Raw genomic sequence first — 72,089 nt, 5'->3', positions numbered from 1 at the left:
CATTCCTTTTTCTTTCTTTCTCTCCCTCTCCCCATCTGTCTGTTCCCCCTCTCTTTTTACTGTCTTTCCCTTTCCTCTCTCCTGCTGCTCCCATCCCAGGAGGCTGGTATCCCCCCTTCTCTTTTCCCTTTTTATGACCCCATCACTAATATAAAACCCCTCTACTTGAACCCTGTTGCATTGGGTCTTTCTCTTTTGGACCTTTCTACTGCTTTTCTTAAATATTAGTGACACAGCATTTTCCTAAAGACATAACAAGGGAACATATCAAGTTATTTTTAAAGAGAATGGATGTTATGAAGATGTGAATTTCATTTTGATTTACTTGTTTGTTTGGGACAGATTCTTCCTCTGTCTAGGTGACTTTATATATCAATGTGTGTCTAGTGCAAAGAAAAGAAATAAAAATATTCAAAACCACAGAAGTAGCATAAAGCTTTGCCATAGCCTTACATCACCACAGAAATAATGTTTTACTTTCAAAAACCTTTAGCTAGCTGGAGATGTAGCTTAGTCTATAGAGTGCTTGTCTATAAGGCAAGGGGACTTGTACTCAGTCTCTAGCACCAAACAAAGTGGGTATCATTGCACAATCCTAAATCTGGGATTAGAATTTCTTGGCTACATACTAAGTTTGAGTACAGCCTAGGCTACATGAGACCCTATCTAAGTAAATAAGTAATTAAGTAACTTAGTGTATCCAAAGCTCTCCTCCTCCTCTGTAGCTTGGAAAAACATTTTTAAAAAGACACTTAGAGTTTTAAATTGAACATCTAATTTGCTATAAGCTGATGTAAATGCATTTTTAAAATTTAAATTTTTTTTTAAAGCATTCTTAACTGACAACAATATTCACATCACTTCCACCACTCCAACTCCTCCTGTGCTCCATGACTTCATCTCAGATTCATGGCCTTTTCAAATGTTTGTCTACTGAGCCCACTTAGTGCTGATCCTGTATGTATGTGTTTAGGGTTGACCATTTGGGATTGGAAAAGCTCTTAGGGGCATCATATCTGACAAAGACTGATTTGATCACAGCAACTACTCATGGATTACTTGTAGTTTTTCCTCTAGAGGTGGACCCTTGTGAGATTTTGCCCTTCCATATTGGATGTAAACTGCTATTGTTACTGTTGATGTTTTACTTTGGCAACCCTGTTACGATAAATCTTTCTGCCAAAAGCCACCGAGCCCCACCGCCACGTGTACGCTTTATGCAACCTGCCTGCCCGAGTTAGGCCCAAATAAATACACAGAAACTTGTATTAGGTTTAAAGCTGCTTGGCCAATGACTAGGATTCCTCATCTGTTAGCTCAGTCTTAACTATCATAAATCTATATATAAGACTTATTTTATCGGACGCCTTATTGGCGTCCCTCCTTGTCGGTGGATTACATCTTGCCGCTGGAAGAGGAAGGGGAAAAAGGGGCGCTTCCTGTTTCTCCTTGGCTTAAATATGAGTCTCCTTGCTATGTCACTTCCTGCCTGGATCACACTTCTCTACTACATTTCCCAGAATCCTCTTTGACTCCTAGTCCCATCTACTTGCTGACTCATTGGCCAAACAGTATTTTATTTAACAGTCAATAAGATAAACATACACAGAAGTACTTCCCCCATCACAACCCTATTGTTGAGGCTTCATGGATGTAGCTTTTTGTCATGTCTAGAGGAATCTGTCCTGTAGCAGGTGTCCTAGTACTCTGGTTCATAAATCTCTGTGTTCCCTCTTTATCAATGTCCATTGAGTGTTAGATGTAAGTGTTGTGTTGTAGATGTATCAGTTAGGGCTGGGCAGCCAACTGTCAGTTGTTTTCTACATTTTGGCCAGTTGTGGGCCTCTGTGTTAGTCTCCATCTACTGCAAAAAGAAACTTCTTTGATGAGGACTGTTAGTCACCCTCATCTGTGACTATAAGTATTTAGAATGTTCTTAGAATTATACTGGCTTAGGCAAGTGGCAGTAGCAGAAAATCCTCCAGGATCCGTGACTTCTCCAGGTATGGGCAGTAGTTTAACTTTACAATACCAAACATAAATTCCCTCCTATTGAGCAGAGCTTCAGTACAGTTATGCAGTCTTTGTTTACTCCGCAGATAAAATGACACTATGAACCTCTGAGGATAACTCTGAGGGGCTGATAATTGTTGTGACTTGTGGGCTTTACAGCTGGCTATAACTACGATTGCTTTCCCCCTTGTTTACAAAGCACCTTTGGATACTATGAGGGCTATTCCTTAGTTAGGAGGCTTCCAGATCAATTCCAGCCACATTCCTCCATGCACTGTGACCACAGTATTTAATTATGTACAATAGGGTCTTCCCTTCACATTCTAAGAGGCAACTATGGGTAATAGCTACGATATTTTGGGAGTTTCTTGGACTTCCCTGACTAATCAATCAAAAGACCTTTCCCCATGTATGGCACTTGGGATTTGTCAAATAGCTCATGGATCTTATGGGGAGATTTCTCTCTCTCTCTCTCTCTCTCTCTCTCTCTCTCTCTCTCTCTCTCTCCCTCCCCCTCTCTCTGTGTGTATTTAATTCTACATAAACATAAAATATTGCTTTCTTATGCTTTTACAAACATCCTTTATGTAATTTATTGATTTTAGAATGAAGAAGTAAATTCATAAAGAAAACAATTGCAAATTATAATTTCAAGCTTGACATCCAATGGGCTAAAAATTGGTTTTGCAAATATATTGAGGCTGAGAAACTATGACTTAGAAGCAGAGTTACCTAAGTGTGTACTGGACTTACATTTGAAGAACCTGGGGATTTCGTGGATATGGCATTTAGAGATCAATAACCAAAATAATTGATTACCTTATAAATGGCCAAATTGAATTTCTCAAAGAGACATTTTAGCCATTAAGGCAAAACTGTCAGATGAGCTATTCAACCCTATATTGATGACTACGTACTCAGCAGTGCACTGTCCAAAACTGCTCTTTGACTGAAAATTGATCAAATCCATGTAACAAATAGATATTGCCTAAAATAATATCAACTTGTTAGCATAGGTCAACAAACTCCTTGTCTACTTCTTGTGGTCAGTCTCTGGAACATCTGCATAAGAAGAAATATAAACATGCATGTTTGAGATCCTTTCTGGTCATGAATGAGTACTTACTGTAATGATTGGGCTTTATTTGCCTTCTGCTTAATCTGAGCCACCAAAGGTGCAACTGAGTCCTCATCACCACTACAATTACATTTTCTGGGGAAATCATTGGCTCCATCAATGAGCATTTTTCTCAGAATTTGCTATCTTAAAAGGAAAAGAAAGGTTCAGTGGCTTTGGGTAAACTCATTTTCTTTATTTAATGCATGTCATCTCCAATCTGTGTCAAAAGCAATGAAATTGCTTGCTGTATAATGGGGAAGAGTGGCTGTTTTCTGAATCAGCAGTGTACCCACTGATTCTGACTCCACTGTGAAAGTAAGCTGATCCCAGCAAGTGGAAGCACCCAGTAAAAAATGCCCCCCAGAAATGTGGGGAATATATAGCCTAAGTATAGAGCAATATAGGATATGATCTAGAGGGATGTAGTTCAGTTGCTTCTAGAAACTGTAGAGTGCTGCCTTTTGATAGCACACCATGACTTCCCATGTTCTCCCTGGGGTCAGCCATAGAAGGAGGCAAACTTTGGCCTCCATGCTCAAGAAGAGAGATATTAGAATTCCTCAGGATATGAAAAAGAAAGTTTGCTTCATTATTACCACGTAACTTTAATGGTTGTGCTCTTTATTATTTTTAAACAACAAAAATAAGAACATCAGTATCTGGGATTTTCACTATGATCCCATAGCAAAGATAAAGTAAAAAAAAATGTACTTTCCCTAAATGATATGGTTCATGGAAACAATGTTGACTCAGTACAACGGAAAGAAGAAGGGAAAATGAAAGGAAAGAGGAAGGCAGGGAGTGGTGGTGTGATAGAGAAAGGAGGAAAGAAAGCAGAGGAGGGGTGGGGAGCTAATTTCACTTCCACCTCCAAATGTGTAACAATGTGATGTTCTTTGGAGTTAAAAATAAAAAAAAATATTGTAAAAGGTTGCAGAGGAAATAGATGGAAACAGGATCCTAGGGCTGTGTTTTCAGTCTTCTTGGCTTTCACACACCAGTTGGCATAATCTGGCATAGCCTTGAGAAGATCATAATCTTTCCATGTATGAATGTTTTCAATTTCAATGAAAACGTTCCTTCTAGTCCCAAGCTCACCTATACAGCTGCAAAAACAAAAACACCCAAAACAAAACAAAACAAACCCCAAAAAACAAACAAACAAACAAACAAAACTTTACTTGGATAAACCATAGGTATTTGAACTTGTGTGGAAACATTGGCTTTTATAATGCTTTGTTAAACCCTGAATATTATTTTATCTCATGTACTTTCCATCATCTACTCTGTGGCCAGGTACATAAAGGAGAGTCATCCAAGTGCCAAGTCTTCTTCTTATTATTATTTTTAATGTTTCAAATTTCGCTGAAACTTTCCCTCTGCAGTCAAATAACACATACCCTCTCTCATCCTCCATCCAGACCATAGCAAGGACACCTTATCCTTAGATGTAACATTCTTGCTTACATTTAGATGCTGTGAAGATTGTGGGATTGTGACCTCCCTTTGTGCCCCCTCTCTGACAGGCACACATACATATAAATGCCTATCTATCTATCTATCTATCTATCTATCTATCTATCTGTCTATCTATCTATCATCTAGCAACCAATTGATCAGCTATCTATCAATCTACTTTTTATTATCTATCATCTATGTATTTATCAAATTGATCATCTAGCTATCATCTATCTATCTAGCTATCATCTATCTATCTATCTATCTATCTATCTATCTACCTATCATCTATCTGTATTTTCTTCATTAGATTTAGGCATTTTGCTGAACTCATTTGTACCTCTCTATCAAAGCATAGGAAGAACAATTATGCTTCTGTTTATGTGGTTCACAACTTCTGATATTTTAAGCAAAATCACCCCACTTAAAACACTACAATCATTTTAAGGATAAAATAAAATTGATAATCTATCACTTATATGAATATATATTATATTACTTATATAAATTTTAAAATAAGAAAAATAAGAAAAACTTGCTGTTTTCAAGGGACTGACAATGTTACACTGAGCTGCTTTAGTGCTTACTAAGTTGGTGTCACATGCTCAAATAGCCATTGTTTTGTCAGATGATTTACTTGTTGCTTTGTGGAATTGTTCAGTTAAGGAACAGTTGGGACACAAACCCTATAGCAATGGGTCTATTTATGGATCTTTCCTCTAGTTGAAGCAATTCTGGAAAGCTTGGTTCTACAGAATGGACTGCAAGAGTTGGTTGGAGGCAGTCCTGTTGAATAACACAAGCGCTAAATATAATACAGATAATAGAAAATGGAGAATCCCTTACAATCCCAGCAGTCTCTGTTATGATAGCAATTTTGATATAATTTAAAATGTGTGTAAGTTGATTGTGGTGGTTTAATGAGAATGGCCTCCATTTGCTCATATGTTTAATACCTGATACCTAGTTGGTAGGTCTGTTTGTGAGGGATTAGGAGGTATGGCCTTGTTGGAGAAAGTATGTCACTGGGAATAAGTTTGAGATTTCAAAGATTCATATAATCCCAGTGTGACCAGGTGATGGTGGTGCTCACCTTTAATCCCAGCACTTGGGGGGCAGAGAAAGGTGGGATCTCTGTGAGTTGGAGGCCAGCCTGGTCTACAGAGTGAGTGCCAGGATAGGCTCCAATGCTACATAGAGAAACCCTGTCTCAAAAAACCTAATAATAATAATAATAATAATAATAATAGTAGTAGTAGTAGTAGTAATAGTAGTAGTAATCCCCAGTGTGCTCTGTTTCTTTCGTGCTTATGGACATAGATGTTAGCTTTCAGCTGTTCCTGCTGCCATGCTTTTTCTCCACCACAATGGACTGTAACCATCAGGAACCAGAGCCTAATTAAATGTTTTCTTTTATAAATTGCTTAGTCATGTTTTTTTTATCACAGCAAAAGAAAAGTAATTAAGACAGAATTTGGTATTGGAGAGTCTTCAATTGCTATGACAAGCCTGATCATGTTTTTTTTTTTTTTGAAGGAATATGGAAAACCTTGAGACTTTGGACTAGAAAAGCAATTGGATAGTATAAGCACAGTTTATTGGGCTGTCCTCATAGGATCCTGAAAGACACTAGAGCTGGGAGCCATGTGGACTGTGGAGGTTGGGATCAAGAGGTTTCAGACAGCAGCAATATTAGCAGATTTGTGAACATTGTAGCTAACAAGGCAGCATGACAATGGCATCCAAAGTAAATGAATGTGTTCCTCCACCCATGTACATATGGTATTTGGATTCAGTTTTACAGCTTGTGGCTTCCAGTGTTGCAGCTGGATTAGCACCATCAGATTATTGCATGTGCTTATGGTGCACACTCAGTGAAATACAGCAGTTAGCAATGTTTTGACATAATAATGAAAACCATAGACACTCAGTGTTATTTAGAAGACAACATTCCTATTTGATTATCAACGGTGTTACCACAGCTCACAGTGCTGCAGGCATCACTGTGATGGCTAGTCTTGGTTGTCAACTTGACTATATCTGGAATGAACTACAATACAGAAATGAATGGCACATTTTTTTTTACTTTTTTTATTTGAATTACAAACAAGATTGAATTACATGACAAACCCAGTTCCCTTCTCCCTCCCTTCCTCCCCTACCTCCCCCAACTAAAACCCTACCTATCACATATCCTTTCTTCTAATCTACACCTGACTCAACCTTTCTGCTCCCTCATGACCTCTGCATTCTTCCTTTGATGGGCACATTTTTGATCTGTATCTCTAGGCAGGAAGACAACATGTTTTTAATCTGGACCTTGTGGAAGGATGACACATGCCTTTAATCCAGATCTTGAGGCTGGAAGGCACTACTTTAATCTGGGCCACACTATCTGCTGGAAGCCTATACAAGGACAGTGGAAGAAAGAAGGGTTGATGCTTTCTTTCTTTGCCTGCCTGCCATTGCCTTGTCAGCACAGCCATTTCTTCACTGGCATTGGAGCCTACCTTTTCAGGATTCCAGCACATACAGAAGACAAGCTGAGACACCCAGCCTTGTGGACTGAACAACTACTAGATTCTTGAACTTTCCAATTTTCCATTCACAGCTAACCATGTTGGACTGCAGCCTGTAAGTCATTCCAATAAAATCCCTTTGTGTGTGTGTGTGTGTGTGTGTGTGTGTGTGTGTGTGTGTGTGTGTGTGTGAAGAGAGAGGTGAGATATGTAGATAGATCTAGAGAGATGATAGATAGAGAGATTCATTTCCATAAGTTCTGTGACTGTAGTGAATCCTGATTAATACAATCCCCCACAGAGTTTATAGTTGCTCTCAGATCTGCACCCCTCAGAATCAGTGGCTGAGATGTGGAAGGGCCCAAACTTTATTGTTTTTCTGTTAATAGCAACAGGAAATATATTCCTTTATTAATTATTTTTCCTTTTAATTGCATCATGGCTCATATAATGCCTTAAAAATAACATAATACTAAAAAGGAAAAATTAAGGGCTAAAAAGGTTTCTTCAATGAAAATTAGACACATGATGACTCTTTTTGAGAGGCAAGTAGAAAGGCATCTGTTTGATTTGTGCGAGTTCATATAAATTTCCAAAGGGTATAATTTGAAAAGTTGTTATATGCAAAACATACTGCTAAATTCAGTGCATCAAGGATGAAATGCTAACTGTCTCAACAAATATATTTAATCTTATAATTAAACATAAAAATATTTTCAATTTTAGAATCTGTCACAACTCAGATTCTTCTGTAAGAGCTAGTTTGTGGTATTATACTACACAGCAAAATAATCAAGGCCACTTACTGAGGGAAAAAGCGTTAAGCAAAGCACCAAAAAGTGGCAGGTATAATATGCTCTGACAAAGGAGGTTTATGCATGTGTACATGTGTGCATGGTGTCTGTGTGTGTGTGTGTGTGTGTGTGTGTGTGTGTGCATAGTGTGTGAATCAATTTTCTTATCAAACTTTATTGAGAATAATTGAAGGAGCTGGAAAACCTATGAAAAGTATTTGTTGGGTAGAGCTTCTAATATAAAATTCTGTGCTTTGGAGCTAGCAAGATGGCTCATATCAACTGGTAAAGCCACTTGCTAACAAGCCTAGTAATGAGAGTTTGATAGCAGAAATCCAAGGAAAGATGGAAGGAGAGAACCAACTCAACTCCACAAAGTTGTGCTTGACCACCACATGTGGATTTTTGTACATGCACCCTATGCACACATTAAAAGACACAACTTAATATAAAAAGATTAGTGTTAAAGTCTTCTGTTGTTCATTGTTGGCACAGCTTGTGAGTTACTGATAATGCTTCAACAATGGTAATGAGAAAGACCTGTGAGATTTGTAGAAGATAATAAACTTACTGACCCAAGTTAACATTTAATAAGGTATCATTGTACAGAATGTCAATAAAATTTATGTATATAAGCATTAAAATGGATACTATCATCCAAATCCTCAACAATTGTCCAGTGAATTTCATGAGGGACAACTATTCCACTACTCAACCAAGGTGTTCCTTGAGTGATGAGACTGACAATGATGCCATTATGAACTTTGTGGACTTAAGACTCTAAGTTAAGGTCAAATGTCAAGAAGATCTTATATATGAAACATGTCAAGTTGACTGTGGCAGAAAACACAACATTTGTAGCAAAACTTGACAACGACAACCGGTTTACAAATTCAGTACTTTTAAAGGATTTAACTGCTCATGTTAATGAGCTAGACCTGTGTCTTCAAGGTGTCAGACAACTTATCAATACATTGTTCCAAGTCAGAACATGATTCCAAAAGAAACTGAAATCATGGCATGCTTAAATGAGCAAAACCAATTTGATGCATTTTGACACGCTGGCTAGACACTTATTGTGTATAGCGAAAACTATGCTTGATGTTTAAGCTTTTCTTAAATAGCATACATACCAGATTATAACAGGAAACTGATCAGAACCGGATGCCCTACTGAGTTAGATGTTTGATTAAAGTGTTCTGCCACAATTTTAAATTAGTAGAAATATTAGGTCTTAGATTAAACTGAGAATGTTAAATCATATAATAGCTGAAAGTAGTATTGATAAAAAGAGATAATTTACTTAGTCATTCTAACTTTTAAGTTCAAAAATATTATTTCTAGAGACTAAAGAGATGATTGAGGCACTAAGAGTACATGTGTTCTTTCAGGGGACCTGGGTTTAGTTCCCAGCACCCAAACTGAGCCACCCAGTGGCAGCTTGGATAACTGGAGTTTTGCAGAACAATACTGACCTTCAATGAGGTTTTATATAGTTACTGCTTCCAGGCCACCTGATACATTCAAACCATGAAAAAGTTTTAAAATTAACATTTATACTACATTCATTTTTTATCAAAATGATTGTTTTTGCACCATTCTGCTATTGAGTAGATCTAAACCTAAAACAAAACAGGAACAGAAGACAAAAAAGCCAGTATAGGTCTCATGCCAGAGGCTCTGTGTTTTTGTCAGTTTCTGTACTGAGACTCACAGTAGGCAATTAGAGAAGGAAACAGCAGTTTCATTTCAGTATTTTAAGTCTGGATCCCATTTGCAAACTTTTAGCAGTATTACCATTAAAAACACAGGTCCACAGGTTCTAGGTGCCAATTATCCTGTAAAGCCTGGCTCTCCTTTTAATTTCCCCTGCTTAGCCTGTGATTCCATCCATTTCAACACTAGTATTAGCAACATATTGCCTCCAGTCCTCTACTGAAATAAAAGTTGATGGTTTATTTAAACAAAGCAAAGAAATTGTACATGTTTTGCTTACAAGTAAACCACTATAAAATTTCCCATTCCATCTATGGGCATGGGTTTCCTTCAGGTGTGCTGAGAAGAATTAACTTCTATGTCTTGGCAAACATTTGCACAAACATATCTAGACTGACAGAGGCTTCTTGTGAAAGACAGCTTAATTTGGTAGCTTACAATAAAGACACATGGCTGAATGGGTGGCATTTGACACTTTGACTAGGAAGTATCAGGATGAAGATGTAACAACGTGAACTCCAAGTCCATGCATCTATCATCGTTTTCAAAGAATACAAAAATATGACACTTCTTTTACACTTAGTGTGTGTGAGACTCTTTCAAACATCTTAGTTGTGGAAGCAAAGGAATGGGGAAATAATTTTTATAGTCAAGGTCAATTTGTGCTCTCCCTCTATCCTTAGCTACCCTTGTTTGATGAACTCATCTCCAATTGCCACATGTGCATCCCAATATCTGACAAACGTATGGAATGGATTGATCAAATGGAGCTTTATTGTAATCTTGAAAGAGAAATAGTATTGCCCTAAAATTGGTAATTGTGAAAATTATTAACAATTGTTTATTGTAATACTTTACTATTGTAATAAGAATAATTGGATTGAAATTCAGTTTCTTTTTCTCCTCCATTTTATTTTTATTTTAATTAGAAGGAAGATTATTTTACACATCAATCCCAGGTCCCTTTTCCTCCCCTTCTCCCCTGTCCCCCAACTAACACCCTACGTATCCCATACCCTTTATGCTCCCCAGGGAGGATGAGGCCTTCCGGAGGGGGTGTTCAGAGTCTGTCATATCCTTTGGGATAGGGCCTAGGCCCTTCCCCTTGTGGCTAGGTTCAGGAAGTATCCCTCCTTGTGGATGGGCTCCCAAAGTCCATTCTTATGCTAGAGATAAGTACTGATCTACTACAAGGGGCCCCATAGATTTCCAAGGTTTCCTCACTGACACCCACATTTAGGGGTTCTGGATCAGTCCCATGCTGGTTTCCTAGCTATCAGTCTGGGAACCAAGAGCTCTCCCTTGTTCAGGTCAGCTGTTTTTGCCGGTTTCACCAGCCTGGTCTGAACCCCTTTGCTCATCAGTCTTCCTTCTCTGCAACTGGATTTCAGTTCAGTTCAAGGTTTAGCTGTGGGTGTCTGCTTCTACTTCCACCAGCTGCTGGATGAAGGGTATAGGATGGCATATAAGTCAGTCATCAATCTCATTATCAGGGGAGGGCATTTAAGGTAGCTTCTCCTCTGTTGCTTAGGTTGTTAGTTGGTGTCGTCTCTGTAGGTCTCCAGACATTTCCCTAGTGCCTGATTTCTCTTTAAACCTATAATGTCTCCCTCTATTATAGTATCTCTTATCTGGCTCTCTTCTGTTCTTTCCCCAACTCAACCTCCCTGCCCCATCATGTCCTCCTCACCTCACCTCTTCTCCCCGTTTCATTCTACTAGTTCCTTCTCCCCTCCCCCATGCTCCCAGTTTGCTCAGGAGACCTTGTCCCTTTCGTCTTCTGGGAGGGGGGCATGTATGTCTCTCTTAGGGTCCTCCTTGTTTACTAGCTTCTCTGGCAGTGTGGATTTCCTCCATTTTTTTCATTTGAATTAGAAACTAGATTGTTTTACATGTCAATCCCAGTTACCCCCCCCCCAACTAACACCCTACCTATCCCATACCATTTCTGCTCCCCAGGGATGGTGAGGCCTTCTATAAGGGGTCTTCAGACTCTGTATCCTGCTGTCTTATGATTATGAAACAACCTTTCTGCAATGAATTAGAAAAATCAGTGCTTCATATGGTAACCACTCAGTACTCAAAGGGGGTTAATTCATCTGGGCTTTTAGAATTGCATAACTTAAGTTACCCTTGGGGCTGACATAGACATAAGCAATTAGGAAGATGAAAACAGTCAATGCATGAGTAGCACCTTCTAGGCATTTACAAGGATTGACAAAAACCTCCAACTTTTGGGACCTTGTTATACCGACTCCAAATGTGCCGTGCAATATAGAAAGAGCCACATCCTTCCTAGCCCATCTCAAGTTTTGAGTTTTTTTTTTTTACATAATGAGTTTATTGACATAGCAACAATCTGATAACAAGCTCCGAGGTAGCAAAAGATTACTTTTATGGAGCCAAACAATGGACAGCAAGGTGACAGCCCAAGTTTGGAACAACAGAGCCGATTCTATAGAGAACATCACAGACCTGTTGTATGCTCTGGTCTCTTAATCTTTGAGTGCTGTCTCTGGGGTCTTTGTCTGTGGACACTTTTACTCTTCATCTTATAACTAGAAGAACATAAAAGCCAAAGTTCATTGGTGGTGCTGTTCTTCTTTCTATAAACCACAGTTGTTAGATGTCATTCCTAATAAATGCTTTTAACTCATTCAAGAACAATATTATTGTTCAACATTCCTCCAACTCTCCCATCCACCTCCATAAAACCCCAACATTTGTGAGCAGACAGATACATGTAGATGCTTAATAAAGAAATTTCTATATTCCAAACATGGCTGGGGAGATTTTAGACCCTGGTGGGGATGTTTTTACTGTTGTTTTGATAAATGGACGTGATGTGCCAATGATATTTTCCTCTAAATACTTGTATTTATGGGGATAGATTGGTGACCTGTCAGCTTTGTCAGGGATGTTTGTGTTCAACAGAGTCTGCAGAAACTCATCATTGTTCATGACTCTAAGAACAAGTGACTGCTGATCATTAAGCGATAAATGGGACAGCAAGCCCATCCCCTCCAAAGTTCAGGAAACACCACAGAAGGAGAGGCAGGCAGGATCTAAGAGCAGGAGGAAAGGGAGTGGGTGCCGTGCTGTGCTACTCCAACTTGTAGGCATGGCATGGCTGCTGCATTCTTGAACTCACAGCAACTGTGATTAATGGCACAATGGAATGGCTCATAGGGCCTCACCCTTTGCTGAAGATTTAAGCATTATTGATGGTCAGTGGGGAAAGGAGAGATTTTCTTTAGTGGTACAGTCACTGGTCAGGTGCACATTATCTTATGAACAAATTCTCCTGTAGACTTTTATAAACAGCCCTAGGAAAACTCAGTGGGCATGCACATTCACAAATGTACATACATACATACACACACACACACACACACACACACACACACACACACACACACACTGGGAGAGAGAGAGAGAAAGAGAGAGAGAGAGAGGGATGGGGGAAGGGAGAGAGAGAAAGAGAAGAGAGTATATGCAAATAGGAAGGTGATTAATGGGAGTGAGAGGGGCACAAGAGAGGGGACTATGACCTAAATGTATTAAGAACATGTACGGAAATGTCCTAATGAAATCCATTATCATGTATAATTAATCAATGATAATAAAAAGTAGGTTTTAAGAAGAGAAAAATGGGAGTAAATACCATGGGATATTATTGAATTTAGATGATAATTTGTGGGTTTTAAAGCACAAATATTTATGTTTTGGAGGTTTGAGCCATTGAGTATCTCTGGACAAGAAGCTAGCTTCATTTTACAAGCACTGAGCTTCCTTATTTGACTATTATTATGGTATATAAAGACAGCAGATAAGGGTTTAACCACCATTGAACAGAGATGTCAGGTATGGTGGCACATACTGGTAATGCCAGAATTCTGGGATAAATCAGCAGGACTGAGAATTTAAGGCCAGCCTGAGCTACATAGCAATATCCTGTCTAAAACAAATAAATGGATGAACTAAAGAAATCAAGTGAACTGTTAAAGTTCCCAAAAGGAGGGAGTAGTACAATATACCATAACACACCATATATGAGGAGAAGGGAAGCCAGGGGAGCAAAGGGGCTTGCCAAAAGGTGGCTGAGGGGCCAGGGAAAGAGACTTTACTATAGTTTCTGTAAGAAGGATTGGATAAGGACAGAATTCAGATGAAGCATTTTGAAGACTATCCAGGAGATTGGCCCCAAGTTGTTTGACAACCTGCTTTGGAATGATCATGGATGGGTTCATAGAACAAAATTTTAGAGCCCAGTGGCAAAGTTGGATGAAACTTTGGGATGTGGACTATTAGGGTGGCATTTGACATGCAAGCTCACTGGACAAATATCAATGACACACTCACCTCAGTACCCGTCATGTTTGGTTGAAGCAATGGCTGACTTGAATTGTTTGAGCCTGTGGATTGACAACCAGCAAGAGCACTCAGACGAATGCTAGCAAGAGTAACAGCCAATAGGATGATGGCAGCTACATTTGTGGGTGACTTTGTTTTCTTGTTTTCAATATTTTTCTGAGCCTTTCATTATTTGTCAACCAGATGGCCCCATCCACAGGCGATGGCCTTCTTCTCTAGGTTGCAGCGTTTGATAGTTTAGGATTCTGATATCTGAGAGGTTTGCACTTAACTCACAAGAAAGTGACAGTGACCTTACTGCTTTTGAGCCTCTGGGTTTTGAGCATAAGACCCTTAGTGTGCTGAGGAGCAGCAGGCCCAGTAGTTCTCATATGGAAGACCTTTTCAAGAGTCTTAAGTAGGGTAAAAACAAAATGCTCTTTCTACCTCTTCTCCTCCAATAAACATTGTACCTCATTGGTCAGGAGATGAATAGTGACTGCAGCAAGGCAAGTAATACCATAAACCATAACAGTTTATATCCAAGGAGGCCATAGTTGCTGAGGCAGTGTGTTGACAAGTCTTCACCTGTGAATAGCAACATGTAAGGACCTCCAAAGTGCATGTTCTCTCTACTTAGAGGTACAGGCTGAAATTTACATAGGAAAGAGCAACACATCAGTCACCCTTGTCAGCACTGCCTGGTGGACACAGGGCTCCTTCTATGACTCTTCCAGGGAAATAACACCAGGTGTCTTTTGAGGAGACTGAAATAAGCTGAGTCCTTTAAATAAAATGAGTTTTCTCTGGGAGTATCATGCAGGGAATATACAATCTACTCTGTTTAGACTGGAACTTGGGGAGGGTTCTGCCAACTGAAGTTTCAGAGTAGGCCTCTGGCAGATTTAGCAGCCAGCAATTGCAGCTGTAGTTTATGCGTTTGCCATCATGGGACAGTCCTCCCCCAGATAACTACTGCCATTTGGTACACCCAGTCAGTGGGCTGTATGAGCTAAAGACATAAAGTCCTTCCTAAAGGGATAAATAGACCCCAGGAATGGGAAGTGGCATGAACTCCTGAGCTAATTGGGAGCATGAGGGTAGGGAAGAGGGTGCTGCCACAATAAGAGCATGAGAAGAGGAGTAGAGGAGAGGAAATGGAGGATCAGAGATATTGAGTAGGGGAAAGAATAGAGGAGAGAGAGCAGGATGAGAGATACCATATTAGAGGGAGCCACTATAGGTCCAAGAAGAGATCTGAACTAGGGAGATCTCCAGAGACCTACAAGGATAACACGATCTGACAATCCAGGCAATGGTGGAGAGGATAATAAAAAAGCCCTTCCTCTAAAATGAGATTGATGACTATTCTTTATGCCATCCTAGAGCCCTCATCCAGTGGCTGATGGAAGCAGAGACATCTACAGATATACATCCACAGATATATACTGAGCTGAAATCTGGAATTTAGTTGAAGAGAGGGAGGAATGAAGAGCGAAGGGGTCTGTACCAGGTTGGAGAAACCCACAGAAACAGTTGACATGAACAAGGGAGAGCACATCGACTCCAGATGCTACCTGGGAGGCCAGTACAATACAGATCCAGCCCCCTGAACATGGATGCCAATAAGGAGGCCTCTGTACTCCAGGGAGCCTCTGGAAGTGGATTAACATTTTTCCCTGGTATAAGAAGGGACTTTGAGAGCCCATCCCACGTGAAGGGATACATTCTGGCCCTGGACACATGGGGAAGGGCCCAGGCCCAGCACAGGAAGATTTGGTGGACTTTGCAGAACCCCCGTTGAGGGCCCTACCCTGCCTGGGGAGTGGTGGGTGGATGGGGTGGGGGGTAGGTTGGGGGTGGGGGATGAGGGATGAGAGTGAGGTGAGGGAGAGGGAGAAGGGACTTACATGTGAAACAAGCTTGTTCCCTAACTTGAATTATATCTATATATAATTCAAGTTAAGTCCTTCCTAAATTAATATTGGAATCCTACCTCCAGTGTGATGATGTTAGGAGGTAGGAACTTTGGGAACGAGCAGAGCAAGAAGAGAGAGCCCTCAGAAAGGGATCAGGGTCTCACAAGGAAATACAAGACAGCTTGGGTTCTCTCTGCTCTTGACCATGTAACACTCCAAGAAGAAGACAGCCATCTGAAAGCCAGGATTGGGCTATCACCTTGCTCAAAATCTGTTGGTGTGTTGATCATGGTCTTGTCTGCCTCCAACACTATGAGGAATAAATGTTTTAGACACCCAGTTCATGGCAATATTTTAAAATAACACATACTCACTGAAGCACATCACAAGGGCAGGCTACTGGCATATGGTTCCAGCATGCAAAATCCAGGGGTTTGCATATAACCTTTCATGATTTGGTGACAAAGGGCAGGTTTTTGTTGGGACTGGAGTATGAGAACAAATTCCTTGTCTCATGAGCATGAATTTAGAATAACTTCTTAGTACATTAAAGCTTTAGTTTCCATGTGTTTGTAAAATGAAGATGATAATAATTTTCCTAAGGTTGCAGTGGTGATGGAATGAATCTCTCTCCTCATCACACTTTCTAACTACATATAAATATCGAGCACTTAGCAGTAGTCATTAAGCATTAATTCAGTGAAAATCCTTCCAACTGACGTGAGAAAAGCATCAATTTTGTCAATTTATTTTCACTGCAAGAGAATAAATAAGAGGCCAAGAAGTAAAGAAAAATAGCTTTAATCTTCAATCATGCCTGTTTCAAATATCAAAATATGTTTTAGGATGTCTTCAAGCTCAGATGCTCCTAGATTCCCTGGATTTTGTGGCCTTCCCTGGTGTAGAGAAAGAAATGCTTCTTAGGAGAAAGATTAAAGTGGCAGCTCTTACATTTGTTGACTATGGGGCCCTGGGCAAGACATCTATCACATCTGTGTTTTGTTTGTCATCAATAACATGGGGGGAATAGTCTATGAAGTACTGTTAAGTGTGGAGTAGATGACACACTGGAAAAGGCTGAGCACTGTGAATTTCAGTCTAGTTCTTCAGTAAATAATAAGATATACATTCATCCAACCATCTGTTACTTGGTGCCAGACATAAGAGATATAATGGCATAGTGATGAATTCAGCCAGTTACTTCAAAATCACCTATTACCTGGAGGTAGAGAAAGAAAAGCGTAATAGAAGTGACTATGTAGTTGATGGATCCAATTTTCTTTCTTTCACAAACAAATGATAGATACTCATTGAACTTAGAGTTTTTCATCTATATTTTATCAATGGTGTGAATGTGTGGTGTATGTGTTGTGTGTGTGTGTGTGTGTGTGTGTGTGTGTGTGTGTATTTATTTGTGTGCAGTGCATATATGTGAGTCAATGGATGCAGGCACCTGTGTAGGTGCATGGGGTGACCACAGAAATTTGGGGTGTCTTATTCTATAACTCTCCACCTTATTGCCTTGAGACTGTCTCTCACTGAACTGGAAGCTCATCATTTAGGCGAGCCTGCCTGGCCAGCAACTTCCCAGAATCTGCATGTCTCTGCTCCCTAATATTGGGTATAGTCCATACCCTGCATTTCTCATGATGCTAGGACTGGAACACAGGTCCTTACACTTGTTAGGTAAGCACTCTTACCCACTGTTCCGTCTCCCCAGCTCAATGATTGCATCTTAATAGATCTTGGAGCACTTTACCACAGGATTCAAATACACAATTCCTTAATATTTCAGAAAACAAACATGTTAGAAGGTATAGTGTGTGTGTGTGTGTGTGTGTGTGTGTGTGTGTGTGTGTGTGTGTGTGTGTGTATGTGTGTGTGTGTTTGACAAGGAATCTTTGATGGTTTCTTGTTTGCTATCAAGTAGACTCAGGTGACAACAGTTACTTGTTCAAGACCCTCTTTGTCATTAATAAGTACTTTAGTCAAATAGGTAGGTCAGAAATGCCACTTTAATTAGTTAACCTTTATTCATAACTGTGGTTCTGAACAACTCATTAAAAAAATGAGGACATCATTAATTAGAGGTGATTACAGCTTCAGATATGCTTCTAACTTTCAGGCTGCTCCTGGAGGCTCCCAGTCATGATTCTTCCAAATTGCTTTCTTACAAAAATGATACTCAGAGACTTTTACTGATTAACTCTTGCCAACTGTACAAAACTAGTAACCTGGGAAGAAGGAACTTCAACTGAGGAATTGGGTTTTTTTTATTTTTTTTATTAGACTGGCCTGATTGCAAGTCTGCAGAGTATTTCCTTAATCAACGACTGATGTGGGAGGACCTAGATCACTAAGGGAAGTGCCACCTGTGCAGGCCAGTCTGAATCATATAAGAAAGCAGGCTGATCCAGCCAGGGAGAGCAAGTCAGTAGCCATGTTCCCTTATAGCAGCAGTTCTCAATCTGTGGATTGTGACCCTTTTGGGGTCACATATCAGACATTTACTTTATGATTCATAATAGTAGCAAAATTAGACTTATAAAGTAGCAACAGAATAATTTTATGGTTTGGGTCACCACAACATGAGGTCCTGTATGAAAGGGTTGCAGCATCAGGGAGGTTGAGAACCACTAATCTATAGTTATACTTCAGTTTCTGCCTCCAGGTCCCTGTTTGAATTCTAGCCCTGACTTCCCTCAGTAATGGACTGGGACAGGAAAATATAAGCCAAATAAACCCTTTCCTTTAGAAGTTACTTTAGTAAGAGTTTTACAATAGAGATGAAAATCAGACAGTAACTTGAACTATAAGTAGTATAGTGATGTTAGTTACTCTTGGTTGTCAGCTTGTTTGGTATTAGGGTCAAATAAAACACAAACTTCTGGGTGGGTCCATGAGAGTAATTCTGGGAAGGATTAGCTAAGCAGGAAGACTCCCTGAGTCGAAGCCCCCCCTGAGGGCAGACCATATGCAGAGGTCTGCTTCCCTTGTTCCTGGATGATGAGCAAGGCTGTACTGTTGCTTCCATCCTTCGCTGATCTCAGAAGTCAGCTTTTTCATCCTTTCAACACAGACTGAAGACTGGTGGCTCTCCAGAAAGTCACCAGCAGATTACAATTCCTAAGGCACTCAGCCTTGGGCACTGAAGAGTAGTGCCTGAGTTCTCAGACTGAACTGCCCAGCATGTATCCTTAATTTTGTCATACTTATTCATGAAAACAATGACCAATGAAGTACCTTAGGTGCTGATTCTCAACCTGTGTGTGGTGACCTCTTGGGGGTTGGCTGACCCTTTCATAGGGGTCACATATCAGATATCGTGTGTATCATATAATACATTATGATTCACAACAGTAGCAAAATCACAGTTATGAAGTAGCAACAAAAATAATTTTGTGGTTGGGGGTCATTACAACATGAGGAACTGTATTAAATGGTCGCAGCATTAGGAAGGTTGAGAGCCACTGATCTAAGGTGTTAGTTTTGTGTGATTATGAATATTTGAATGATAGAGTACTACTAAGATCTTCACAAAATATGGATTAGAAGAATGAGTATGTGATATATTAAGTACAATCTAATTATATAATTTTAATAATATATGATTATATATTATAATTATGTACATATATGACTTTTATAACTATAGAATGACTCATTAGAAAATTATATTAACTGAGTAGATTCTTAGCTATAAAGTATTTTCAATAAATTTATCATCTTATACAGTAGTTATTTGTCAGAAATATCACTGATATTTTTGATAGGATAAAACCATCCATTCAAGAGAATAATAAATGTAAAGAAATTGTAATTTTTCTTCATTAGTTACTGATTATTACCAAGACAACCGCATATAGAAAATTTCACCTAAATATTTTTATACCCATGTTAGCTAATTCTTTTATTTACTCTTTCTTGTTAACACTAGCAATCAAGTAATAACATTTCTCCTTTTGTATGAGAAAATGAAGTTAGAGAAACGACATGACCTAGGAGCTTAGCTCTATGGCCTAGGAGCTTAAGAAGAATAATTCAAATATGGATTGGCGTACTTGCACTCTTGCAGTGGTCTTCATGTGTTACTTTACTTTTTCTAGTTATCTTAGAGACAATGACAGGACACATTATTGCACATTCCAGAATGTCTAGCACAGCATTAAACTCTTACTATGAATAAAGGAGTACAACCCAGTGTAAATAGCCCTAGAGAGTTCCTGCTTTAGCTGCAATGCTAGTGTTGACGGGATGACACTGGGAGAAATACTGTGCTAACGTGTGTAATACTTGTTTAAAAGTACTATTAAAAGTGACATCAGCAAGATAGAAAGGCACGCTCAAATTTTTCTTTGAAAAATTTGCACAGAAGCACCAATTTAACAGTGATGTAAAGACCCGAGTTTACCATTATGAGGTTTCCAGAAACCATTGAAGAAAACTCAACACCTCAGGAGATCACACAGCTCAAAAGGGTACATTGGAATCAGGGAGGGGAATAATTTAGTCTACTCACATCAAGTCTTCCCCTGATATAACAGCTCATGGTCCATCTTAGTGCTCCCCCCTTGGGGGATAGAGTGCAGACATGCATACAGATTTTCAACTCTACCGAGTCCTGTATGAGGGACTCATTTCTGTCTTACCTAACTCCTCAGTCAGTGCTCACAGATCCACATAGTTGGAAGAGGTGGGACAATGGAGAATTGCGTAATGTGGTTGGCAGCCCATGTGGCCACAAACTTGGCATGATTGGGACAAGGCACCCAGCCCTAGACTTCTCCTTGAGAAAGTGGGGAATGAAGCCAGTGTTCCTCCAATGTTCCAGCTTTTCTGAGAATTAACTAATGTACAGTGTCTGTCTCTTTTTTTGTGGACTACTGAGAACTGACAGTCTGAAGGCCTGGGGGTAGGGCAGCAGAATGAAAAGTGGTGCAACAGCTGGCAGGACCTTGCTGATTGGGGCATGGTGCAACATATAATATAGTGAGACCTTCTCGACAATAACAGTACCAACAAGAGAAGAATAGAGACAGAGGAAGAGAGGGAGAATGAGTGAGTGAGTGAGTGAGTGAGTGAGTGAGTGAGTGAGTGAGTGAGTGGGCAGGGAGCACCAAAAGACACTCATACCTAAAGCCATTTAGTGTCTGAATAGATAAAACATTAGCTTCATGTCCTGAGGATATGCTGTCTACGAGAAAGTGAAAAAAAAAAAAACGAAAGAAAAACATGTGATGAAATGGTATGAAAGATGTAATAATCACAACTAATAGACACCTAATATCAAACCACCAAAAATAACTAAAGTAAACATTGACAGAGATAGCTGTCAATTGTGAGAAAAACAGACAGGATTGCATTAATACCAGGGAACTTCAATAATTAACTGCTGATAATGGATAGCTCACCCAGAGAGAAAAGAAAAAGGGGAGCAGATTTGACAGCATAAGAGACTAAACTGTCTCAGCAGACAGACATCTACAATACATTATATTCAGGAAAGAAACACCATATGTTCTTTCCAAGCACAGTGGGAACACTCTCCAGGAACTATCTCACTGCTTGCAAAGCAGGTCTTAGCAAGTTTCAAACTAGTGAAATCATTCTAAGTATCTTTGCCCCCATGAAATCACAGGAATGAGACTAGAATCCAATAGCTGAGAACAAAGTGAAAATTTTATAAAAACATGGGAACCAAGCAGGAAGATCTTGTTCTTGAAATGGGTCATAGAAGAAAAAGGAAAATGACAAATTAGAGACTTAATACAAACCAATGAGAAAATACATCACACTCAGAAAAACACCAAAGCAGAACTCCAGGGTATGGACACTAAGCATCTCATTAGAAGGGAAGGCACTCAAGTGAGTGCTTTGACTTTACATTTTAAGATTTAAGGTCAGATAAACCCATGACCACAAAAAGAAGGAAATAATAGAAAGAAGACATGGATAATTTAAAAACACTGAATGGACAATAGCCAGGCAGAAAGTATATGCAGGGCTAGGAGATGAAGAGAATTCTGGGGAGAGGAGGAGAGAGAAGCCACAGGGAGATGTCATGTAGCTATTGGGAAGATAAAACTCTCCAGCTGTTCTCTGGTAAGATAAGGCCATGTAGAAAAACATAGATTAATGTATATTTACACAATGGAGTACTACTCAACAGAAAAAAACAACAACAATGGAATCTTGAAATTCACAGGCAAATGGATGGAACTAGAAGAAACCATTCTGAGTGAGGTAACCCAGTCACAAAAAGACAAACAGGGTATGTACTCACTCATATATGGATTTTAGACATAGAGCAAAGGATTACCAGCCCACAATACACACCACCAGAGAAGCTAGGAAACAAGGAGGACTCTAAGAGACATACATGGTCCCCGGAGAAGGGGAAAGGGATAAGATCTCCTGAGCAAATTGGGAGCATGAGGGGAGGGAAGAGGGAACTGAGAGAATGAGAAGGGGAGAAGAGGAGGGATGAGGAGGACATGAGACTGCAGGAAGTTTGGGTTGGGGGAAGAATACAGGAGAGCAAGATGAGAGATACCATCAGAGAGGGAGCCAGTATAGGTTTAAAGAGAAATCAGGTGCTAGGGAAATGACTGTAGATCTACAACAATGACACCAACTAATAATCTAAGCAACAGAGGAAAGGCTACCTTTAATGCCCTCCCCTGATAATGAGATTGATGACTGACTTATGTGCCAACCTATATAGCCTTCACCCAGCAGCTGGTGGAAGTGGAAGCAGACACCCACAGCTAAACACTGAACTGAACTGAACAGTTGCAGAGAAGGAGGACTGATGAGCAAAGTGGTCCATACCACTCTGGTGAAACCCATAGAAACAGCTGACTGGAACAAGGGAGAACTCTTGGTTCCCAGACTGATAGCTAGGAAACCAGCATGGGACTGATCCAGACCCCATGAACTTGGGTGTCAGTGAGGAGACCTTGGAAATTTATGGTGCCTTTTGTAGTGGATCAGTACTTATCCCTAGCATAGGAATGGACTTTGGGAGCACATTCCACATAGAGGGATACTCCTTGAGCCTAGACATAAGGGGGTGGGCCTAGGCCCTATCCCAAAGGATATGACCTCCTATGGAAGGCCTCACCCTCCCTGTGGGGCAGAAAGGGTATGGGATAGGTTGGGTGTTAGTTGGGGGAGATAGGGAAGGAGGGGAGGCAGAGGGAACTGGGATTGACAAGTAAAATTATCTTTTTTCTAATTTAAATAAAACATGGAGAGAAAAAAGAAAGAGAATGAGATACTTGTGTGTAAATGGATTTGTTGTTTATTTTTGAGATAATTCGCACTATGTAGCCCAGATTGGCCTTGATTGAACTCATGGTTCTTCTGCCCCTTCCAAGTGCTTGAACTCCAAATGCTATCACCATGTCACGAGATATGTACTGTAATCAAATAAATAATATTTTGATAAAAATATATATTTATGGGTTAGTAATTAAGAGAGAGCTAGCCAGTAAGGAGTCTGAGCCATTCGTCAAAGAGTTTATAGTTAGTATGTCTCTGTGTGTTTATTTGGGGCTAATTGGCCTTGGGACAAGGTAGGACAAGAACCTATAGAAGACCACAAAAAAATAGAAAAAGTTGATGGAGTGAACTGTTGGACTTTAAAAAAAGATAAAGAATCACAAGGTTTTCAGACAATCTTTAAAAAAGAACCTCAAGCAGCCACATAAAATGTGATGCTTCCAAGATGAACTGTACTTATGACAGTGATCCCACAGTACTGTACTGCAAACTAGTGCAACAGTTATTACTGTTAATGATAACTTAGCTCTGTAGCCATTGCAGGCTGATGAATTCCCTACACACACTTGTGGCAACTTTGGGATAACCAAATCTGTTGTGTTGACAGTCCTATATTATCCAAGTGCATATACCTACACATAGTGCATAATAGTTGGCAATGATAACAAACAACTTTGGTACTGATTAATTTACTTCATACACTATAATTTTAACAATAATTTTTGAAATGTACTCTTTGTAGCTATTAAGAAAACAATGTTCTCACAGACCAAAGGCAAGTCCCCCATGAAACATTTCAGAAAAAAAGGGCCTTTAAAAACAAAAATCACAGTCCACATCCCATCTAAAGCCTGTCTCAGCATGTGACAAGACACAAGAGTGGTCAACAGTGACCACCAAGACCTTGGCTGAGATAAGCCTGGATTGTGATTTGTTCACATATTACATTTTAGCTAGTTAGTTTGAAAAGACAGAGCAAAACACTTTCTAAATATAAGAGCAATTATAGAGTAATAATATAGAGAAAAACATTTTGGGCAGCTATACAATGTATTTGTGATTTAAACTAAGTTCTATTATAAACATTCTAAAGTTTTAAAGTTTACTATTATTTATTATAATTATAATTTTTTAGACATAGTTTTTATATGTAGCCTTGGCTGTTCCAAAACTTGCTTTGTAGACCAGATTTGCCTTGAACTCTAGCGATCTATCTGCCTCTGCCTCTCAAGTGCTGGTGTTAAAAAAATGTGCACTATTACCAGCCTGCTGGGTAATTTATCTTTGAATAAAGATTCGTTTAATAAATTTCATGAAGCTCTAGCAAAGCATTTGTATGGATTCTAGAGAAATCACAGTCAAGTCTTCAGGTAACGTGTTCTCCCCCTGACTCTTCCACAGCATCTTGGCTGTATACTTCCAATCCTTGTGAGTGTTTCAGATAGACGTCCCGCATTTTCATTTTAATGCTGCATTAGTTAGGTTTTTTTTTGTTGCTGTTCTAAAATATATTGAACAAAACAACCTAAAGAAGGAAGCATTTATTGTGGCTTATAGTGTGAGGCTACAGTTTGTCATGTTGGGAGATCATAGTGCCAGGAATGTGAAGCAGTTGGTCACATTGTATCTGCTGCCAAGCAGCAAAAAGTGATGGATGCTGTTATTTAGCTAGGCTTCTCCTGAGTCCAAGAGACCAAGACCAGGGAACGGTTAGCGATGGTCCTCTACTTCAATTATGTAAATCAAGAGAGTCTCTCACTGGCAGGACAAGGAGCTTACATTTGGTAATTCCTGATCCTTTCAAGTTGACAATTAATATTAACTGCCACACACACTGCTTCTTTCTGTACTTTTTTGTTTTCTTAGATATGTTTTAATACACAATTATTTGTACTTATTTTGTAGGTACCAAGACTTTTTAGTACAAAAACATACTGTATACCTTCTGAACACACAGGTAACAGGGAACACCATTTAGTTAGCTATCAGTGGGTTATGTCATCTAGAATGTGTGATACACTTTTTTGTTTTTTCTCAGTGAAAAAGTTAACCATCCATACACATCCCAGAACACTGGACTGTAAATAAAACTGGAAAGGAAAAATGAGGCAGAGTGATAGCTATCATAAAACAAAATGGACTTTAAGACATTCCTCTGGATAATAAAACACCAACAAACAGGTAAAAAGAAGAAATGAAACATTCTTAGAAGATTACCTGCTAAGATTGACTAATGAATAAATAGGAGAGTCTAAGTAGTAAAATTAAAAAGGAGATTTCAAAAATGATGAAAACTTAAATGACTCAGCACCTAAAATCTCCACAGCTAAATTCTTTTTTCTCTTTACTATTCCTTCATTTATTTAAATTTTTTTCATTTTACATACTAGACCTAATTCCACTTCCCTTCCCTCCTCCTGCCTTCAGCTCCCCCATCCTATCCCATGCCCACTCCTCAAAAGAGGTAAGGCCTCCCTTGGGGAGTCACCAAAGCCTGGCACATTAAGTTGAAGCAAAACCAAACCCCTCTCCCCTGTATCATGGCTGATGAAGGTATCCACCATAGGGAATGGGCTCCAAAAAGCACGTTTATGAACCTTGGTTAGGTCCTGGTCCCCCTGACAAGGACCCCCATAACAGATCAAGCCACATAACTGTCACCCACATTCAGAGGGCTTAGTTCGGTCCCATGCAGGTTCCCCAACTGTCAGTCTAGAGTCTGTGAGATACCACTAGCTAGGGGCAGATTTCTCTGTGGTTTTGTTAATCATGGTCTTGAACCCACTAGATCATATGATCCGTTCTTCCTCTCTTTTTTTCTAAAATGGATATTGGAACTAATTGTTATTGCAAAGATCACAGATGGTTTTCTTTTTTTAATTTTATTTTCATTTTATATACCAACCCCAGTTTCCCCTGGCACATGCCTGGTAGGATTTGCTGAAGAAGGTGGAGGCAGGAGGATCACGAGTCTGAGTTGAGCCTGACCTTCTCCCTCTCTTCAATGAAGCTCCAGCTCAGCGCAGTGCTTGGATCCACAGCTAAGTTCTAACAAAATTTTCTAAGAGGAATTATTATCTATCTTTTAACATTTCTAAAATGTCAAGAATTGAGAATAATTGAAACTACATTTCAGGAGGGCACATTTCCTTAAAACCAAAACCAGACAAAAGATACTACCAAAAAGCAAAATTACCAGTCAAAATTATTGGTCATGGCCTAGAAGAATTCCCCCTTCATGCATGCAGTCCCTTTTAATTTAACACTATCCTATATACACTGTCCTTCTCCTGACTTGAAATCATTAACCCTACAGAAAGAAGTAGAATCCCCCAACTAAAAGTTACAGCATCAATGAAACCAAGGAAGAAAAAATTCTGTATAACATTTGACAATTTTTCATTCTTATGGAATCCTAGTATCTCATTAGGATTCAAATTAGATTGAAACCAGAAGGTAGAAGTATTCTGGTCAGAATGAGCTGGCTACAAAGTGCAAGAAGGAAGATAGCAAAAGTGTCATCAGCTTGTTGTCACTCATTTCTTGTGAATATATGACACACACATGCTGCTTTGCAGAGATGGACGACTCTCCATCATAGTGCAGCCACAGCACTTTCTCCATGTGCAGTAGTTCTCATTACAGCAATCACTTCCCTATCTATTCCTATGTGTTCTACATGTAATGAGAAAATACACGTGTGGCTGCTATGGAAGATGGCTGTTAGAATGATTTTCTAGAGACCTTGTTGCTCTAATTTTTAATAGTGCAAGAGTCCAACTCTTGTCCAAGTGACTCGCCCCTTCTCCAGCACCATGGATGGAGGGGCTGGGAAAACATACTTCATTTGTACTGATTCAAGAGTCTGTGTCTAAGACATTAACTTTCTGGCTTCAAAACTTTAGCAGGATTTCTCACATATCTTTGGGGAGATTTTATATTACATTTCCTTGTTGAAATACATATGTTGTGACCCATTCATACAGAACCAGGTAAAAGTTGATGTTGCCTTTATTTGCCTGAGTCAATCTCACAGTAAGTACTTCCTCAGTACTGGCATTCACAAGTGCTAATATTTTCCTTTAAGAAATCTAATCAAGCTTATCTCTCAAAAAGTACACCAATGCTCTTCTGAGAGATGAAATTTGGTTAATATTTTTACACAGTTCAAAGCAGTAGGGACATGTCCTTTGGGATTGAATTGAAAAGAGGCTAAATCCTTATTCTATTATAATCATAGGTGCTTAATTTCTTTAATTTCCTTAGGACAGGAGATACACTGCTTCCCTTTAGGAGTGAGGATTAAATGGTATACCCTGTATAATGAATTTAGTACCCTGCTTAAGAAAACATGTGGTAGTTTCTACCTTTTTTTATCTTCTTCTTACCTGATTTTAAAGTGACCCCTTTAACCCGGATAACTTGATAACTTTTAAATTCAGTCTTTTAAAAAATCAAATGAGACTATAAGAATAGTGTTTTTTACAACTGGTTAAACTGAACATACACACACATATGAACTTACATGTATATAATATATACAAAACATGCACAAACATTACTGTGTCTCATTATCGCCTATCTAGATAAACTTTGTGTAAGACATTTATTCCATTATAATACATGTGAAAATTTCATTTCATTCCTATTTGAAATCCCCAGCAGATCACATGCACATTCATAGCCTCTCATGTACAAAGAAAGAGTTGCCATAGCTAGTAATACTCCATGGAGAAAACTGTTTTTTTTTTTTTTTCATTTCCCAGCAGGTATCAATCATGAGCGCCTTCTTGGTAAGGTGTAGGGCTTGATGTCCACTTCCAATTCTCAGTGCTGGGATTTTGTCTGGTTTAAACTTGTGCAGCTCTTGGGCATGCTGTCATAAACTCTGTCAGTTCATATATGGATGAGTCCTGCTATGGGAAGGTGATGTTTCCTTGGAGTTGTCCATCACCGTTTCCTCTTAGAATCTTTATGTTTCCTCGATGCATAGATCCTCAAGTTTTCCTAAGCCTCTCACTCCTCTGCACATTGTTCAGTAGTGACTACCTGTGTAGCTTTGTGGTTAGGGGTGGGACTTTTAAGAAGTAGATGGGTTTCTTGATGATGTCATCTACAAAACCTCACTCAACATCATTCTTTCTACTTAAACTCATAGTCAAATGAGAGTAATGTACATCATTTAAAACAAAACACCAGAGATATCTTTTGGGTTGGCTAGAACACCACCAATTTATTCTCTATATTCTGGGGTCTGACTAACGTACTCCCGTCTCTGCCTAGGTATTCAGTCATTTGGCCTCTTCTGCTTCTCACTTAGATTCATTTAGATCATCCAGGGAAGTGTCCAATCTCAAAATCTTGGACATTCACTTCCAAAGACATGCCTTTTTTTCCACAATAAAGGCAACAAGTACAATTTCAGGAAATTGATGCCTTTGATGACTACTATTGTTCTACCATGAATCTCTAATTCAAGCTAATATAAAATTTCCTTATTCCTAACATTGTCTGCAATCTCTTGAATATGTGCTCTGGAACTGAAGTCACCATCAATACCCACAAAAGATTACTTTTTAAGACTGGATTTATTTCATTTTATTATTTGTTTCTGTTTGTGTATATGTGGATTCCCACATGTGTGCATTCATGTGTGTAATGGCATACATGTCAGAGCACAACTTTTCATGTCAGTTCTCCCATCTCTCTCCACCCCCTCTCTTATTGCACCCCATTGCCTACACCAGGCACTCTGGTCCACAAACTTCCCAGGATTCTCTTTTACTGGGATTATAGAAGCACGCCACCATTGCTGGTCCTGGAGATTTCAAACTCAGTCTTTATGCATGAACAGCAAAGACTTTACTACTGACTCAACTCCTGGGCCCCTGACTGTATTTACTGTGTTTCATTTGTTAGCTGTGACAGTAGAACCAACCAGTCTCAATTATTTTAAGGATGGAAAGAGACAAAACAGATGGAGCTTGGAATTAAATCAAAATGATAAGACTTCAATATAATTTTTTTCTCATATTGATAAAAATAATGCCTCCCATTGTGGTATTATGAGAGTAATTTTCTAGGGAGAAATTCGTCCTTTATAGCATATTTTAATGCCCTTTTTGTTATTGTACTATGATGACACATGCTAATATTAACATATTATTGAGAAACAACTGATAAATATCAGGACATATCTCCTCTAGAAAGAGTAATTCACAGTTTGTAAATAATGACATTTTAGGAAATACTTTGTCCATTTCAGAATTGTTTTTCCTGCTTTGTTTTTAGCGGTGTCTTGTTAGGAAAAAAAAACTTAAGTTTTTCAAATTACATAGGAAATTACATTGCTTAATCAAATTCCATCTTTGCACATCATGTTTCATTTTGAAATATTACTTTTAAAATTGTGAGAATATAATAATAATTTTCATTCTCGTTTCTCTGATAGTTTATCAAATCCAATATCCGTCATCAGTTGATGGCAATATTTGACTTTTTATCATGATTTAGTTTCTCTATTTTAAGAATGCATTTATTCTGTCTTTGCATTGCATGGTGAGCAGATCACAGGACATGCTAAAAACTGCCTAACTGCACCACTTGTGAGGACAGCCAGTTACCCTTAGAGTCTAACAAAAAGTGGATTTGGCAGCGTATTAGAGACTCTTTATTGGGGTCATGAAAACTTGCATGTCTTCATATGTCACTCAACCCCTCTTCTGAAACCTACATACGAGAACTGTCATCTAAATCTGGAGGATGATGCCACCACTTAGCAATGCCTACATATGCTACCTCTTTTCTGCCTCCCCTCACAGAATTGGAAAACCACAGTTTGGTGATACCCATGTTTGCATTGTACTAAAAGAAAGTTTTATTGTACTTAACCTTGTGGGGTGTGGCATCTTGACTGGCACCATGCTTAGGAGATATGGGGCTAGGACTGAAAGGAGTCATTAGAATTCTTAGCATCCCCCTGCAGGAGTTTGGACAAATGTGTGTGCATTTCTAGGAAGCACAACCCTAGGATTTGAGTAGTGGATCCTGTGAATGTAGCTATGCGGCTGCAGAAGGTACTAATAAGTAGCTATCAACAGAGTGAGCTCCCAGCCGCTCCACACTGTCACCTGCCTGGTTAGTGGCTAGGTTTTTATATTATCAATTATGGAGATGAGGTAAAGAAGTCAGACTTTGTTTTTCATTTGCATTTTATCAGTGGACATGTGCCATGGAACGTCATTTGCCTCTCTGCTGTGGAGGAAATATCCTGTGACTTGCACTGGAACTCACAATACCCTCAACTTCTCTACATGTCATTTGTTAGGAACACACAAAGCACTTGCCATTCATTCACTGCCATTGCTCACAATATTTTTAATATTTTTTCATCTTGACTTCCTGTTAGTTCATTCAGAAGTGGGACCATGTTTTGATATGCAAATTACTGTATTTGATAATTATGCAGTCTTCCACAAAGGGTCATTATTAAGATCGGATGAGATGATCTACAAACAGAATCTCTGATCATTTTATATAGTTAGTTGTTAGATGTTTTAGATCTTGTGTTCATTGGTAGTGCCTCACCACTTCCAGTAATGTCTTACCTTGTTGTTAACTCCTATTTCAAACCAAGTGTTTCATGTAGGTGTCAACGTTTCTCGGCAACCCTTAGTTTTCCTTATGAACAACCGCCTTTTCTCCTCTCTCAGTTTCCACGTTTCAATTTACAGTTGTCTTAATCTTATCACAACTTTTCACACAGTACTCTCTGTTGCTCCCATGTTCATCTCCCTATTTTCATTATTATCACCAATGTTTTCCTTAAGCTGGATGCAGAGTCTGGGATGCAGAGCACCTGTAACTCACTCCCCTGATGCTTCTATGACATTTGTATTTTCTTAGTCATAAACTTGCATTCTCTTCTGTTTTGGAAAGTCTCTAATAGAGGGTACATTATACTTGTTGTCTTAGATCCAACTCACTGATGTTCATGGCACAGCACTGACAAGAGCCCTGAGCACACAAGGTGGCATTTCAGCTTTTCCCATTGTTTCTACAAAGAACAAATCAGAGGCCACTTCCTTTGCCTCAAAATAATCAGCATGCTGCATTGTACAATTACATTAATTAAAAACTCAGTAAGTATAATTCTTTCACAGAGTCCTTTCCAATGAAGGCTTGATTTAGTGAACATTTGAGATGGTTCGTTTTCTTTTCTTCCCTGGTTATATACAACAGAAGAGAAACAATGTCTTTTGTTATTTTGTTTGTTTTATTTTACAATTCCTATTTCTTTCCATTCCATCTGTCTTATGATCCTTTTTCATCCTCCCTGCCCACATTTCCCTTTCATTCCCTCCCTCTTTTCTTTTATATTCTTCTCTCATTCATCCCCACTACAGCCTTCCCTCCCTCCATGCCTCTCAGTCCTATCCTCACCTCTCCTCTCCCCCAGATCCACTGATCCTCCCTTCCTTTTCATAAAAGAGCAGGCCTCATGGTAATAATAACTGAACACCTCATAACAACATGCAGTAGTTAAGACTGGGCACAAACCCTCATACTGACCGAGATGACCCAGTAGGAAGAAAGAGGTTGCATGAGCATGCAGAAGAGTCAGAGACATCCCTCACTCCCACTGTTAGGAGTCCCAACAAAAACCCCATATTAAGCAACCACTGCATATATGAAGAGGAGGAGGAGAAGAGAAGAAAGGAAAAAGGAAGGGAAGAGACAATACGAAACAGAAGAGAAGAAAAGAAAAGAAAAAGAAAAAGAAAAGGAAAAGAAAAAGCAAAGATCCTGTCTAGGTGAAAAACTACATTCTTTAATCTTGATTTCTTCAGAGTTGCCCATAACGTGTGTGCATGTGGGCAAGTATGGAAAATATGTATGTGAGCTTGTCTCAAGGGTCTGAGTTCTAAAATTTCCAGTAGTTTAAAAATAAATAGTAGAGCAACATTTAGCTTTGGGCACATTTAAAACAGTGTGACCTCAGAGGAGGCTAATTCTCCACTGGATTGTTCTCTGGACTTCAGGAGTGCTAAGGTCCCTTACTGTTACTCAGACAGGCACTTTCTCTATAGAGTCTGTGCATTAACTCTTCCCAAGAATTTAATTGTGATTTTATTCCTAAAAGGAGCAGATATGCATTGATAATAATATGGAAATCATGCACCAAGCTAAGGTTAGGATGTGGCTTTCTCTTGCCAGGTTGGTGGAGCAGCAAGCACTAACTTGAATGCCGCTCTCCAGGCAGTCAGCCCCAATTTATTCTGGCCATTGGTGGTGAAAAGTGAATCTCTACAGAGAAGCAGCACCTGAGTCCTCCCCCCAACCCCAGATTGTGTGGTTCTTTGCTTTGCTTCCTTCCTTTCATTCTCTGTTTCCTTCTCTTTGACTTTCTAATCAGTATGTTTTTGATCTAAGGATGAGACAAACTCTGACTGAGGGTTACAATTCCATGCAAGATTTGTTAGTTATTATTATAAACTTGGGGGTTTACAGATTAACTAAGTCACCCATTATTATTTCCATCAGATACACATAATGGAAATATATGGGCTGACAAGAAGGCTCAGTGAAGGAAGTCATGCTGCCAAGCCTGATGACCTGCATGTGATTCTCTGGACCCACGTGGTAGAAGAGAACCAACTATGGAGGTCACAGAAGCTATTCTGTGACCTCCATAAGCGCTCTGTACATGCATGCACCCCACCTCAAATATACACATGCACAAATATACACACATGTAAATAAACAAATGAAAGTTCTTTATACATGTTAGCATGACTCACTAAGGGGAAAAATATCAATGGAAGAAAATCAGCAGTATTTTATGTAGAAAATATTATATTTTTAATTAAGAAAATAATATTTTCTTCATTCCGAGCTCTGATCAAATCTAAATTCTAGGTTTATTTTATTCGTAGTTTGACCTACTTTGTTAATATCATGATGAGCCTCCATTACATGAAATTAATGGCTTTCAAAGTTCTATATCATCAGGCAAACAAGGACAGGAAAAGACTCTTTTTTTTTATGAGGTCATGAAGAGGGAGGCTATGGCTATCTAGCCTTGTCTTTTTCGCCTTAGCATCCCTAATTATATAGTCTCAATCCTTGACCACAGTCTCCAAATGGATGATCTAGTAGGGCCATCTCCGGGCAGCCTGTGGTCACAGGGACAGATGGCAAAGCCTCCAATTGCATCAGCTGCCTCCCTGCTTCCCAAGAAAAGCCCCATGGAGGTTGCCATGTCATCCCTCTGCTGTGGCCCCAGAGAAAGCAGAGCTAGAAATCACATTTTTCAAGTTGCCACAGGATCCCAAGTGTAGCATAGGCATATTTCCACCTTTTAAATATCCAGTTATACTTCATAAGAACCAAAGGTTGAAATAATACCAGGCCTCGAAATGTCTTAAGCTGCACTTCAACCATAAAGTGTTTGTACCTGAAGTACAAAGAAAGTAGTTAGAAATAAAATATTGCCTTAAATGTGTTATAAGCCTTAGCAAATTACCATACTGTAGCCACATAGATACCATTTCCTTTAAATAAAGTAAGTACCTGGTAAAATATATCCTGTACTTGGACTTTCTAATATAACTACTAAAAATAATTTAACGAGTTTACTTAGCAAAACTAAAAGTGGATACATTACAAAGATAATACCGGAACCAGAAGCAAGGTAAGAAGATCTATTCCAGATGTGTGAAATCCCTCAGAAGCCCAAATCAAAACTGTCTTGAAAATTACAAATTTGGTGGGTTATTTTTAAAAGCCCATGGTTGGTCCCGTAACAGCGGGCTTGGTTTGCATCAGTCTAGAATGCGGTCATCAGTGCAGCTGAAAATAGGCAACAGCATCCGTGCTGTGTGTCCGAACAGAGACCGCATTGCACACCCTGTCTAGGGACAAAAGACTAATTCTTAGCATTGTTGGAAAGAGTGACTGCCATGGCACAATCTGCTACTGTTCAACCTCTTCAGAGGCTGCACAGAAAATAAATAACATAGGCATCCAGCGAAAACAGGACCCAGCACCACTCCAGTTTCAGTGGTGCCCCAGCATTCGACCAGGATTAATAGATTTCATGTTTTACAAGTGTCCATATTTTTAGATTCGACTGATGAAACCAATATTCTTCAGCAAATGGGATAAGATAGCATTGCTTTAGAGGCTGAAATAATGCACTTGAACTTTATTTTTACCTGAAAAACAGCTTTAGAAACTGGACCAGACATATGAATAATACACCTTTTCTGTTTTTTTTTTTTTTCCTCACAGTAAAAGCTAGGGCAACTGCCCAAGTCAGCAAGGCAGGAAATACCTTTTAACCCGTTACAGAATAAAAAGGGTTTTACCTCAAGTTGCTCGAATAAGAGGCCTTATAGCTATAGAACTGTTGCTGAGACTAGAGGTCATAGGGGGGTTCATCTTATTGGGAACAATTATTACTATGCAAGATAGCAAGCCAAGCCAGGTGTGAATCATAGAAACTGAAAATGCCCTTGACCATGATGTCACTCATCTACTGGATACCCATCCCTCCCTTTCCTAGAAATATGGGCAGTTTCTCCTAAAGGTCCAGCTGTACCAATGGTCTTCAGTGAACATGGAGCCCCAGCTGCTGCCATTGAACAGTCCTGGCTGCCATTGAACCTACTTAAACACATGTGTTCCTCAAAGTGTCCAATTCCTACAGGTATTTTGGATCAATGAACAATATAATTATGAGTGATGCTTAGCAAAAGAAGGTATCTGCCCCAGACTGATAGCTGGGAAACAAGCATGAGACTGATCCAGAACTCCTGAATGTGGGTGTCAGTGAGGAGACCTTGGAAATCTATGCGGCCTCTTGTAGTAGATCAGTACTTATCCCTAACATAGGAATGGACTTTGGAAGCCCATCCCACATGGAGGGATACTCCCTGAGCCTAGACACAAGGTGGTTGGCCTAGGCCCTATCCCAAAGACTATCACAGACTTTAAAGACCCCCTATGGAAGGCCTCAACCTCCTGGGGAGCAGAAAGGATATGGGATAGGTAGGGTATTAGTTGGGGGGGCAAGAAAGGAGGGGAGGGAGAGGGACCTGGGATTGACATGTAAAATAATTTTCTAATTAAAATAAAAAATAAAAAAGAAGGTATCTGAATTAAGAAAAAGAAAAAATAAAATAGAAAGTGTTAAGATGCTGCCTGATTCCACACTGCTCCGCGTTTCTGTACAGTGCATCTCAGAACTTTATTGTATTTAGCCCCTTAATCTCTACCATGCCCTGCAATTAAGTTAGTTTTTTTCATCCAAAATAACGTTAAGCTTCAGAAGCAACAGATAGATGCCAGAAATAAGGAGGAGAACAGCTTAGTGAGCAAGCTGCGTCTGCCAGTAGCAGTGCTTGTTGTTGAACTCGGATTACTTCAGATCCCCAGAACCTACAGTGGAAGGAGAGAATGAACTCCAGAAAACTTTCTTTTCATCTCTACATAGCAGTTATAATACACATGCCTGTGTGGGTGTACCTCTCTCTCTCTCTCTCTCTCTCTCTCTCTCTCTCTCTCTCTCTGCCTCTGTCTCTCTGTCTCTCTCTCACACACACACAGATGCACACACAAATAATGACAAAAACAGTAAATTAAAATTTACAAACAGGGTGACAGTTGGGGTCTGTTGTGGGAAAAGGTATGACATTAGAACTTGTGAAGATGGCCAAAAATGCCACTAAAGGATCATGTGAGGAAAGTAATGATGCCAGCTTACAAAGAGTGGATTTAAAACTCATGAAAGATCAGCAGAACATTAAGGAAAAAGGGAAAAAAATACTTCCTGAGTACAGCACTTGAACACATACACCAGAACTTTCCAGAATGTTTAACTCCTGGAGGAACTTTCAGCGACGCCCCACACACGTAGTACCCAGAATTAAGGAGGTTTCCTGTGGTATCCCTTCAGGTGAAGATGAATTGCAAACTATAGGTGGCTATATTGCAGCTAACCCCACCCCCCAGAACCTTCATAGAATTTTAGCAAAACTGCCATCTGTGATATTTGTTTGTAATGAAAATTAGAATATTTATTTGGTCCTGAGCTATGTCAAATAAAATGTGGTAAAATGTTGAGCATGATCACTTGTAGACATTTTAAAAATAGTTTGGGAATGGATTTGAAATTGTTGGGTATGCCTTGCTGACTCCTTTCTGGTTATTCCTCCTACAAATTTGGCACTGCTAATTGTCAAAGGCTTCTATTACAGAAATGTGGCTGGTAAGTTTGTCTGCATTTTCCATTTTAGAGGGCAGACATGGGAAATCTCAGACTATAAAGGGAGGTTTCTATCAAATTCCCATTCTCTTACCACACCAGTCTTACTCATGACATGCATGCAAAATATGGATAGACAGCTCTGTCTGTCTATTACCCATCTGTCTGTCTGTCTATCTGTCTATCTATCTATCTATCTATCTATCTATCTATCTATCTTCCATGACATGCATGCAAAATATAGACAGCTCTGTCTGTCTATTACCCATCTATCTATCTATCTATCTATCTATCTATCTATCTATCTATCTATCTATCTATCTTCCATCTCCACATAAATGCAATTTACTATAGTAAAACAGGCTTAATTGTGTCAGTCTCTCATCTGCATACAATACATTAAACTCTGATCATATATTTATATGTGCTGTATTTTCTGAGAAGTTTGATACTATTGAAAATTTTTTGTTGACTGCACAGTGCTGTTAACATATGTGTTATGTCTAAATATGTACTATATGTGCTGTTGAAAGAACCCAAGACTTAATTGACAGGGTATAGATGTTTTATTCCTTCTATTTAAAAGGGAATGTTATGATCTATTTCAATGTAATGTACAAAATAAATTAGAATTGAACTTGTTTCAAAAGTCAGATTATAAAACTTAAAGACTGTGAAATAAAATGTGAAATTCATAAAGTTTTAAAATTCACAGCAAATTCATAGCTTCATTTTGAACAGTGCAGTGAACTGTGAATCTGTACATGTCCAAAATGATGAAAAAGTAACTTATTTTAGGAGATGTCCTAGAAAAAACTTGCTGAGAACAAGTCCAGCATGGCAATGAGAAAAATGAAGAAAAAGCAGAAACTAAACCAAACACAAAACAGCCACGTAATCTGGAAAGGTAGACAACTCAGTGGCTAAGAGTAGCAGTTGCTATAGCAGGGGAGGATCCAGGGTTTGATTCCCAGATTCCCACCACCCTCATGGTGGTTCACAACCATTCATAACTCTACTTCTAGGGAATTTTATGTCCTCTTCCAGCTTCTACAGCTACCAGGCATGCAAGTGGTACACAGGTATACATATAGGCAAAACATCCATATACATAAAATAAAATAAATAAATCATTAAAAAAACTTTTAAAAAGAACTATTAATGCTAGCGGTTGGAAAAAATGAAACTCACCCATTCTTTTGGATCCACTGGCTTTATTTACATCAAGTATATTAAATATTAACAATTGCAGATCAAGAAAGATGAAAAGAAATCCAAGGACTCAAATTGCTGTGCAAGAGAAGCAATCAAGGTGAGTTTGGAGAATATAATCCACACAGCTGCAATGACAGTGACAGAGGACTAGATGGGAAAATTGAACTGCAGTCACAATTAAGCAGACTCTGGTTATCTACAGTATTCTGGTGATCTGGGCAGTTCTGCTTCTTAGAATCAAAAGACCTCCATGTGAATTGTGTGGACAAGAGTCATAAGTCGTCTACCATCTGTGCACCCTTGTTCTAAGGGCAGTGTTCAAAGCTACAAGCTCTACAGGAGCATGATGAAGGAACATTGTGCAGATGCAGTAGTAATCCCTTGTTTTCTGCCTGTGTGTAAACGGGGGACATATAAGAAACCATCTATTCAATTAGTGCTCTGTTTCCCATGCTGCAGATTGAGATTCACTGGATATTCCCGACAATGCTGAGTGACTAATGTTGGATGTGCTAAATTCCTCTGTAGTAGAAAGTGTCAGAAAGGGATGTGACAGTCAGTAACCAGCATTTTAAAACGGGAGATGCAAAGGTGATTTGCATGAGATGTCAAAATTCACAAACTGAATATTCAAAACATGGAGGCAAATTATCTGAAAACTGACATAGAGTTATTCTTTCTGTTAGCGGCAGTATAATAGATAAAAAATGTGTGGCACTTGTTTAAGGTCAGACTAATGAGGCTTTTTGGATGGGGAAGTGATTGAAACAATTTCAAGAGACTTTTCCAGCATCACTAATAGTAAGAGAAATACAAATCAAAGCTGCTGTGAGAGAGAGCTTCAGTGTAGTCAGAATGGTTACTGTCAAAACTAAAGATAGTACAGTCTTGTGAGAATGTGAGAAACGAGTACTGTGCAAGAAAACTGGTGGGAGTGAAATCAATGCCACCATGATGGAGACCAGAGCAGAGTTTTCTCAAGCAATTAAAAGTATTTGTTTTGTATACATCAACCTAAAATTAAACTCAACCTAAGTTTCACAAATAGTAAGTTTTCTGGTATAGAAAAATGATAAAAATGATAAAAATGATAGTTCATATCAACTTGATATTACTAGAGTCATCTAGAAAAAGGAACATTAGTTGAAGAAATCCCATCAGATTGGGCTGCAGGCTTATTTATAGTGACATTTCCTTGATGTGTGAGGGCCCAGTCTACTGTTGACACTTCTCCCCCTGGGCAGATTGTCTTAGGTTGTGTAATAACCATGTTGATATCTGTTATCTGCTTTGCCACCAGAGACCATGCTGAGGTCTGTGGCATGTGGATGTCCATGGTCCATGCTGTCTCCAGAAACCATGTGGAAGTTCATGGCCCATATCCTACTGATGGCAAAGGACAAGGAAGCTACTTTTGCAGTGGTGTCTATGACTGCAAATTCACAGTTGAGAAAGAGGGACAATCCCTACTCCCCACCCCTTCCCTCCACAAAAGAATCAGCCTAGATAGAAAACCATTAAAGAGAACTCAAAACTTATATGAAAAAAGATAATGAAGTGTAGTTCTCTAAAACAGATGGCTTCTGGTTAGAGTGAGGCTGGAGAAGGTCTCATTTTTCTTTAAGGGGCCGGCCACTGGGAATTTGGCCATGTTCCAGTGGGTACATGGGGAATATGAATTGGACAATTTTTCTATTTTTGATGGGGAGGTCACAAGGGTTGGGGGCTGACCTGGGAGGAATGGGAAGTAATGTGATTGGGGTGCATTATGTGAAACTCCCAAATAATCAATAAAAATTTTATGCGGGAAACAGCAACAAAAGAACAACCTGAACAAGCCAGGGAGGACAAGACAGAGCAGCATTCCTCTACTGTCTCTGCTTCAGTTCCTGCCTCCAGGTTTCTGCTCTTAGCTCTTAGTTGGATTCCTTTAATGATGAATCTGTAACCTGTAAGCTGAATTAAACCCTTTTCCCTCTCATACTGTTTTTTGTCAGTATTTTTATCTGACAGCAAAGATAAATCAAACTGCAACACTGGGGATGGGCAGATTGCAGAGACCTGAGTTTGGTTCCCAGAATCCATGTCATGCAGCTCAGAAGAAGAGAATGAGGAAGAAAGAGAGGGTCATGCCCAAGGCCAGAAGCCAGACAGCCACCAGCCAGCCAGCAAAACATGGATGAAACAGGAAAGTAAGATATGCAGAATGAGAGAAAGGTAAAAAAAGTACTGAGGCAAAATGTAAATAAAGAGCAATGGATTAAAACATGAGCTAAGAAAATGACAAGCATTCATAACTAATATCAAGTCTTGTGTCACGATTTAGGAGCTGGTTGGTGCCCCCCCCAAAAAAGCTGGGTGCAGTAACTAAGACATATTTAAAGCAAAACAGAAAATGAGTAGAAATTTGGATAAGAATGAGTATGAAGTGCTTCTGGAGAGATGTCTCTGTGGCTAAGAGTGCTGGCTGTTCTTCCAAAGGATCTTGATTCAATTCCCACCACCCGCCTAGTGTTCACAACCCTTTATAACTCTGTCCCAGGGGATCTAATGGCCTATCCTGGCGTCTGTGAGCACTACATACATGTGGTGTACACTGTACACACACACACACACACACACACACACACACACACACACACACACGCACACACACAGGCAAAGCACCAGTACACATCAGAATGAATTTGTAAACTAAGAGGTTGTTTAAAAGTTATAAATTTATAAACTGGGATAGTCACAAAGAATGTGTTTATGCTGTAATTTAAGTGATACTAATCTTGACTATTTAAGGCTATTTTGTTTGCTCATGAACGTAGCTGACACCATAAGCTCAGTACCTCAAGATGTGTTTATAGGTCATAAGTTAGATAATCTTTCAGAAAAAGTAGGCACCTCCTGTAACCTTAAGAGAGCATGGGGAAAAAAGCTGATGTACTTTTATTTTGATTGGAGTTGGGGAGAAGAATGATAATCTTTTATTACTGTCTCCCCACAGGTCTGGCCTTTTCATTGAGGAAATTGATTTTCAGCACCAATACTCCAAAAACAGTACACATCTCCCAATCCTACTCCATTTTCTATTCATTCTCTGCTGTAGTTACAATAAAATGCAGTTACATACTTTCAAATTAGGAAGCTGAAATGAAATGTCACAGGTTGTCAGCATCATACTGAAAAATAAGATGCTACCACACCTGACAGATGTTTGATACCCTGAAAACATCCTGTTGCAAAGCACAAGCTTAAACAGAAAAGCACAGTTGTTCATGATCACCTTGTCCTATATAATCAGAAGAGCTAGTGTCAGAGCCCTTTGACACCAAGCCTATATGTGCTTCAAAAAATCTAGAGCAGTTTTCATTTACAGATTCAGTATTTCTAATTTTATTAACAGTATTAAATAGTTCTTAGTAATTCTGATGTAGCCTGACATAGCCTTGGTCTATAAAAGTATCAAATATAAACTTTCTGAATATATTAAGTAATTTTTAAAGTCAAGGAAAACATGTAGGCAATCTTCTCTTCCCTTCCCATCCTTCAATTCCAATTCCCCATTCTTTTCTCCAGCTTCATAGCAGACCACTTGATGCGGCCTCTCCATCTTCTCTTCTCTGATTCCCAGGAGACTAAGTAGTCTTCCCACAACCTTCCTTCTTCACCCCATCCCCCAGACTCAGTCACCAATACCCAAGCCACTGTCTTCCTGGAAACCCACTAGCCATGCCAGCCAGGGAACCAGGCAGGTAAACCTCACTGTCCTTCCTGTCTTCCAGTTCTGGTTTTCCAGGCTCATCCCTAGCCTTGTATCAGACAAACTTCAGGGGCCTGTCTTCCCTCTCTTCCTCCATTCGCTGTGGACTCCACAGACCCTCTTCTCAGACCTATTTCTCCCCACCCCACTCCATGGTGGACCCTCTCAACACCTTGACCCTTGTAGTCCATCCTCATTTCTTCTTCTCAATTCCAAATACCTAGAAACAAGTTATGCCAGGGACCCCCAGTGGTTACACCTGGCAAGGACTCAGAAACACTTCCTTAACCAACCCACAGCAACCACATACTTCTAAGATCAAGAGAGGGCAATGGAAACAAAGGAATGGAAAACATACTTAACAATGATGAGACTACATATCACCACCTAGAATCACGATCATCCCCAAACTAGATACAAGCTGCCAGTGTTAAAACACAATCAGTAACAAGCCAGAGCAGTACATCTCCACTACAGTCCAGAAAACCCAATTATAGTAGGCCCCGATAAATATAATATAGCTGAAGCACCAGACAAGGACTTCAAAATATCTATTGTAAATATGCTCAAGGATATGAATGAAACCATAAAATAAACTCATATTAGCACTTAATAATAAAAACATTAAATGTACAGAACATAAAGAACATTAAAAGCTGCAAGGGAAAAGGACCAAATAGCATATAAAGGAATACCTATTAAAAATAACCCTTGACTTTTTAGTGGAAACTATCTGCCAGAGGGGGATGGATGGATGAAGGGGTGTTTTATAAACTCCAAGAGACCATAGATACTAGTTTAGACTGGTTATACTCACCTTAAAATGATATGAATAAATCCATTAATTAAATCTATGAACAAGTAATCTACAACTTAACAGTGGAATTAAATGAAAAAAGTATTCAAGACATGAAATAAGAAACAAACAAACTCTGATGGAGGAGGTCCTTCTGTGTATTTATCTTATTGGTTGATAAATAAAGTACTGTTGGCCAATAGGAAAGCAAGGTAGGTGGGACTAGGAGTCGAGGAGGATTCTGAGAAATGTATTAAGAGATTCAGGCAGGAAGTGACATAGCAGGCAGACTCAGAATATAAGCAGGAAATCACTCTTGCTCTTCCTCTTCCTCTCCGTGGAGCCACCATGTGAGCCCAGGAAGACAGAACGCCTTCTGCCTGTGTCCTCCATAAGATGTCTTATGATTATGGTTGATAATTAGGACTGAGCTAGCAGATGAGAAATCCTAGTCTTTGGCCAAGCAGCATTTGTACCTAATATAAGTCTCTTTGTATTATCTGGGGCCCTAATGAGGCAGGCAGAACTTGGGCAGAACTCAGACAGCTTGGCAGAAATCACCCATGTGGTGGCAGAGCTCTGGTGGCTTTGGGGGTAAAGATTTGTCATTACAGAATATTGTCAGGAGTAAGATGACCCCATGCCCCGAGGTACCCAGAGGAAGAGGGGAACCTGCAGCAGCAGCCCACCCTGTTGAGCTGCTGGGCCGCATCAGAGCAGCTTCTATGCGCTCACGCAGTCCTGCACTCTTGGGGGGTTGGACTCTGCACTCCTGAGAAGGCCTGCAGCCTTAGGATTCTGCAATCTCACTGCCTCAAGCCCCCTTCCCGAGCCTAGCCAAACAGAGGCAGAACCCAGGCAGCTGTCGGTAGTGTTACGAACTTCCATATAAACTTCACAAAAGCTTAAAAGGGGATTTTAGCAGCAAAACAACAGAGACAAGCATGACTTCTTGGTAGTAGCATTTTCTCGGGTGGGTTCTGTTTTGCTAGAGACAAGCAGAGACTCAAAAGTGGTTCCTTTAAGAGAGGTTTCTAACTCAGCATAAGCGGAAAAAACTGAAGAGCTCTTTTTTTAAGAGGCCTGGCTAGGTCAATCGGTAGAGCATGAGAGTCTTAATCTCAGGGTCATGGGTTCATGCCCCACGAAGCTGGCAGTAGCAGTGACCACATCTTCAAGCTGGCAGCATGCTACTTGGTAACAGTATAGACCAAGGCAGTGAGCACAGCTCTCAGTGCTGGTGATAAACTTACCTCCACCATCTGGGAAAGCCAGCGGATAAGAAGTCACCACTTTAATTTTGGCTGTGTTGTTTAACAGTTAAAAGATTGCGTGGCCAGAAAAAGGTAAAGATTTACAATAAAGACAGATTCAGATAAAGAAAAACCTCTAAAGGCTTACACTATGTTTAAAAGAAAGAAGGAAATAGAGTAGCTGGCTGTGGTGGCACATGCCTTTAATCCCAGCACTTGGGAGGCAGAGGCAAGTAGATCTCTGTGTCTTCGAGGCCGGCCTGGTGTACAGAGTGAATTCAAGGGCAGCCGAAGTTACACAGAGAAACCCTGTCTCATAAAAGGAAAACAAAAGTAAAAGAAATAGAATAATGAAAAAGCCATGTAAAGATGGAAAATACACAGAGTCTGGATACTATATGCTATATTGTTGTCTTTAAATTGTCTGATTGCTGAGGAAAGAGCTACAGTTGCTAAAATGCATTTGATTATATATGCTGCCCAATTAATCTAACTTATATATTTTAAAAATGCTTTGACTTTTAAGTTTGAATATAAGGACAGATTACTTGGGAAAATAGTTTTTGCTTGTGTTTCCACAGAAAATGAAAAGCTGTGAATTCCTTCCACAAATATGGTTTGATCAAGCAAGACTCCCTGAAGCAGTGGCCCAACTGATCCTACATCCAAAACAGCTGAGATGAGGCAGCCATAGATGAATACGGCCAGATTTCTGTGTTTTATCATGATCCCATGGTATGGACATCACCCACAACCAGCAGGAAGTAGTTTGGAAGGAATGACACCCAAAATCCCAAATATTGTTTATAAATGTTTGTTTTCATTTAAATGGGGTTGGTTATAAATGGTAATGAAGACCCTTCTTTTTATTTAGACAGAAAAGCGGAGATGATGGGGGAGGTCCTTCTGTATATAAGTTTGTCTTATTGATTGATAAATAAAGTACTGTTGGCCAATAGGAAAGCAAGACAGGTGCGACTAGGAGTCCAGTAGGATTCTGAGAAATGTACTACGAGATCCAGGCAGGAAGTGACATAGCAGGCAGACTCAGATTATAAGCAGGGACAAGAAAGAAATTCTCTTGCTCTTCATCTCTTCCTCCTGCTCTCTGCTCTGGAGCTGCCATGTGATCCTGGCGAGACAGAACACATTCTGCTGGTATCCTCCATGAGATAAGTCTTATGATTATGGTTGATAATTAAGACTGAGCTAGCATATAAGAAATCCTAGTCAATTGGCCAGCAGCGTTGTAAACTAATATAAGACTCTGTGTGTTATTCTGGGCGCCCATGTGGCAGCAGGGCTCAGGCGGCTTGGCTTAAAGACTGATCGTTACAAAACTCTAATTGAGGATAATCTGGAAATAAAAATATTAGGGGCCTGATCAGGAACTTCAGAAGCAAACCTCACCATTAGAATACAAGAGATAAAAGAGATCATCTCAGGCAATAAAGACAAGATAAGATAAATGGATACCATAGTCAAAGAAAATTTTCTATCTATAAAAATCCAGACACAACATATCTAGGACATGATGAAAATGCTAAATCTATAAACAAAGGAATAGAGGAAGGAGAAGAAATGCATAGAAAATATTTTTAAAAAAATTAATAGAAAAAAATGTCTCTAACCTAAAGAAAGGTAAAAGAAGCATACAGAACACTGAATAGATGGGACCAGAAAATAAAGTTCCCTTGGCATATAATGACCAAAACACCAAAGTTACACAACAATAGAAGAATCTTAAAATCTGCAAGGGAAAAATACCAAGTGACATATAAATGCAGACCTATCAAAATAGACCTTTTAATGAGAGCTCTACCTGCCAGAAGAGCATAGACAAGTGTTCTAAATTCTAAGAGACCACAATGACAGCCCCAACTGTTATACTCAACAAAACTTCCAATCACAATACATGAAGAATGAAAGACAACCCATGACTGAAATATAAAATCACAGCAGTATCTATCCACAATTCCAGCTCTACAGAAGGCTCTAGAAGGCAAACTTCAACTGGAAAAGGTTAACCACTCTTTAAGAAAAACATAAGGAATAAATAATCTCAGACCAGAAAGTAAAAAGGGTGGGGCCCACACCAAAACAAGAAAATAATGGGACCCAACAAACAGTATTCAATGATAATACTGAACATCAATGGTTCACAATAAAAACACACAGACTAACAGAATGGATGCAAAAATGGTATCCAACTTTCAGCTGCACCTAGGAACCATACCTTAGCATCAAGGATAGACATCTCTTCAGAGTAAAAGGATGGTAAAAGATATTCCAAGCATATAGATGCACAACTGGACAATCTGCAGAGAATAAGAGACTTTGGGATACTTGTTCTAAATGAGATGTCTCCATCAATTTCCATCCCTCGGGGCCCAGGAAACCATGCCAAAAAAGAGGCAGAAAGATTATAAGAGCAAGGATAGTTGGAGGTCACCAAGGAAACAAGGCCTTCTAAACAGAGCAGGACCAAGGCACATGTGAGCTCACAGAGATGGTGGCTGCATACACAGGGCTGAAATGGGTCTGTGCTTGATGGGGTCCCAGTGCTGAGAAACTAAGTAGACAAAAGTCCACATCTCTAATACAGATGCAATCTCCAGTTGATACACACTCCCAAATGAAAAATTAGGTTTTATTTCTAATGGAGCCTCACTATATATACAAACCATTCTTAAAACCCATACCCTACTACTAGATAGACAACACAAAATGAAGTCAATGGGATTTTTGGAATTTTTTCTTTTGTGTCAATGTTTTCTCTGGGTATTTTTTTATTGCCCTACAGGTCATTGCTTATATAGTATGGTTTTTCAAATGTGAGATTTTAGAGGATTTCTGTTTATGCTCATATGTGTGTCTATGTTTTTATGTGTTTCTTGTGCATTTCATTAGGCTCTTTCTCTTTCTGTTTGTTTATTTTGTCCTATTCATGGAAGTTTGTTTTTATATTATTTTATTATTATTCTTTTCATTTTTTATTCCATTTTAGATGCCTATTTGTTTTCTAATGACAGACAGCAATAAAAGATATGAATTTGGGTGAGTGGGAGGATCTGGGAGGAGGTAGGGGAGGAATACTTTGCATGGAAAAATCTATTTTCATTAAAAAGATTATTGTTATAATTTATTTATAATAAAACTTATCTTTAGAAAAGCACACAGTTCTGGGGCTGAAGAGATGGCCATGCTGGTAAGAGCTTGATGTGAAACCTGATAATCCATGTTGAAACCCAGAACCCACATTAAAAACACCTTATGGGCTGGTGCTTATCTACATCCTAGGAATCCCACCAAAAGGTTGGGGGGGGACAGAGACAGAACAATCACTTGGGAGCTTGCAGTGAGCTAGCCTGGAGTATGCAGTATAGCAGAAACAAGATAGAAGTAGGCAGCATGGAGGAAGGAAATAACCTACTCCTCACTGCTCTCCTCTGACCTCCACACTCTCATACCCACACTCACACACACACACACTCACACACACACACACACACACACACACACACACACACACACACACTACCACACAGATATGCATACACACACTTATCACACACATATGCACAAGTCTTAATGCACAAGGAAATTATAGAATACAGTTCAATGAGCTTTGTTTAGTACATGTTTAGTACAACCAAGAAAACAGAACACTTGTATATGGTAAATATTTCAGGATAACTTACAGTTGGGTAATAACCCTGTTCCCTTACCAAAGCTACTAACTATTGATCTCTTCTCTGTCTGCAGGTTTCTGACCATGGAAAGATTATCAGAAAGTTAAAAAATAAAAAAAATGAACTCATGCTGTCTGTGGCCTTTATATCATCTTCTTTATATTTTATCTCTTCTAGCGTAAAGCTGCTTGGATTTACACACATGACATATTCATTGTACCATGGATGAGCATTTAATATTTTACTGGGTAGTATTGCATTATTGTTGTGTAACCAAACTTTTCTTGGGGGAGCCTCTACATACACATCTACTCATCTAGATGGGATATCCATGACAGACCAAAGTATGGATACCACCAATGATCAGCTTGGTGAACCAATGGGTTTAATTAGGGTTATGTACAGGAATGTGGGTGACAGGTTACTTACAGGAGCAGAAATGACATACAGACAGCTGCATTAACAAAGTCCACCTCAGTATGGTGACAGTTCACAAAAGCTAGAAACCTGGAGCATACAACACAGCCTGTAGATAGATCAACAGGATGAAGACGGTCCTCTACTGGTGCCTTGTTCAGCTTGGCTGGTCTGGTCTAGTCTGGTCTTACAGTCTATTTTGCTTCTTTGCTTGTCTGCAGGTCATCTTTGCCGCCCAGATTCCCCCATATGGGAGATACTCTTAGTTTTTATTGCTAACTCTGGTGGGAAGGAAACTAATGAATCTGGTCAGTTTCAGGAACTTCCTGAAGCTATTTGGAGTCGTTTAACTTCCTGTTTAGAGAGTTTCATGCAGGATGGCATGTTTGAATCCTGTAGGGAACTGTTGCTCAACAACCTGTCTGTTCATCAGCAGAAGGACAGAGGTGTTTCTGATCTGAAGGTATTATTTATTAATATAATAATACTCAATACTGAAATTGTTTTCACTAGTACCAGTACAAGGAATAGAACTGGTATGCCTTCTAGGTGAAGGAAAGGGCTTTGAAAATTAAACACAGTTTTGTTGGCACTTTTATTTTTATTCCCCTTTGATAAATATACAACAGCAGAAAAAGTTAAGGATTTAGATTTTTTAATTTATAAGCAATTACTAGGATGGTTTCAAATTGCCATGTACTATATTCTTGGTAGCAATCTGCCTTTCTTTTGTTTGTTTTTTGTTGTTGTTGTTGTGTTTAGCATTTTAGGATTCCCTAATTTACCCTTATTCTCCTTGTTTTGACATGAAGTGTTTTTTATATTTAACAATTTAAATGTGTCCCAATTCCCCTTGTCATTTATTTTTGGCCAGTAATTTATTTATCAATTCGGTGTTTAATATCTAGATATTGTAGCCAGAGACTGCATTTAGTGTTATTTAAAAAAATTAAGTCATTTGCTTGATGGGTTAGAATGTGTTCCATATTGCTGTTTTCCAACTTGCAATTGAAAAAAGGCCTGTTGGCCTTTTGTTGAGTATTTTAAAGCCAATTAGATGTAGCATGACTAGGGGCGTGGCTTCTCTGAATTCCTGCCATTTCCTCTACATACGTTTATCATTCAGAAAACAGGATGATGGAAATTGTGGAAATGTTTTTTTTTCTTTCATTGTTTTTCCTTTTGTTCTTTCTGAATTATTTATATGTTTGCATAATAATACATATTTGGGGGTGATACATACTGTTCTGAAGAATAAGGATTTTTAATCAATACGTAATATTCCTATTTGCCACTAATAGTGTATTTTACTATGAAATCTACTTTCATAGATATTAAAATAAGGATTACATCTCTCTTTAGATTAGTATTATGCTTCATGTCTTTTTTATCTGTTTTCAATGTATCTGTAATATTATAAATAAAATGGATATATTCCAGCTTTTAAAAAATCTACTGTGGTAATCTGTGCTTGTGACTTTGTTTTAACACTGGGTCTCCTGTGATCCAGGCTGGCCTGAAACTCACTCTATAGCCAAGAATGACATAACCTTGAACTCCAGATCTTCCTTCCTCCCCTTGCAAGTGATAAGATTACAGGTGTGGACTCATTTGGATGACAATTTAATTTTAATTAAGTATCAATGTATTTCTCTGGGATCTTCAGTGTTTAGCTTTAATTCATTCTGACTACATGTTGGTGTTATAATTTCAGTTCATGTCCAAGAATCTTAGGACGGTGGCTTTCCATTTCTTTCTTCTTTCCATTTTACTATGTTATCATCTGCTTTAATACTTTACATATTATCAACTCGTTGGCACAATGTTACTAATGTCAATTTCTTAACAGGTCAGTTGTTACATGAGGTTACTAGAAATCATGAAAAGAAATCACTTTTATACTTACCTGGATTATATATGTGCATACTTCTGCTTTCCTTTATAGAAATCTGTTTTTCAAATCACTATATTCCTTCTTTTTCACGATTCTATTTATTATTGTCTGTATTTTTAGTCTACTAGAAATGAAATCAATTAGTTTATGGTCATATATGAAAATGTCTTTTGGGTTTTTAGTTCTATAAGAATTTTGCTGGAATTAAAATTCTGGGTTGGCACAAATGAAGGATCATCTAGGCAAGATGTTCAGAGAAGACAACAAATAACTAAGTTGGTGGAAGGCATAAGTGAGAAAAGAGAATAGGACTCATCAATCCAAACATCCTTCGTGCTTCTTAGGACACTGACTTTCTTATTTTCAGAATAAAAGAGCACATATATATGTAAATAGATGCATATGAGATATACTTTTGTGAGAAAATATATATGCTCCTTTCAAGAATGTTAGAGTAAAATTAATAAAAATAATACATATCAGAAGTTACATCCCCAAACAGCAGGATAAATAACTGAGCATGTCATTTCTAAATAATGGGGAAACTTTATTTTCCTTCACGAGAGGTCCTGGGAATTGGAGGATGATGTTAGCATTCTGCCTACTGTCTAGTACAAAAGGACTTGAACCAGAGAAAATGGATATCAAAAGTCAGGAATAGTGTCTTAGTTGCTTTTTTATTTTTGTGATTAGATATTATGACCAGAACGAATTATAGAAGAAAGAATTTGATGGGGGATGTCCAGTTTTAGAGGATGAGTTCATGACTATCTTTGCAGAGAACATGGTAGCAGGCAGAGAGGCATGCTGCTGGAGCAGTACCTGAGAGTTTACATATATATATATATATATATATATATATATATATATATATATATATATATGCTTTTTTAAAAATATTTTCTTTTTAAGATTGTAATTACACCAATTTTAAATTAAAAACAAGCTTCTTCTACATGTCAATCCCAGTTCCCTCTCCCTCCCCTCATCTCCTGCCTCCCACCCCCTATTACCCTTAGCATGGCACACAGAGAGATATTTTAGAATGCCCTAGGTGTTTGTAACCTCAAAGCCCACCTCCAGTTATATACTTCTTCCGACAAGGCCACATCACCTAATCCTTTCCAAAAATTTCCAACAACTGCTCCCCATCACTAAATATATGATCTGGGGTCCAATCTCATTCAAGACACCATAAATAGTTCCTTGTATAGAAAATCACTGCATATGAAGGATAAGAAATTCATACTGCATAAGGAAAGGAAGTAAGAAATTAAAATACATGGAAAATTACCAATCAAACATTGGAAATACAGGAGTAATTTAGATGTTTTTAAGGATGATGGAATAGAATAGAGTAAGGAGTCAACACAACTTAGTAGGATTCCAATATTTCTGCAGATCAGTTGGGAAATCGAATGAGCAAATCTGTGAACAAATTACAAATCATCAATAATAAAAAGTCAGGCAGATGACTGACCTTTTGTTACTAGAGTGATAACAGTGAATAGTTTGGTGTTTATTTTAGAATGATGGGTAAGTCAAGAAAAGAGAAACAAGCTCCCCTGACAGGAAATGGGAAATTCTAAAACTATGAAAGTACCATGCGTCTCGAGGAAAATACAATATTAAGTCTAGGTATTAGGAGAAAACCTAGAAAGCTGATTTTGAGTTAATATCGAAGATCAAGAATTGAGAATAAATTTCTTCCTATTTGATGGTGCAGGTTGACTGTGGTGATAAAATCCAATTATATAATGAATCATGACCAACATACATTTGGAATTAAGAATGTTAGAATCTTTATGAATATGGATTATTGAAAATAAAAGATAGCTTTGAAATTTAAATGTCTAAATTATGTTTGTCTTAATCATTAGGTAATATATACATGATGAACCAAATAGTTCTAGAGTTTTTAAAAAAATAGAAAATTACCACATAGTCTCACCCATATTCTCAATTATACCTATGGCATAATTTTATTATGTCAATGTTTGAATAATTATGGGTATGTTGATGTTATTTTTAACCTATGTTGCTTATTAAGTGAATTTTTCTTTTTTAATAAATTTTTTACCCTCTGGAGTTAAAGTTATCTAATTTGTGGATACTTATTTTTTCCATATACTTAATGGAAATTCAAATATCTTCATCTGTTGTCAAAATTTCCTGTAACAATATTTCATGGACAAAAGTGATTCTTTTAAAGATATCTTTTCTGAAGGCTTCTGACCTACTCCGTTCTGGACTAATTTTCCTTTGTGCCTGGCACACTGCCTGGAATTTCTATGAACCCATAGATGTCATTCATACTTCCTGTGTTTTCTGCATGTCATAGAACAATCTGTGTTGGTACATGCCTTTGTTTTAATGAAGCTTTCTTTAGAACAGGTTCTTGTGAAGAGTACATAATAGCATATATATGAGACATTGAATGTCTCTACCATTATCTTTGATTTATGGTTTGTCTGGAAATCAAGCTTTATGTTTGAAATAATATCCCCTCATAAACTTATGAACAATGCTCCATTGTCTTCATTCTCCATTCTGATCTTAAGTAGCTTCAAGCCTTCCTAGCTCCTAAGGCTTCCCCCTTCTCTGTAGCTCATAAAATTTCATCTTTGATTTCAATGTTCTAAATTTTCATGTTGGTCTATTTTGAAATAGACACATTTTAAAATATAGTTTTCTGAACACACCAGAAGGCTCTTTCCTTTTCTGGTGACCCCTGTACTCCAGTCATGAGAAAAAAATGGGTGGATTCCTTAATTAATATTTCCTTTGGCTTTTGTTATTTTTGTCTTTCTTTCTACTTAGTTTCTTGACTATCATACCCTCTTACAATGTCCTTCATTTTGTTATAACTTTTCTTCTTAATTTGTTATCTGTTTTTTCTTTTTTTGCTTTTTAAGTTTGAATTACAAACAAGATTGAATTACATGACAATCCCTGGTCCCTTCTCCCTCCTTTCCTCCCCTAAACCACCCCCCCCAACTAAAAGCCTACCAATCACATAACCTTTCTTATCTGTTTTTAGTTTTCTTATTTCATACTTATCTGCTCTCTGGAAACTTTTCTTAACTTTATCTTTGAAAATTTCTACAAACTTAAAAATAAAAATGCATAAAATGCATTGAGTATTTGAGACAATGTAATTTGATCATATTCACCCTCTCCCAGCCTCCTCCAAATCTACCCCACTTCCCCACCCACCACACTTTGTGCCCTCTATTTCTTTTTTCTCTTTCCTTAGCCCATCAAGTTCAGTATGTGCTGTCCACACACCCTTAGATGTATGGCCTTCACTGGAAAAAATGTTACTAAATTCTTTATTAGTGCCATGTTCTTTTTCATGAAAATATTTATGTAAGATAATCTACATGAATTTATAAGTACTTAAATATACTTTTAATGTAATGTTTTCTTTCCAAAAATCTATGGCATTTGCTTTCTTGTTTTGAGCTCTATTCCTTAAGATGAGGCTGCTTGCAGATGACAAGTCATCCCTAGGTTGTCCCTGATACATCAACATAGGAACTTTTATGATGACTTGAGATTATGCTTCTAGCAGCTTGTAACTGTGATTTTCACTACCAGTGATGATGTCATTTCTTGCCAAATTTAGAAACATTTTACTTTTTTTCCTCTTTCATGATCAGATTTCCCCACATGGTTTTTTTCCATACCCTCCTTTCCCATTAGACTAATGGAGAAGGAGCCAGGATATTACACTTGTGTGGTGTATTCATTCATCAAATCTCATGTTTGAAAGTATACCCACACTCAAATGTCTCTGAGTATAGAGAACTACTCACTTTCGGCCTTTTGCTGGTATAAAATAAAGCTAATTGCTTTGAAATATGTCATGATGAATTTATTTTGAGATTTGAATTGTTTATTATTGTTTAAGTCACTTTTTAATTTGTCAGCTTTATTACAAATAACAGGTGTGTAAAATAGCATGAACTATACAAGCCAATGCATTTTGATAATCATAATTTTCCATGACTATATCTTCACAGTAAAGATATACACTGTATCTGTCACTCAGACTAGTTACCCCTGTCCCTTTTCAGTCATCTCTCCTTTCATAAGGTCACACACACACCTCCATGTAGTCTTTTGTCTTGTTCCTTTTAGCATAATGATTTTAAGATCCATCTATGTTTTTTGCAATTTCAGTGTTTTTCTTCTTTCATTCCTAAGTGCTACTGGATTTCATCAATGTGCTTTTAACATTATATCCATTTACCCATAAACACAGCTGTTTGCAGTTAAGAGGCATTATGAATAAAGTTTTTGTGAAATTTTCTAAATAAGTCATGCACATTCAAGCATGGACATGCACTTCAATTTTTCTTCTATAAATACCTTTACTTATGCTTTCACTTATAAGAAACCACTGGCTTATCAAAGTGATTATTTCATTTTATAGGACATTCAAACCCTCTTCAACACTTACAGCTATGTATATTTATAATTTTAGTCAGACTAATGCATGTATAGTTTTAATTGTTGATCAAAAATTTCAACTGATACTTGCCTTCACTTCTAGAATATAATGAGAAAAATGACACTGCACAATTGTAATTTTGAAGGAATATTCCCTGGGAGTCATTAGCTTATGCTATGATTCTGATCTTGCAGATGAAGGATTTAATGTCCCATATTGCTAAATTAGACTTTATCTATCCAAATGCTTTCCAACTTCCATGATATATTCACAGTTGTCTCTATGTTTTTCTACTTTATTTTTATAAGTTTCTATATTTGAAACTATTATTTTCATCTCAGCAAGATTTTTAAGGGCAATGTCAATAAAGGATTATATTTACTTCATCGTTATTTCTCCCCTGTTAAGTACTATATTTAACTTATAAAGTCTTATAAAGTCACTATTAGAGCTAGTAAGTAAAATGATAAAATAATTTCTGAAAATGTGGACTCAGAAAGGCATATGCTTTTGTCCAATAAAAATTGTAATACAATTTTTAAAGTGTATTATTCAATACTGATGCATGCACTTAATGTATTTCTATCTATTCCACCCTCCATTCCCTTTCTTCCAATTCCTCCTCCATCCCATCCACCACTTTACCTCCTAACTTCATGTACTTTCTTTATTTTTGTTTTATAGTCACTAAATCCATTTAGCATTGACTATATGTGTGTTGGTATAAATGGTGTCTCTTTTACATGTTCTTATTCTATTAAATGATAATTTGTAAAGACCCCTGAAGAGAAATAATGTATTGATGGGGGAGGTCCTTCTGTGTATATGTTTGTCTTATTGGTTGATAAATAAAGCACTCTTGGCCAATAGGCAGGTTAGGCAAGTTAGACAGGATTAGGAGAGAAGGAGGATTCTGGGAAATGTAGTAAAGAAGGAGTTGCCATGTGATCGCCAGGAAGAGAGGACTCATAAGGCCGGCATCCTTGGTAAGATAAGTCCTTATAAAATATATAGATTAGTAGTTATTATTGAAAGTTAAGACTGAGCTAGCAAATAAGAAATCCTAGGTATTGGCCAACAGTATTGTAATGAATACTAATCTCTTTGTGTTATTTGGGGGCCCTAACATGGCAGTGGAACTCAGGCAGCTAGCAGAAAGAGTTATCATTATATTGTATTAGTATAATATCTTTTCCAGAGATCTGAGAAAGTGTTAAGAAGGAAAACTATAAGAAAAAGAAAATATAGCAAGTACCTCAGTAAACTAGAAGTACTGATATGCATGGAACATTTTGATTTTGCTTAAAAAATCAGTACATTGTATAGTAACAGCTCAGGAGGCCAAATTTCATAGGAAACATGTTTGCTTCTATATGTCAATATTTGACTTCAATTTTAATGAGACACAGATATATATATATATATATATATATATATATATATATATGTGTGTGTGTGTGTGTGTGTGTGTGTGTGTGTGTGTGTGTGTGTGTGTGTGTAATATGTGGTGATATATTATTTATGAATTGGTAAAGCTTTCTTGAGAGTACAGAAAGCAAAGCCAGACACACTAGTTAGCTATAGATGCCAGGTGGTGGTGGTACACACTTTTAATCCCATGACTTGGGAGATAGAAATAGATGGATCTCTGTTAGTTCGAGGCTTCACTGAGCTACATGAAATTGATCCAGTCCTACTGAGAAACAGCTCACACAAAGATGATCTCAGCACTTGCAATCACATGCCTTTAATCTCAGTCATATAGAGGTATATAAGATAGGAGACCAATGTGTCAGGTTGCATTCTGATATTTATATTCCAGGCACACTGAGGAGAGGCAGCAGTCTGAGGCTTGGTGGAGAGTTTGTGGAGACAGGATCAGACCTACAGCCTGAGGTAGAGGTAAGTGCTAATGATTTGGTTGCTTTGCTTCTCTGATCTTTAGCTTGAAGCTTGAATCCCAATATCAGTTTCTGGCTTTTATTTTTCATGTTACAGTAATCATCCATGTCATCCTACAGAGAACTGCACAGAAGCACACACACACACACACACACACACACACACACACACACACACAGAGAGAGAGAGAGAGAGAGAGAGAGAGAGAGAGAGAGAGAGAGAGTATATATGTATTGGAGAAATACCATAAACCAAACTATCACATTGATGTGCTATACTGTGGAAGAGTTGGGAGGGAAGCAATGTTTTCATTGAGTGAAATATTAAGTGTGGCATTTCAGAAATGTGGCTTTACACAGATAAAAGGTCAAAGTGAATACATGTTGCTTGTAGATCATCACAGGCCAATATTATAATTATCCCTTTGTCCTTTAAACTGGGTACTGTTAAAAATACGTCTGCAGTATAGTGTATTATTTTATTGCATTCATTTGTTACCCAGTGGAATTATTACATTATAACTTTCCAGTTATCCATAAAATTATCTGATAATTTTTATCGTTCAGACTCCCTAGTGCTAAGATTCCAAGTGTGCACTGTTAGGCTTAGCACCAGTCTGAGCAATCATTCATCTTTCAAACCTTCAGTTTTCCCATGACACAAGGACATTTGGCAGGTAACTTGTGCCTCTTTCTAGTTATAGCATCGACCAAGATTCACAAAGTCTATAGAATACTTTATAAAATAGTACATTATTGCCAGGGAAGATTAAAAGCTGAATGTTGACCAAATCTCACTTTAACAAGGACATTAGAGCAAACTAGAACTATTCAAAAGAGTAGACTGGAGGAAACTCTGAAAGAAATAAAATCACACCCCCTTTTCCAAAAGGGGAAACAAAACTGGAATTAAAAATCACCTCTGAAGGCTAATTTGAAAATCTAAACACATACAAGCAGAAGCACAAAGACTAGTACAACATGCTTTGTATAACAGAATAATTGATTGCTTACAGAAAAAAATCAATTAGCTCTCTAGGCTTATAAATAATTTAGCATTGAAAATAGAATGGATTATGTACTTGAAAGTTTCTGCAAATATAACATTACCCATAAACATCAAATGCATAATGTTTTGCCTTAAATTGGCTGAAGCAAAGAGCTAATTCATGTTAAATTATGTAAGATTGTGAAATTCAGAACTTTTCAAGATATCATACATTTTATGGCACAACACAGGCACCCAAGTTAGTGCATTATAAAGCAGCACTCATGATTGCAGGCTGGGAACCAGGAGAAGAAGAAAGGAAGGGAGACATATATCATGAATGTCTGTGATGTCAGAGTTCACAAAGTGACTTGTGATACTATAGTTCTAGAAAATATTCTTAAGAGACACTTTTCAGAAAAGAAAGTAAAAAAAAAAAAAAAGAAGATAATATCACCAGAGCATCTATACACATTGGAGTGAGGATTACTGTCACTGTACTAAATAACTTACCCTGGTTGGTTGCAGTGTTTCAAATTAGCCATTGAGGAAGTTTCTTCCCTGTCTTTGAGTTTATCATCAACAAAAAAAGAATCATCAAACCTTTAACAGTTTCAATGGACTAACTACTCTATGCCAAGTTTCTCTTAGAAATAATTTGTTTTATTTCATGTAGAGTGCTACTGATTAGAAGATATACAGTGTGAAACTTGCTAAGACATTCTTATGGCAAAACATCTGTCCACAGTTGTAGTGCACATCTGACTCCCCTTGGTTCGCAACCACATATCCCACCTCCCCTCAACCTGCAGCCAGGAGAGGTAAAACAATGCTACAGCTTTTTATTAATGGAGTTAGGCTTAGGGAAAAGTGACTCAGTTACCACCCAGTAGAAACCTCTTCATTATCTGGACTTTACAAACTCTCCGTGTTAGACAGTTCTGCTCTGTTATGATTTTGAAGTTTTTTTCTAGAATAAAAAAGCCCCTTGGAGATGCCCCCACCGCTAATCATTTTCCCTCCTGGCTCCATTTCCCAAGCATGCCTGACTGGATGTGAGCAGACGTTGCAAGCACACACATATCTTTAAAGTTGTTTTCCCTGAGGCAGCACGGTGATCAAGAGAAACTACTTTGCCAGAAAGGACAATCTACCATTGTGTTTTGAGGTTTTTTTCTTCCTTTGAAAAGAAAATTGCATTGGGCAAAATGCCTCTGGAGTCATATATTTTATATATTAGGACAAGAGCTTAGACTATTTTGCACAAAATCTTAGTGAGTTCTTCAAAACAAAAGAAATGTCAGCATGGGATATTTCCCCACTTTCAGCTTTTAAATAGACAAGTGACTTTCTGTGCTGTGTTTTAACATTGACGATATGATATTTACATAGATCGCAAATCAAATATCTCTCAAGCTCCTACTTGTTCTTTGAAAACTTAAATACCATATCAATAGAGAGGGTGGAATGTCTAATGCAGGCTAGATATTTTATTTATAGCTCTTTCCAAAGTACTGTAAATAGATCAATCTTTACAAATAATGTATTTATTCATTTAAATATGCCAAGGATTCATTTTTTCTTATTTTAATTTCAAATTCTGGTTAGCTATGTTAATATTCATGGATATTTTGTCAGCTTTTAGTTATTTCCATATAACAGATAGACTCTCCTTTAAAAAGTCATGTGTTACCAAAAGTATCAGAAATTGGTCCTTCTGACATTTGATCAATTTTCTTGCAAATGTGTTCTTTCTTGCCCTGTTCTGAACTCCTCCTTGCACACAAATCATTATTTCCTTTGGAAGTGGAAAAAGAGCACTTTTCTTAACTTTTCCTTCCATTTAACTCTTGATACTACTTAAAATTTTCCTTATTTTTCACTTACTATAGTCACCAACCACTAGCTTCTCACCCAACCAAAAAAAGCCCAGGGCCAGATGGCTTCAGTACAGAATTCTACCAGAAATTCTAGAAGAACTAATATCAATACTCCTCAAATTTTTCTACACAATAGAAGCAGAAGGTTCATTGCTAAACTCTTTTTATGAGGCTACAATTACCTTGGTACCCAAGCCACACAAAGACACAACTAAGAAAGAGAACTATAGACCAATATCCCTCATGAACACTGAGGCAAAAATACTCATAAAATACTGGCAAACAGAATCCAAGAACATATCAGAAAAATCAAAAATCATCCACCATGATCAAGTAGGCTTCATCCCTGGGATGCAGGGTTGGTTCAGCATATGAAAATACATTAATGTATTCCACCATATAAACAAACTGAAGAAGAAAAACCACATGATCATCTCACTAGGTGGTGAAAAATCCTTTGACAAATCCAACACCCCTTCATGATAAAGGTCCTGGAGAGATCAGGGATAACAGGAACATACCTGAACATAACAAAAACAATATACAGTAAAACAACAGCCAATCTCAAACTAAATGGAGGGAAACTCAAAGCTATTTCTCTAAAATCAGGAACAAGACAAGGCTGACCACTCTCTCTATATCTCTTCAATATTGTCCTTGAAGTTCTAGCTAAAGCCATAAGACAACAAAAGGAGATCAAGGGGATACAAATTGGAAAGGAAGAAGTCAAGCTTTCACTGTTTGCAGATGATAAGATTGATAGTCCACATAAGTGACCTGAAAAACTCTACAGGGAATGCCTACAGCTGACAAACACATTCAGCAATGTGGCAGGATAGAAGATTAACTCAAAAAAAAGTTAGTGCCCCTACTATAAATGGATGATAAATGTGCTGAGAAAGAAATCAGAGAAACATCACCCTTTACAATTGCCACAAACAACATAAAATACCTTGGGGTAATGCTAACAAAAAAAAGTGGAAGACCTGTATCATAAGGATTTTGAGTCTTTAAAGGAAGAAATTAAAGAAGATACAAGAAAATGGAAGGATCTCCCACGTTCTTAGATAGGTAGGATCAACATATTAAAAATGGCAATCTTGCCAAAAGCTATCTACAGATTCAATGCACTCCTCATCAAAATCCCAGCACAATTCTTCACAGACCATGAAAAAAACAATTAGTAACTTTATATGAAAAAACAAAAGAGCCAGGATAGTCAAAACACCCCTGTACAATAAAGGATCTTCTGGAGGCATCACCACCCCTGACTTCAAGCTCTAGTTCAGGAGCTATAGTCCTGAAAATAGCTTGGTACTGGAACAAAAATAGACAGGTAGACCAATGGAATCGAGTAGAAAACCCTGATATTCCCACACACCTAGGAACACCAGATTTTTGGCAAAGAAGCTAAAGCTATACAATGGAATAAAGAAAGCATCTTCAACAAATGGTGCTGGCATAACTGGATGCTGACATGTAGAACACTGCAGATAGATCCATGTCTATTGCCATGAACAAAACTTAAGTCCAAATGGGTCAAAGACCTCAACATAAATCCAGCCACACTGAACTTATTAGAAGAGAAAATTAAGTAGGAAATATCCTTGAACAAATTGGTACAGGAGATTGCTTCCTGAACATTACACCAGTAACACAGGCACTGAGATCAACAATTAATAAATGAGATCTCCTGAAACTGAGAAGCTTCTGTAAGGCAAAGGACACAGTCAACAAGACAAAACAACAACCCACAGATTGGGAAAATATATTCACCAACCCCACATCTGACAAAAGGCTGATCTCCAAATTTTACAAATAACTCAAGAAGCTAGTCTCCAAAACACCAAATAATCCAATTAAAAAGTGAGGTATAGAACTAAAAAGGCAATTCTCAATAGAGGAATCTAAAATGGCTGAAAGACACATAAGAAAGTGTTCAACATCCTTAGCCATCAGGGAAATGCAAATCAAAACAACTCTGAGATACCATCTTACACCTGACAGAATAGCTAAAATCAAAAACACCAATGATAGTTTATTCTGGAGAGGATATGGAGAAAGAGGAACACTCCTCCACTGCAGGTGGGAGTGCCAACTTGTACAGCCACTTTGGAAATCAGTATGGCAACTCCTCAAGAAAATGGGAATGAGTCTACCACAAGACAGCAATTCCACTCCTAGGCATATACCCAAAAGAAGCACATTCATATAACAAAGACATCTATTCAACGATGTACATTGCAGCATTATTTGTCATAGCCAGAACCTGGAAGCAACCTAGATGCCACTCAACTAAAGAATGGATAGAGAAAATGTGGTTCATTTACACAATGGAGTACTACTCAGTGGAAAAAAAAAATGGAATTTTGATATTTGCAGGAAAATGGATGGAACTAGAAGAAACCATTTTGAGTGAGGTAATCCAGTCACAAAAAGACAAACATGGTATGTACTCACTCATAGGTGGATTTTAGACATAGAATAAAGGTTTCCCAGCCTACAATCCACACTGCCAAAGAAGCTAGTAAACAAGGAGGACCCTAAGAGAGAAATGCGTGGTCCCCTGGAGAAGGGGAAAGGGACAAGATAACCTGATCGAATTGGGAGCATTGGGGAGGGGAGAGGGAACTAGGAGAAGAGGACAGGTGAGGAGGACATGATGGGGCAGGGAGGTTGAGTTGGGGGAAGAACAGAAGAGAACAAGATAAGAGATACTATAATAGAGGGAGACATTATAGGTTTAACGAGGAATCAGTCACTAGGGAAATGTCTGGAGATCTATAAAGATGACACCAACTAACCATCTAAGCAACAGAGGAGAGGCTACCTTAAGTACCCTCCCCTGATAATGAGATTGATGACTAACTTATATGCCATCCTATAGCCTTCATCCAGCAGCTGGTGGAAGTAGAAGCAGACACCCACAGCTAAACCCTGAACTTAACTGGAATCCAGTTGCAGAGAAGAACTGATGAGCAAAAGGGGTCCAGACCAGGCTGATGAAACCGACAGAAACAGCTGACCTGAACAAGGGAGATCTCTTGGTCCCCAGACTGATAGCTGGGAAACCAGCATGGGACTAATCCAGACTCCATGAACGTGGGTGTCAGTGAGGAGATCTCAGGAATCTATGGGTCCTTTTGTAGTGGATTAATATTTATCCTTAGATTAGAAATGGATGTTGGGAACCCATCCCACATGGAGGGATACTCCCTGAGCCTAGACACAAGGAGATGGGCCTAGACCCTATCCCAAAGTATATGACAGACTCTGAAGATCCCCTATAGAAGGCCTCACCCTCCCTGGGGAGCAGAAAGGTTATGGGGTAGGTACGGTGTTAGTTGGGGGGCAGGTGAGGAGGGGAGAGCGAGGGAACTGGGATTGACATGTAAAATAATCTTTCTAATTCAAATAAAAATAATAAAAAAGAGAAAATGAAAATAAAAGTCAGAAAGCTAGACATCAGTATGAGAATGAACATTTAGTTTGAGATTGTTTAACAAGCACAGCTCATCTGTATATGAGAAGAAAAGGGGGAAAATAAGCAGTGTGAAAATTGGCCCAGAAAACCTTGAGATGGTTGTGGTGGGAACAACCCGAATGCTGTTCTATAAAGGGTTGGAGGCTTTTTCTAAGTATAGAACAAAAATCTATGCTGTTGCCTGGTGTGAGGGGGTGATAAAGTATCTCAAAATCTTCAATGCATTTCCTGCCTTAAAATTCAACCACAAATGGAGATATATAGGCACTTGCACTTAAAACTACTCTCTTCTCTGCTTCAGTGGGCAACTGGGACTAGAGTATAGGTTTGAAAGAAGCAGTAACTCAGGAAGATGTAGAAAGCTGGGGTGTTAGACCCTTGGGAGGCAGAATTAGACAATGAACAACCCACTACCACATGTTTCTATCCAGTTCACATCAGGGCAGATTTCTTATCTTGGCAATGGTGTGTCTTTTGTGAAGTTTTATTAATGTAATTCCTTACTCAGTTCTGAGTCCATTGCTAGAAACTCTCCATATCACATTAATACAATCAAGATTGGGTCTCACTATTATTTTTAAATATTGCAGGGCAGAAGCCCTCAGAAGCTACTCTGGACACTGTGTCACTGGGGAGTTAGGGTGTCAAACCTGCTCATTCCTCAGTAGCTTAGCAATTCTGTGCAGCTCCAACATTGTGACATCCGGCAGCCATCTTCAATGTGGAGCTGCATCACTCCTTACAATGAGAAGGTTGTTAGGGCTTTACCATTTGACTTATTTCAGGTTGCCAATGTAGCCCCTTGACTTGAATGGCTTGCACCATTTTCCTTGGGCAAGTCAATCCTCACTATGTTGAGGAACATGCTTGGCAGGAAGATGCCTCTCCAGGCCCTTGCTGTGCTGTGTTCCCCAGACTTCATGGTACAGGCATCTGCCCAGCTATTCCCATCTGGAGGAGGCTGGCTGTTTAGACATAATACTTTAAAAATTGATTGCAAGCTCCTTTGTCTCCTTTCTTTGATTTCAAACAGCTCACAATAGAGTGGGAAAACCCAGCAACTCCATTGGATGACAAGTTGCCTTACCTATTCACATGGTTATTTTAGATTTGTGGATTAAAAGATTTGAGAAGTATCCAATAAACTGTGAGAGTTGGTTGTGTATTCTGGTGAGTTATTGAGGCTGCTGTCATATATGAGATTTTGCAATGAGATTTAAACTTTGGCACCAACAATACATGCACACCTTTTATGTATTTCTCCCGGGAATAATGGAAAGAAAGGCAGACTATTGGTTCATCTGCAGAGACTTCACAAAATAGAGTGTTGAATTCTGAAAACTTCTCTTTCATTTCTGTTGAACCCAGTTATAGGAGCCACATGTCCTAAGGCAGTGGTTCTCAACCTTCCTAATGCTACAGCCCTGTAATAACAATTCCTCATGTCATGGTGACCCCCAGCCATAAAGTTATTTTTATTATTACTTCATAACTGTAATTTTGCTATTTTGATGAATTGTAATGTAAATGCTTTTTGGAAACAGAGTTGAGAACTGTTGTCCTAGGGCATCTTTGAAATTAGCAAATACTGACATTTCACAAGTGGGATTTCAGTTCTAAGAAGAAAAATATGGTGAACTTCAAATTGGGGAAACAACCATTTCAGGAACAGTGAGGTTCCTTTTGTAGATGCACAAGTTCCCAGTGCATCTTACTGAGCCTCATATTAGCTGTCCAGAAATACAAAACTGTAAGAAACAACTTGTAACTTTCTGACCACGGAATTTTTAATGAGAAAATATATTCTATTAAAACAAAATCATTTAATTATGTATTTGCTGTGTGCATGCCTGTACATGATCTCATCTATAGGTGTACCTTTTGTGTGTACATATGTGCATGTGAAGGCAAGGGGGTCAGTGTTGAGTATCTCCCTCAATCACTCTCCATCTTCATTTTTAGGACAAGTCTCTCACTGTATCTGGAGTTCACTGATTCTAACAGGCTGGCTGGCCAGCAAGCTTCAGGGATCCACTTGAATCAACTTCCCCAGCAATGGGATTATAGAAATGACTATTACCATGACTGCTTTGTTAACATGGGTTCTAGGGATCTAGACTCAGGCCCAGCTGAGTCTGAGAGAAAATTCCTATTTTTTTGTAAAGTTACATGGGCATATATTCTACTCTTACATAAATGAATAAATAGCTGAATTACTTAAAAAAATCTCACAACAGCCAGGCGGTGGTGGCTCACTCTTTTAGTCCCAACACTCAGGAGGCAGAGGCAGGTGGATCTCTGTGAGTTTGAGACCAGCCTGGTCTACAAGAGCTAGTTCCAGGACAGCCTCCAAAGCCACAGAGAAACCCTGTTTCAGAAAACCAAAAAACCACAATGATTAAATGTCATATTACCAATTATTTTCAAGGCTTTTGATCATTTCATTACCTCCTAAGTGCCCAACCACAAAAGAATGTTTTACTATGAAAAATATGATCAATAATACAAGAACACATTGAGTTCACAAATGAACACATAAATAAACTTATTCCCTGGTTTTTTAAAGATAATATATTTGAGTGTTTCCTTCTCTCTAACTACTTTTCATTAATAATTTTCCCTTTTGTGTGATATCATGAAAAAGTGAAACTATCAAACTTATTTAGTATGTTCATCTTTATAGAGTGTTAAAGTGAAGGAAACACAGAAAAGTTGAGCAGGTCTTGAGATGTTAATTTATTTTCCCAAACTGTCATGCACCATGTAGGTTATGTAGCTCTCCCAGCAACTGGCACTACAGTGTCAGTAGTATTGTACAATTACTATGAGATCCAAATCAAGCTTAGGCTACATTTCCAAGACTGTCAGATGGCAAATCGATGTTGGTTGTGAACCACAGTATAGTGACAATCTTGTGCCTGAACCAGACTCTCACATTCTATTACCCATTGAACCAGTGCCTGTGTGCTACCATTGGTACCTCCCTCCCCAATCCCATGCATCTATTCTGTGACAAAGAATATTTACTTTACCTCCAGGTAACAGTTAACATATTTTCAATCCCTTCTATTTTTACCACCGACACTCTAGTCCAAGCTTTGATTAGTTTTCCTCTCCACTCATGTGGTTGCTCCTGATTGTTTTCTAGTATCTAACCTTGCCATCATTTTATTCACAGCTGCCAGGAAGACCCTTTAGAGTTATGAATCATTTCATTCCTCTCCTGTGCTTCAGACCCTTCTATGAATTCCCTGTACTCTGATTAAATCTCAAGGTTGCAGGGGTTTGCAAAGCTAAGGGTGACCTGACTGCCTCCTGTGTGCCAACGATCACAATAATTCATCCTTTGCTCAATCACTTTCTGGCATTACGTTTACTTGATTTTCATGTAAACATTTTCTGTACCAGGTGGCTATTGCCTAATTTTTGAAGAATGTCCTTTCCCACAGCTTTCTTTCTGTGTTCATTTTTATTACGTAGGTCTCCTTTTAAAGGTTGCTTCTTCCTCCAGATCTTCCCTAGTCATACCCACAGGGGATAAAGCAATCTGTGATTTAATTTATTTTCTCAATGCTTTCCCATTGCTGTTTTGTTCAAATTTGGGTTTCTTGCTTAGTGTATTTTCTCTATTACTAGAATGCATGAGTCAAAAAGGTAGAGTCTCTTTGTTTTGCTCCCCATCACATCTCCTGTTATTAGTTCAGTGTATAGAACCAGGAAAAAATGTGTTCTATTAAAAAATGTAAAACTCACTCTGTATTAAGAAGTATTCTAAGTTTACTAAATAAATATATCATCATTTATATTTGTACAAGTAAAACACTAGATTAAAATGTTTTTTCCTTTTTCCTAATTAACAATATGATAGAAAGCCATCTTGTATGCATTTTCTGCCATCAAGGACAAGAAGAGTAAAAATGATAATTAAGTTCACTTTATGGTTTTTGAATAACACATAGACAAGGTTGAAAATGTGTCACACACAAGCTAGGGGTCATGCTCTTACATTGTATCTTGCTAATACAATCATTTCATTTTTCTTAACAAGGATTATAGTTGTATAAGAGACTGATCCATAATTTAACTTAGCAGGCAGAGTTTTCAAATAATGTCTTGAAATGTAGAAAGAAAGTCAGAAGTGTTTCCTAATGCAATCCAGTAGCTTTTCCTACTTGAACTGCATCATGGGACTCCTCTAAAGCAATGCTACATGAAACAGGAGGTGAAGGAGAGAGAGGGGGCGTTAGCAATGGAGAGCAGGGGGTGGGAAAGCAGAAAGGAAAGGCGGTGACACACTTGCCTGAATTCATGTATGGAACAGATGTAGAGAAAAATATTTAAAATTCACTAACAAATTAATGCTACCAAATCACCTAAGGCATTTGATAAAACTTTCTGTTCCTTGTATCATCATCATCATCATCATCATCATCATCATCATCATCATCATCAACGGTTATCTGAGCATATGTGTCTGTGGGGGGTCTATAGACCATAGTGTGCATGCAGAGACCAGAGAAGGACATCGAGGAGCAATTCCATTCCTTCTACCATGGTTCCAGTGATCAAACTCAGGTTGTAAAGCTTAGGGCAAACACTCTGGCACTCTGAGTTACCTCACAGGGTCCACACTTGCTAAAACTTTTTATTGTTATTTGTCTTAATTTTTAAGTTGTTTTCATTTGTAGGGGAAGGTTTCAGATTCATAACAAATTGATCTACTGTTGCTATACCTCTACCCACTGGCCTCCAAGTGTGTGTGTGTGTGTGTGTGTGTGTGTGTGTGTGTGTGTGTGTGTGTGTGTGTGAGAGAGAGAGAGAGAGAGAGAGAGAGAGAGACAGAGACAGAGAGACAGAGACAGAGACAGAGACAGAGACAGAGACAGAGACAGAGCTAGGAGGAGGATAATGATGGGGAAACAGGAAATGTTAAGGAAATTGGAAAATGCAGAGGGTGTTGAAATGCTCCTGATAATATAGTAGACAGGGCAAACTGAGGGAAAAAAGGGGTCCAGACAGTGGGGAAGGAGAATAGGAGAGAACAGAGTGAGTAAGCTAACTGAGAGCACAGATTAACAAGCAGGAAGCCTATTACTTCTTATGCTACTCCAAGATTAATAAAAAATTGGACCACAGAGCTGTCTGCGCCAGGGCTACTCCACCTTACATTTCCCACGGGGAGCACATGTCCCTGTTGCTGCTCATCCTCATCAGCTTTTACTGCTGCCCATGTGTGAGTTTTTACCTTTCCCCTCCTGATGGGGTACGCCGTGTGCAGCATCTCATCAACATTTCTATTTGCAGTTTGCTGAGGAACTATGAGGCTGAGTGTTCCCCCTTTTGTCTTCTGAATATCTCCTTTAGTATTTGCTAATTCTTATTTATTTCACTTTATTAATTTATTCTGTGTATGTAGTGCATGAATACACATGCAGGTCTGTGGACCACCTACCGAAGTCAGTTCTCTCCTTCCACCATATGTGTTCCAGGGAATAAACAAGGATCCTTGGACTTCATGGAAAGTGTCTTTTCCTGCTGAGCCATTTCCTCTGCCTTGTGTTTGCTACTTCTTTTTAACTTGGTTCTTCGTTTTCCTGTTGAGTTTTGAGACTATGAATATTTTGAATAACAGTTCTTTATCAGTAATAAAAGGTTAATATATCTCTTAGACTTCATTTTAGTTTTGCAATATTTCCTTATTCTTTCACATGTCCTTTATTTTTTGACAGTATTTCCAGGAGATTACAAATATACATTTTTATTTTTGTCCAGCATCTCAATCCCTTCCTTCATAGATTGTGCTCGTCTATGCTTATCCAAACATTTATAGTTTTAAATTTTGCATTGATATCTTTAACCCAGTTTTAAAAACTTTATGAAGATTTGTTTATTAATTTTTAAAAATGTAGATATACAATTATGTAAGCACCGCTGTTTAAAAGGGCATTTTCTTCATTGTGTTGAAGATCAGTTGAGTATTTATATAGGTCAAATTCTGGACTCTGTAGTCCATTGATCTATTTGCCCCACTTTTACTGAGAATGTCTTTATAATAAGTCTAGAGGTAAATACTAGCAGTCCTCTATTCTGAGGCTAAGCCCTTTCTGTGAAACCTCTAGAAAATAGTACAATTTTAACTTTTAAAAGTATTTTAAGAAAGATGGGAAGGAGCAGGGAAGAGTAGGGGAAGCTGTAATCAGGTTATATTGTATGAGAGAAGAGTCTATTTTCCACACAAGGAAAACTATTTTATGTGTATGAGTGTCCTATCTGTCTGGATGTCTGTGCACCATGTGTGTGCACTGCCTGAGGAGGGCATCAGGTCACTGAAACTTAAGTTCCATGTGGTTATGAGGCAGTATGTGGGTGTTAGGAACAGAAGCTGAGTCTCCTGGAAGAGCAGCAGTGCTCTTAGCAGCTGGACTCTCTCCAGCTCCAAGTGCTCTGCTTTAACTACAATATAACTTTAAAAATAGCAGCAGCGGCAAACATTAAAGTACAATTATGATCGTCACCATTATGAAAAGTAACAAACTTTTCCATAGAGGGATAGCTCCTGGTTAAGTAACTCCTGCTTAAGTAGCCAATGCCATGGCTGTTCTGGATAAGACGACACAGATTGGAGCTTTGCAATTTCAAGCTTGATGAAACACCTGAAAGAACTATCCCCTCTTTTTCACTTAATGAAACATTTTTATGATACCACGTAGGACTCATTAGGAAATTGTCTTTGCAATTAACTGAAATTGAGCTCTTAACGGTGCTGTCATTTAGCCTTCTCTTTTCTCAAGTGCACCGAATCCATTCAGTAGACAAATGAAAACAAAGTCTAAATAATAATATCAATCTGGGGCATTATTTACATGATAGATTCTAGAAGTTTGGGGGTTTTCACAAGAACATAAGCATGAAGAATCAGAGAAAGAAACACAGATTTTTGTTTTAAAATCATTAGCTAGGGGTTTTCCTTGGTCTCTACATTGTGTGGGGAGATTCTCTGAGCACACTGATGCAGAGAACTGCTGCTATGCAGTATTTCTTTTGTATTTGCTCTGCTGGTTGCGCTCATGAACTCACAGAAGCTATGGTTACCCTCAGCTAGACCTGTGCTAGACTGAGCCCTCAAACCTTCCCTCATGGGTGAAGTGTGCATTCTTGAGGTCCCAGCCCTGGCTGAGATGTTATTAGCAGTTAATGGCTGTTGTGAGGTGGACAGTCATTTTTTTCTTTAGTAGTGTGGCCACTAGTAAATAATCTTATTTCCTTGCTCATGGGATTTCCAGACCAGGCTGGCCTCAAAGTCACAGAAATCCACCTGCCTCTGCCTCCTGAGTGCTGGTATTAAAGGCATGCTCTACCAATGCCTGGGAAAATCAGCAATTTTTAAACAGTCATAAAAATAGGAAGGGGACTTGTTGGAAACAGAAAGAGATCCAGAGTGGGTAAGAGGGGTAAGAAAGGTGGCGGTGTGGTGGTGGTGGTGGTGGTGGTGGTGGTGTGTGTGTGTGTGTGTGTGTGTGTGTGTGTGTGTGTGTGTGTGTGTGTGAGAGAGAGAGAGAGAGAGAGAGAGAGAGAGAGAGAGAGAGAGAGAGAGAGAGAGAAAGAGAAAGAGAGAGAGCTATTAAAATACATTAGATGTGTGAAGTTGTCAAAGAATAAATTAAAAATAAAATAAAACAAACTATGCTACATTATAATTATAAGCATGCCATTTTCTAAATTATAACTGTAATATTTGAAACATGGCCTGCCAGTAAGTATTTGAGTACTAAATGCAATATATTTATAATAGCCTTTAATAGTTAAGATTAATGTTATAGAAATAGAGTGATTCATTCGACAAGAAACACGAAGTGACAAAGGGGGTTGGTTGTATGGGAAATTTTAACAACTAACCTACAAGTATTTTAAAGTAAATAAAATATAAGTTTATTTTCATTAGAGTGTGGATTATGTACATTTGGGTCTTATTTCCTATGCTGTTATTTACAATATGCTTAATGTTCATATATTGCACTAAATTTATAGTCGTACAACTTTAGATCAGCAGGGTGACAAAGTATTCTTATGGATGTAAGACAGATGCTTGCATTTGGTGGCCTGTGTCACGTTGATAACTTCTCCTGATTTCATCTCTGTGAAAATACTTGTACAAATGAATGCTTACTAGTAAAGCTCTTTTCTCTTACCTTGAATCACACTTGAATGACACTGTTAAATTTGGTGTATGAAGGAAAATAGAACAAATACATGTCAAGTCAAAGGTTTATTGAAGTTATATAGGATGTTAAAAAAATACCTCATCCTTTTTACAGTCCAATTTGTAATACATGTTCATTGGAGAAATCTGTCAGGAAAGTTATAGTTGTAAAGGAGTGAGTAGATGGCAGACTTTGTGAAAGTGAATTATCCCTTAGAAGAGAGTGCTCCGTTCATTAGATAACTCAGCAGAGGAAGGTGTGTACAACAGAAGGCTGTGGAGCTGATTTACTTGCAGATGGCATTCTCCCTAGCTCTATCTAGCTGTCCAGATGTCTGGGAAACTTTCAATGCTAACCAGCTCTTTTGAAGCCCCTCCAGTCACCACGACCTGGGTAACATAAAGACAAGACATGAACCCTAAACCACAAAACATCTTTATTGCCTGTACTTGCCTTTGAGATTCCAACCACCCACGAGTCCTGTTGAGAACCTCTAGCTGTTATTTTAACCCTGTAGAACGCCTTCAGGGGACACGGTTTTTCTTCCACAGACAAAAAGGGAGAAAGAACTCAGGGGGAAATATTAGACTCGGGGGCACCAGAATGCAAGGGAATACAAAGCTGTTTCTGAGTGGGAGTTGAAACTCCTTCCAACGCTGGTTTCTCATCTGGAGAACACTGTCATGCTTTCTGAAGATAAGACCTATGCAACCTTGGGAAAATACATAGACTTACACAGTTGTTCATATCCATGATTAGTTACAAAAACATTTATAAAATACTTTCCATCTTTCCATAGCCATCAGTCTTTGGGGAATTTTCCTCTATGATCCTTACTCTACCCTTTTATAAAGACTTAGGATCAAAGTTTATTTCCTTATGAAAGAGAATCACAGCTATTATTTGCCACAAACCAGATTGTACATTGCTTCTCTTTACTGTCCCATTATGTTTTTTGTTATTTGGAAGTGATACACAAATATTCAAAAAAATAAACCTCCTAAACAGTGGGAGGTTTGGATAGTCTTGCTGAAAGCACAGTTTTATCTGGTAATATTACCAGTTTTGAATGATAGTTACTGTGCTCATCTCCAGCATTCTTCTCTCTTCCCTAGGCACACTGACATACTCATTCCCAGAGTCTGTCCTGAGCACATAGGACCAGTGGGCCTATGGAGTGTGGAAATCTCTGTGGACCTACTTCCAGATCTGAACTCTCATCACTTGTATGCCTGCTGATTAGTTTCCTATCACATTACTAACCAGGTGCTTAGGATTCCAGTAAGGACACAGAGGAAAGAGATTTGAAATACGGCTCCTTGAAGACATACTGCCATAGTGACCTGTGGGTAACTCTCAGAAGAGAAAAGAAATGGATGGCTGCTGTGTTAGACCACTGTCACTTAGCTAGTCCAGTACTTCAGCAAGCACCAATGCTTGTCCAGGTCCCTGAAGTTTGTGCCTGTGCTGTAGTCCAAGGAAAGAAAATTCAGAAAAATAAGAAGCCAAGACTTATACATATAGTACAGGCTTTCTCCCTACACTGTTCAGATATTGACTGTGAGAGACTTGCACAGCTCTGTTTGAGATCATCCGCATCCTAGTCATTTTTTACCAGACATGGTAGAGCATGACTTTCCAAATTTGGAAACTGGGACACCTAATTAGATAATTAATTGAAAGACCATACCAGTTTCTGGTAATTTCCTGTGTCT

The sequence above is a fragment of the Cricetulus griseus genome, chromosome 5, assembly GCF_003668045.3.
Source record: "Cricetulus griseus strain 17A/GY chromosome 5, alternate assembly CriGri-PICRH-1.0, whole genome shotgun sequence".
Taxonomy (NCBI): Eukaryota; Metazoa; Chordata; class Mammalia; order Rodentia; family Cricetidae; genus Cricetulus; species Cricetulus griseus.
Note: the sequence above shows the minus strand (reverse complement) of the source record.